The sequence below is a fragment of the Hyaena hyaena genome, unplaced genomic scaffold (assembly GCF_003009895.1).
Source record: "Hyaena hyaena isolate Hyena2069 unplaced genomic scaffold, ASM300989v1 scaffold_275, whole genome shotgun sequence".
Lineage (NCBI taxonomy): Eukaryota > Metazoa > Chordata > Mammalia > Carnivora > Hyaenidae > Hyaena > Hyaena hyaena.
Genome location: NW_024080908.1, coordinates 898,437 through 970,525, shown reverse-complemented (window position 1 = coordinate 970,525; position 72,089 = coordinate 898,437). Strand labels below are relative to the sequence as shown.

General features: G+C 44.4%; 1 protein-coding gene across 4 annotated transcripts; it reads right to left on the bottom strand.

The window, feature by feature from the left end:
* Window positions 1–24,287: 24,287 nt before the first annotated feature.
* Window positions 24,288–65,189, bottom strand: UAP1 (UDP-N-acetylglucosamine pyrophosphorylase 1). 4 transcript variants are annotated; one of them, XM_039245977.1, is made up of 12 exons: window positions 64,975–65,189; window positions 56,445–56,781; window positions 45,835–46,039; window positions 43,401–43,576; window positions 40,999–41,171; window positions 35,864–36,057; window positions 34,792–34,932; window positions 33,772–33,960; window positions 32,658–32,708; window positions 28,587–28,653; window positions 27,077–27,192; window positions 24,288–24,784 (listed from the first exon to the last, which is right to left on the bottom strand). In XM_039245977.1, the coding sequence occupies exons 2-11, from the start codon at window positions 56,722–56,724 to the stop codon at window positions 27,100–27,102; spliced, it is 1,569 nt and encodes a 522-aa protein (XP_039101908.1). In that variant the 5' UTR covers window positions 56,725–56,781; window positions 64,975–65,189; the 3' UTR covers window positions 24,288–24,784; window positions 27,077–27,099. The 4 variants fall into 4 exon arrangements, with proteins under 4 accessions (XP_039101908.1, XP_039101907.1, XP_039101910.1 ...); XM_039245976.1 differs by lacking the exon at window positions 24,288–24,784 and having other exon boundaries at window positions 26,619–27,192; XM_039245979.1 differs by lacking the exon at window positions 24,288–24,784 and having other exon boundaries at window positions 26,619–27,192; window positions 32,658–32,705.
* Window positions 65,190–72,089: the final 6,900 nt, after the last annotated feature.

Here is a 72,089-nt window from a genome sequence, read left to right as displayed (position 1 = left end):
TGCATACCAGAAAGGAGAGCTCACAGGAGGAAAAAAAGCAGTCAACAAAAACTATCCTTGAGAAAAACCATGTGTTGAACTCTAATCAACTACTATAAATATTTTCTAATAACTAAAGGAAATTAAACCCAGAGAATTAAAAGTATGAAAACAATGTCTTGCCAAAGAGATGATATAAATAAAGGGGTAGAAGTTATAAAAAAAAAAAAAAAAAAAAAAAAAGAAAGAAAGAAAGAACTAAGGAGAAATTCTGGAGTTAAAAAGTACAATAACTGAAATCAAGAATTCACTAGAAGGGCTAAACAGAAGATTTGAGCTGACAGAAGTAAGAATCAGTGAACCTGAAAATAGATCAACTGTGATTACCCAGTTTCAGACACAGAAAGAAAAATAATAAAAAGCAACAAAGACTCAGACCTGCGGCAAGCTATTGGGTGTACTAGCATATGCATGATGGCACCCATGGAAGAAAAAGAGAAAGAAAAGAGAAAAAAGAGAATATATGAACAGGGGTGCCTATGGGGCTTAGTCGGTTGAACGTCTGACTCTTAATCTCAGCTCACGTCTTTATCTCAGGGCCATGAGCTCAATCCCACATCGGGCTCTACATTGGGCATGGAGCCTACTTTAAAAAAAAAATATATATATATATGGGGCGCCTGGGTGGCTCAGTCAGTTAAGTGTCTGACTTCGGCTCAGGTCATGATCTCACACGGTTCATGGGTCCAAGCCCCGCATCGGGTTCTGTGCTGGTAGCTCAGAGCCTGGAGCCTGTTTCATATTCTCTGTCTCCTTCTCTTCTCTGCCACTCCCCCGCTCATGCTCTGTCTCTCTCTGTCTCAAAAATAAATAAAAAACTATAAAAAAAAAAAGAATATATGAACAAATAATACCCAAGAACATGCCACTTTTTTTAAATGTTTTTTTTTTAATTTATTTTTGAGGGAGAGAGAGAGAGACAGCGTGAGCAGGGAAGGGTCAGAAGGAGAGAGGGAGACACAGAATCTGAAGCAGGCCCCAGGCCATGAGCTGTCAGCACAGAGCCCAACACAGGGCTCAAACCCACGAACCATGAGATCATGACCTGATCCAAAGTCAGACATTTAACCTATTGAGCCACTCAGGCGCCCCAAGAACATACCACTTTTGATGACAAACATTAATCTACAAAACCAAGATCAAAGAACTCCAAGGAGAACAAATGTAAAACATCTACACCTAGATACATCAGAGTCATCCTGTGGAATGCCCAAGACTTTTAAAACAGAATTTTGAAAGCATCAAGAGAATAATGACCCACCATGACAAGAGATCTAAATTAAGATTACATGCTGATTCCTCCTCGGATACCATAGATGGCAGCAGGCAGCGGGACGACATATTTAATGTGTTGAAACAGAGAGGTTGCAACCAAGAATTTTATGTCCTGCAAAACTATCTTTTAAAAAATGAAGGAATAACTAAGACATTGCCAGATTTTTTTTTAACTGAAAAAATCCATTGCTAGCAGACGTTCTCTGGAGGAAATACGAACAGATGTCTTTCACGCTCAAATGAAAGTTCTCTACACAGAAACTTGAATCCATATGAAGAAATAAAAAGCGCCTGTAAAAGTAACTACATAGTATATAGGAAAACAGTATAAATGTATTTCTGTTTTTAACTCTTTTCTCTTCCTGATTCAGACAACAACTGCATAAAGCAAGAATTGTAAAAACGTGTTGAGAGGTTCACAGTGTATTAAGATATAATCTGTGTCGATAATTTAGCAGAAAGGAGTAGGAAAGGAGATGAGAAGAAAGCTTTTATAAATTAAAAATATATTTTAGTAGGAGAACTCTATGGATGAGAAAGTTAAAGAAATTTGAACATAGAGCCAAAGTCAAAGACACAGAAAATAAGTAAATACTTAAGTCAAAGTCCCGAAGAGGAAAACATCTAACTAAAAGGTGGTCCAGGGGCACCTGGGGTGGCTCAGTCAGTTAAGATTCAGACTCTTGATTTTGGTTCAGGTCATGATCTCATGGTTCATGAGATCGAGCCCCACATGGGGCTCTGCACTGACAGCATGGAGCCTGCTTGGGATTCTCTTTCTCTTTCTTTCTGCCCCTTCCCCACCTGAGCTTTCTCTCTCTCTCAAAATAAATAAATAAACATGAAATAAATAAATAAAATAAAATAAAATAAAATAAAATAAAAAGTGGTCCAGAAAGACAGAGCAAGGAATTCAAGAGGAGGTGGATGGTAATTAAGTTCTACTTCCTGGAGGAGAAAATATTTACATATTTTACTTGAAATTCTTCTCTAAGAAAGATCGTCTCTTCTTCCCCATTTATTTAATTTCTTATTTACTTACATACTTATTTTTTTTTTAATTGAGAGAGAGAGAGAGAGAGTGGGTGAGAGGGGCAGAGGGAGAGAGAACCCCAAACAGGCTCCTCACCCAGTGTGCAGCCTGACACAGGGCTCGATCCCACAACCCTAGGATCATGACCTGAGCCGAAATCAAGAGTGGGACGCTCGATCAACTGAGCCACCCAGAAGTCCCACTTATATACTTATTTACTCATTTATTTATGTCAGTATGAACTCATGTATAGTTATTTCATACTTTAGGTTATAATCCAATACTGCATTAATTAGTTACTCAAGCTGTTTCAGCTGTGACCATGAGGAGCTCTTTCAAGGTGACCCCTGTGTTCCTTTGGCATGCCCCCTCCTTCTGGTTTGTGTACTTCCTTACTTTTTGGTGTGACAAGACTCTCCTTTTTGTGATTTCCCTACCCTAGCTGTGGCATCGGCTATTTCTCCAGGGAACCCCTGGGAATGGTATTTGGAAACCGAGATGGGTACTGGGTGTGCTTATTGCTACTGAGTCTACTGTACTTTTATAAGTTTCGTGTATCCACATCTTTGCTTTCTTTATACCTATAAAAAGACTCTAATCTTTGTCTCCATCCTGGGACTACTCAAGATCTTATAGCAGCCCCAATCTCTTTGCAGTTGCTACTGAGAAGGTATTTTTTTAGTACCTTTCCCATGAGTATAAATATTAACTTTGCTTCTCAGAGGTTATTACTAGCATGCTACTCTTTAAAATTTCTCTCTACAAAGGAATTTTGTTTGTAGTTAATTTTTTTTTCTTAGAAAGTTGGCATATGACATTGTTCATTTATAATTCATTCCTGGGGCGCCTTGGTGGCTCAGTCGGTTGAGTGTCTGACTTCGCCTCAGGTCATGATCTCACGGCCCGTGGGTCAGCTATGCTGGCAGCTCAGAGCCTGGAGCCTGCTTTGGATTCTGTGTTTCCCTCTCTCTCCCTGTCCCTCCCCTGCTCATGCTCTGTCTCTCTCTCTCCCCCCAAAAATAAACATTTTTTAAGAATTGTAATTCACTCCTAATTCCTGAGTCAAAATGCCCTCACCCATTCATCCGGTTTCTCTAAAAAAACACCCCTTTTCCTTCTACACTACTGAGAGGCAGCAAACAAAAAGGTTTTATTTGCTCTTATTTTGTTTTCAATGAAGATTTCTTTAGAAGCTCCCAACACCCAAATCTCCTTTTATTTCTGAAAATACACGATTAAGAAATTCTTTCTCTGACTTAAAGCTCTGTCTACTGCTAAGATATAAACACAATACTTCCTAACTAAATGTGGTGGGTTGACCACATGGGAAAGAAGGTATGGTGAACGGGGATTTCCACAAACTTTAGGAAGATAAGTTAGACTGGGGATTGTTAACTCACTTAGAGCAGAAGTTTATGTGCCAGCACAGGGAGAGATGGATGAGACGTGGGCCACATTGTGCCCCGAGGGCATTGAGACGCAAGGGGGCTGAGCCCTGGATGGCCAAGCAGGCAAGGATGAGACACGGGGCTCACAGGAGAGGCCAACTCTCCTCCACCACACACAGAACTTTCAGGATAAAGTCTGTCAGTACCGGGGCGCCTGGGGGGATCAGTCGGTTAAGTGTCTGACTTTGGCTCAAGTCATGATCTCATGATTCGTGGGTCCGAGCCCCGTATCGGGCACTGTGCCAATGCTCAGACCCTGGAGCCCATTTTGGATTCAGTGTCTCCCTCTCTCTGCCCCTTCCCGATTCACACTCTGTCTCGCCCTCTCAAGAATAAATAAAAAATGTTTAAAAATAAAAAAAAAAATAGTTTGTCATCATGGAAGAAAACTGAGGAGTGACACTATCCATAAGGACGGGATGTTATGTTTTAAAAAGAAGCAAACTTGGTTAAGGAAGAGCTCCTATAAATACGACAGACAAGAGAAAATTTTTCAGGAAAAGGGGGTTATAAACAAAACACAAGGAAATCCACCAGCAAGTAGAACAAAAAGAAAGTTGGAAAACATAAGAAATTAGAGAATAAATTCTGCAGTCCGAGATCCCACTGAAGTTTCAAAGAAAAAACAAAAACAAAAACAAAAGCAAGGAGAAGAGTAGAATGAAGGGGAGGAATTTATCAAATCAGTCATATAAAAGACGTCCCAGAGCTGAAAGCTATGAATGTCAAGTTTGAAAGCATCCTCCCAGAAGCCAGAAAAATTAATGAAAACTGTCTCTTGCTGAGGAATTTTATCATGAAACCAGAATGATACAGAGAAAAGATCCTCAAGGCTTATACAGAGAGAAAACAATGCACACCTTGCCTCAGATTTCTCAACACCAATACTGGAAGTCAGAAGATGATAAATCAATGCCTTCCCAATCTGCAGAAAAATCTTTTTCAACCTAGAAGATTCTGGGGCGCCTGGGTGGCTCAGTTGGTTGAGCATCCAGCTTCAGCTCAGGTCATGATCTTGTGGTTCGTGAGTTCAAACCCTGCATCGGGCTCTGTGCTGACAGCTCAGAGCCTGGAGCCTGCTTCGGACTCTGTGTCTCCCTCTCTCTCTGCCCCTATCCCACTCATGCTCTGTCTTCCTCTCAAAAATAAAGAAACATTAAAAAAATTTTTTTTAAAGAAGAAGATTGTACCCAGCAAACTATCAAGTGTGGCACTAAATTAAAATGCTTCAAAGTACGCAAGGATTCAATAAATTTATGTGTCACGCACCCTTATTTCAGAAGGTGTGGGAGTACGTGCCCCATCATCCCAAGGGGCTGAGCCGGCGATGCAGACATTCAGAGAATCCAACGTAGAAAAGGTGCCAAAGGAAAAACCTGAACGAAAGCCATGAATAAGGCTTAGAGAATACCCAGTTCGGGTGGAAAAACAGGAAAGTGGAAGGGACGTCTGATGTGTTTGAACATTTTGAAAATACAATTGCTTTGTCTTTAACAGATCTTTTGGGTAATTTGCATCAAATAGCAGTTGGTAAACAGAAAGCTAAGCAAGTAGGCAAAAGGAGGAAATTATTAACTCTTGGCTAAACAAAAGTTGTATATCAAAGAAAGCATAATCAGGGGCGCCTGGGCGGCTCAGTCGGTTAAGCGTCGGACTTCAGCCCAGGTCATGATCTCACGGTTCGTGGGTTTGAGCCCCACGTCAGGGTCTATGCTGACAGCTCAGAGCCTGGAGCCTGTTTCAGATTCTGTGTCTCCCTCTCTCTCTCTGCCCCTCCCCCACTCATGCTCTCTGTCTCAAAAATAAATAAAAACTATAAAAATTTTAAAAAAAAGAAAGCATAATCACAGTATACTATCTGAAGCAATTGTAGGGCATGTTTATATATTAGGATACTGCAAATGCTAATATTAACTTGATCAGTGAGCGTGCTATAATCATACTGAGAGGCTATTAGGATGAAGGGAGACAGTAAGTAAGAGAACCTACTAGAAAGCTAAGCCCTCATCCACCATACAGAAAGTTAGTAATATCTAAAACTGACAAAGAAATCATAGAACATATATATATGTATGAAAATATGGAAATAAATACCAGAAGAAAAAGCTACAAGAATAATATAAAGTGCAGACTTCTAGGCAACTGGATTGGGAGGAGGTTGAAGATGGGTGGGTCAGAGGATTAGTATTTTTTAAATAATCCTTTCGGTATTTCATTTTATTTTTTTAATGTTTTTTATTTATTTTTGAGAGTCAGAGAGAGACAGCGCAGGCAGGAGAGGGTCAAAGAGAGGAAGACACAGAATCTGAAGCAGCCTCCAGGCTCTGAGTTAGCTGTCAGCAGAGAGTCTGACACAGGACTCGAACCCACGAAGTGTGAGATCATGACCTGAGCCGAAGTCGGACGCTTAACCAACTGAGCCACCCAGGCTCCCCGGTATTTAATTTTCTAAACACATCAAGAGAGGTAACAATATCAAATCTGTCAAGTAACATTTTAGTATTAATGAATTTATTAGACCCTTTTTTCTTTTTTTTAAATTTTTTGACATTTATTCATTTTTCATAGATAGAGAGTACAAGTGGGGGGGTGGTGCAGAGAGAAAGGGAGACACAGAATCCAAAGCAGGCTCCAAGCTCCGAGCTGTCAGCACAGAGCCCGATGAGGGGCTCAATCTCACAAACTGACACCATGACCTTAGCCAAAACAAGTCGGAGGTTTAACCGACTGAGCCACCCAGGCGCCCTGAAAGTTTCACTAATTTCTATAATCCACCCTGTTGGAACTCGTTCTCAGACTCAGTCCCGGGCCCTGTCTTGCCGTGCCCGTCCCCGTCTCATTCCACAGTCTCTACATCCATGCCAAGGCCCTTCCTTACTCTTAGTAAACTAATGGCCCCTAAATTCTAACTCCAGCTCAGACCTACAATCTAGTGTGAACTCTGTCACTAACTAGCACCGTGACCTTGAGGCAGTCACTTCTCTTTGGCCCTCGGCTGCCTGGCCTGTAAAATGCTCAAAGTGATGTGGGGATGAGCACTGAGTGTTATGTGGAAACTAATTTGACAATAAACTATTTGTAAAAAAAAAAAAAAAAAAAAATGCTCAAAGTGATCTCGGAGGCCTCCTGTACACGGGCGTGGTGACAAGGGAGACAGGCTCGTGTGGGCCAGGCTGGGGCGGGACCCCTCCCCACATTGATCCACAGCGGAAGGTGGGCTCATGGAGCGTATGTGCTGGCATTCTGGGATAAGCACGCATATCCCAACATTCTAGAACCTCCGGTGTCCAGTTTTGTCCTAAGGCCTGAGCATTTGAAATTGCTGCCCTCTACTGCACAGACTAAGCCTACCAGGAAGGCTACAGGGGCCTCCTGCGACTACAGCCGGCCGGCCAGGCCCCCAGGGAGACGGCTGACTCACAGGACGTGCCAGAACGCACTCAGAGAAGAAGGGAGAAATCAGGCCATAAAAATCTGCTTAAGCGAATACATTCTGCTCCAGGGTTGCTGCTATGACCTCAGCGTTACCGTCAAGTGTCCCCGCCTCCAGTCCGGCTGACAGTAGGGCAGACCGAGGTGGGACACGCGGGCCAAGGGCCACTGCCACATTCCAAAGTACTGCGACAGCTTCAGAAACAAGTCCCCAGGAGGGCCGCTGTTCAGCGGCCTCCAAAATATGGGTATTTGGATAGAAGGGTGAGGCAAAAAGAGCTCTTCTGTACTACATGGCAATGAGAAAGCATGAAATCTGGCCAAGTGTAGCAACGTGGATGGACCTTGAGGGTGTTATGCTGAGCGAAACAAGTCAGGCAGAGAAGGACAAATATCATATGTTTGCACGTATAGGAGGATTAGGAGGAACTTAACGGAGGACCATGCGGGAGAAGGAAGGGGGGAAGTCCGGGGGGGGAGAGGGAGGGAGGCAAACCATGGGAGACTCTTGAATGTTGAGAACTGAGGGCTGATGGGTATGGGGGAGAGGGGAGGGGGGTGATGGGCATGGAGGAGGGCACTTGTGGGGATGAGCACCGGGTGTTATATGGAAACCAACTTGACAATAAACTACGAAAGAAAGAAAAAGAGCTCTTCCAAACAGATGCTGGTGCACTGAGTACCGCGGGCCTTTCTTTGGATTGTCATTTGGATACTCTCGTCTCTCTGAGGCAAGACCAACGCACAGCCGGGAGTCTTACCACGTTATTCTCTGCAGCCGTGGAGTTTTGAACTTCCACCTGCAACCCAAGTCACAAATGGCAGGCTGCGTCTTTTTCTTTTCAACTCCGTTGAAGCCTGTTATCAAGATTCCCGTCCCATTTCCCAACAGCTCAATAAATGGGCCTGAACAGAATTTAGTGTCCTCGGGCCCTTTGCTCTGGGACTGCCCAGGGCCAAGTACGGCCCGCCAAGTGCACTGTCCCTCAGTATGTCTTTTCTGAGCAGTGGACAGATGTGTGCGGAGAATACAATAAAGGGAGGGAGAAAAGTATGAGAAAAGCTTTTCCACTGAAACAATGATGCTTTTCTAAATATAGCTCAGATGTTGATTAGTTATTCCCAGAACTGCTCTTTGGTGTTCCCTGCAACTACACACACCCACACCCACACCCACACACACACTTTCCTATAAATAAAGAGGAACTGCAGCAAAGGCTCAGGAACAGTAACTGACTTGGGGCTGGTGTTGCATAACCCTGTCGTGATTCCCCGTACCTCACAGCAGCCTCAGCATGGCCCTGGTGACGGCCATCTGGCCCTGACCATCATCTGGTCTCCCTCTCGGGGTGCTTATGACCCTTCCTGCTTTGAGACTGCAGGCCAAACCAATACCTTACCAAGTTGCCTTTCACTTGAATTGCTGCTTATGGAGTTCCCTGGAAGCAGTTCCCATTCTCCCTTGACCTTGAGAGCAACACACAACTATTTCTTTCCCTTTCTCTTTCAAAATCTGTACTTGGTGGATCCAGCATTTTTCAGAATGATGTTGGGCTCAGGAGGAGGGGTGCCAGGAAGCAGACAACATAGTACTTAAAAGCATAGTTTTTTAGAGTCAGGTTGATCGGGGATTTCAATCCCTATTGGGCCATCTACTAAATTATGGAATTAGGGAATTGTAGGTAAATTGTTTGAACTTTCTCTTTGATCAATGGATTATTTTTAAATATATTTCAAAACTTCAAAATACACAGGAGAGTAAAGTGCCTATTTTTCTTGTGAGGTATAATTTCCAGAGTAATGGGTGCCTGAGTGGCTCAGTCAATTAAGCATCTGACTCTTGATTTCAGCTCAGGTCATGATCTTACTTACAGTTCCTGAATTCGAGCCCCACGTCGGGCTCTGCGCTGACAGTGCGGAGAACTGCTTGGATTCTCTCTCTTCTTCTCTCTTTGCCCTTTCCCCACTCACTCACTCTCTCTCAAAATAAACATGTTTTTTTATATTTTATTTATTTCTGAGAGAGAGAGAGAGAGAGAGAGCGCGAGCAGGGGAGGGTCAGAGAGAGAGAGAGAATCACAGAATCTGAAACAGGCTCCAGGCTCTGAGCTGGCAGTCAGCACAGAGCCCGATGCAGGGTTCGAACCCACGAACCGTGAGGTCATGACCTGAGCTGAAGTCGGACACTTAACTGACTGAGCCATCCAGGCACCCCTCTCAAAATAAACATTTTTTTAAAAAGTAAAATGAACAAATCTTAAGCGCTCAGCTTGAATTTTTACAAATATGTGCACATCTGTAAACACCACTCATCAAAATGGGGAGTATTGCTAGCACTCACCAAGCTAACTTAGTAGATACCCCTTCCATAGATATTAATATTTTGACCTTTTTCACCAGATTCCTGTCGCTAATGCTTGATCATCAAATATAAATGGAATAGTATAGTGTGCACTCTTTTGGGTCTGACTTCATTATTTAAAAAAATTTTTTTAATGTTTATTTCTTTTTCAGAGCAAGAGACATAGCACAAGCAGGGGAGGGGCAGAGAGAGGGGAGACACAGAATCTGAAGCAGGCTCCAGGCTCCGAGCTGTCAGCACAGAGCCTGATGCAGAGCTCAAACTCACAAACTGTGAGATCATGACCTGAGCCGAAGTCGGAGGCTTACCTGACTGAGCCACCCAGGTGTCCCATATCTGACTTCTTGCTTCCAACATTATTGCGAGGCATTTTGGTCAATTTATGTGTAACATTTTAAGAACCTGCTATTTTCCAACATGGCGGCACCATTTTATACTGGCACCAGTCAATATATAAGGGGGTTCCACATCCTTGCCAACTTTTGGTATGGTCAGTTCTTTTAATTCTATTAGATGTGTCAGAGTACCTCATCATTAGGTTTTCATTTCCATTTCCCTAATAACTAATGATACTCAGCATCTTTTGATGGGCTTGCTATCAATATACCTTCAATATATCTTCCTTTGTGAAGTATCTGTTCAAACTTCTTGTCCGTTTTTAAAAATAGGTTGTTTTCTTTTTATTGAGCTTTGCGAGTTCTCTATGTATTCTGGAAACAAGTTGTTTACCAGATATGTGATATGCAAACATCCTCTAACAATCTATGGCTTGTCTTTTCATGGTGCCCGTTGATGAACAGAAGTTCTTAGCATGAATACATTTTTGGTTTTTTCTTCTATGGATTGTGCTTTGGTGCTATAGAAGAAATTTTGGTCTAACCACAAGTCACAAGAGTTTCACCTGTTTTCTTCTAGAAGTTTTATAGTTTTAGGTGTTACATTTAGGTCTATGATCCATTTTGCGTTAATTTTTACATATAGGACAAAGAATAGACACAAGTTCACTTTTTTTTTTGGTCTACGTATAGCTAATTGTTCCAGGATCATTTGTTAAAAGGACTATTCTTTCTCCACTGAAATGCCTCAGCCTCTTGTTGAAAATCAATTGGCTGTCTATGTGAGGGTTTATTTCTAGCCTCTATTCTGTCTTATTGATGTATTTGTCTACTTGTCATTACCATACTATCTTGATTACTGTAGCTTTATAATAAGTCTTATTATCAGGCATAAGTTCTCCACCTTTGTTCTTCTTCAAAGTTGTTGAGGTTTTACATTTCCATATGCACTTTAGAATATTCTTGTTAATTTCTGCAAAAAATAAATAAATAAAAAGCTGCAGGGATGGATATTAATTGGGATTAAGTTGAACTTATAGTTCTTTTCATGTGTCTGCCAGCCGTCTGGATGTCTTCTTTGGAAAAGTGTCTATTCATGTCTTTTGCCCATTTCTTCACTGGATTATTTGGGTTTTTTTGGTGCTAAGTGTGATAAGTTATTTATCGGTTTTGGATACTAACCCTTTGTCTGATAGGCCTTTTGCAAATACCTTCTCCCGTTCTGTTGGTTGCCTTTTAGTTTTGTTGATTGTTTCCTTCTCTGTGCAGAAGCTTTTTATCATGATGAGGTCCCAGTAGTCCATTTTTGCTTTTATTTCCTTTGCCTCTGGAGACATGACAAGTAAGAAGTTGCTGCAGCTGAGGTCAAACAGTATTGCCTATTTTCTCCTCTAGCATTTTGATGGCTTCCTGTCTTACATTTAGGTCTTTCATCCATTTTGAGTTTATTTTTGTTTATGGTGTAAGAAAGTGGTCCAGTTTTCCCAGTACCATTTGCTGAAGAGACTGTCTTTTTTTCCACTGGATATTCTTTCCTGCTTTGTCAAAGATTTGTTGCCTATGTTTGTGGGTCTATTTCTGGGTTTTCTAATCTGTTCCATTGATCTATGTCTGTTTGTGCCAGTCTTGATGATTGCAGCTTTGTAATACAGCTTGAAGTCCGGAATTGTGATGCCTCCAGCTTTGGTTTTCTTTTTCAGGATTGATTTGGCTATTCAGAGTCTTTTCTGGTTCCATACAAATTTTAGAATGATTTATTCTAGCTCTGTGAAGAATGCTGGTGTTGTTATTTAAATATTTTAACAGTATTTGTTCTTCCAATTCTTGAGCATGGAACGTTTTTCCATTTCTTTGTGTCTTCTTCAACTTCTTTCATAAGTTTTCTATACCTTTCATCATACAGATCTTTTCTCTCTTTGGTGAGGTTTATTCCCAGATGGCTTATAGTTTTGGGTGCTATTGTAAATAGGATCGATTCCTTGATTTCTCTTTCTTCTGCTTTATTATTGGTGTGTGGAAATGCCACAGGTTTCTGTACACTGATTTTATATCCTAAGACTTTACAGAATTCATGTTCAGGCAGTTTTTTGGTGGAGCCTCTCAGGATTTCCACAGAGTATCATATCATCTTCTAAAGGTGAAAGTTTGACATCTTCCTTGCCAATTTGGATGCCTTTTCTTTCTTTGTGTTGATTGCTAATGCTAGGACGTCTGCTAGTATGCTGAACAGCAGTGGTGGGAGTGGACATCCCTGTCGTTTTCCTGACCTTAGGGGGAAAGCTCTCAGTTTTTCTCCATTGAGGATATTAACTGTAGGTCTTTCAATAGGGCCTTTATGATGCTGAGGCATGTTCCTTCTATCCCTACTTTCTTGAGCGTTTTTAATCAAGAATGGATGCTGTATTTTGTCAAATGGTTTTTCTGCATCTTTTGACAGGATCATATGGTTCTTAACCTTTCTTTTCTTAATGTGGTATATCACACTTGTTGATTTGCAAATATTGAAACAGTCCTGGATCCCAGGAATAAATCCCACTTGATCATGTGACTAATTCTTCTAAAGTCCTGTTGAATTTAATTTGCTAGTATCTTGTTGAGAATTTTTGCATCTAGGTTCATCAGGGATATTAGCTTGTAATTCTCCATTTTAGTGGGGTCTTTAGTTTTGGAATCAAGGTATTGTGGGCTTCATAGAATGAGTTTGGAAGTTTTCTTCCATTTCTATTTTTTGGAAGTTTGAGAAAAGGAGGTATTTAATTCTTCTTTAAATGTCTGGTAGAATTCTCCTGGGAAGCCATCTGGCCCAGGACTCTTGTTTGTTGGGATTACTGATTCAACTTCTTGGCTGGTTATGGGTATGTTCAAATTTTCTAGTTCTTCCTGTTTTAGGTTTGGTAGTGTGTGAATTTCTAGGAATGTGCTCATTTCTCCCAGATCGCTCAGTTTGTCGGCATATAATTTTTCATAGTATTCTAATTGCTTGTATTTCTGTGGTGTTGATTGTGACCTCTCCTCTTCTATTTGTGATTTTGTCTATTTGGCTCCTCTCTTCTGTTTGATAAGTCTGGGTGGGGTTTATCGATTTTGTTTATTCTTCCAAAGATCCTGCATTTAGTTTCACTGATCTGTTCTACTGGGATTTATTTTTGTTTGTTTCTATACCGTTTATTTCTGCTCTTTTATTACGTCCCTTTTATTACTTCTCTCTTCTCCCTTTGCTAGAATAGGAGCAGCAATTAAAGTTAGGTTTTGTATTTGGGACCTTCCTTGCTTCTTGAAACAGGCCTGAATTGCAGTGTACTTCTCTCTTAGGACTGCCTTTGCTGCAATCCAAAGATTTTGAACTGTCACATTTTCATGTGCTTCCATGTATTTTTTTTTTTTCATTTCTTCTTTAATTCCCTGGTTACTCCATTCATTCTTTAGTAAGATGTTATTTCACCTTCATGTATTTGACGGCTTTCCAAAAATTTTCTTATGATTGATTTCAAGTTTTATAACGTTGTGATCTGAAAATATGCATGCTATGATCTCAATTTTTTTGTACCTGCTGAGGGCTGACTTGTGACCCAGTATGTAATCTATTCTGGAGAATGTTCCATGTGCACTTGAGAAGAATGTGTATTCTGCTGCTATAGAATAAAGTTTTCTGAATATATCTGTTAAGTCCATCTAGTCCAGTGTGTCATTCAAAGCCATTGTTTCCTTGTTGATTTTCTGCTTAGATGATCTGTCCATTGCTGTAAATTGGGTATTAAAGTCTCCTATTATTATGGTATTATTACAAATGAGATTATGTTTACTATTAATTGATCTATATATTTGGGTGCTATCAAGTTGGGAGCATAAATATTTACAATTGTTAGATCTTGATGGATATATATCCCTTAATTATGATAAAATGCCCTTCTTCCTCTCTTGCTACAGTCCTTTTTTTTTTTTTTTAAGTTTATTTATTTTGAGAGAGAGTGGGGAGGAGGTTACAGAGAGAGAGGGAGAGGGAGAATCCCAAGCAGGCTCCATGCTTTCAGTGCAGAGCCCGATGCAGGGCTTGAGTTCATGAACTGTGAGATCGTAACCTAAGCAAAAATCAAGAGTTGGGCACAACTGACTGAGCCACTCAGATGCCCCAAAGTCTTTGTTTTAAAATCTAATTTGTCTGATGGGGCGCCTGGTGGCTCAGTCGGTTAAGCATCTGACTTGTCTCAGATAATGATCTCATAGCTCATGAGTGTGAGCCCCATGTGTCAGCTGTGCTGACAGCTCAGAGCCTGGAGCCTGCTTTGGATTCTGTATCTCCCTCTCTCTCTGCTCCCTCCTCTGCTCATGCTCTCTCTCTCTCTAAAAAATAAACACTGAAAAAAATAACATTTAAAATCTGGTTTGTCTAATATAAGTATAGCTACTCCAGCTTCCTTTTGACATCCATTAGTGTGATAGATAGTTCTCCATCCCCTTACTTTCAATCTACAGGTATCTTTAGGTCTAAAACAAGTCTCTTGTAGGCAGCATATAGATGAGCCTCTTTTCTTTAATCCATTCTGATACCCTCTATCTTTTGATTGGAGCATTTAGTCCATTTACATTGAGTGATTACTGAAAGATAGGAATTTAGTGCCCCTGTGTTACCTGTAGAGTTGGTGTTTCTGATGATCTTCTCTGGTCCTTTGTCATCTTTGTTGTTTTGGTCTTCTTTTTTCTTTTTCTCCACTCAGAGCCTCCCTTATAATTTCTTGCAGGGCTGGGTTAGTGGTCACAAACTCCTTTAGTTTTTGTCTAGGAAACTCTCTCTCTCTCCTTCTACAATGATTAATTTTCAAATGTTAAGCCAGCCATGCAATTCTAGGATAAACTCCACTTTGTTATAGTACATCAGCCATTTTATAGATCACTGGGTTGGATTTTCTAAAAATTTTTAAAGAATTTTATACCTATGTCTGTGGTAGCCAGCCTCTTAGATGATCAGCCCAATGACCTCTGCCTCTCTTGAGTTGACCAATACAGTATTGGAGAAGAGCTGCTATATCACTTCTGACACATTAGCTTATAAAAGACATGGTGGCTTTCATCTTGTCCTCTCTCTTGCACGCTTGGATCACTCATGCAGAGAAATTCCACCTTCCATGTCATGAGCTGTCCTATGCAGAGGCCCACATGGCGAATGGACTAATAAGGCCTTTTGCCAACAGCCAAGTGAGTGGGGTTCACATCAGATTCTCTAGCCCTAGCCAAGCCTACAGATGTTTGCCAGCTTGGCTATCTGACTGCAACCTCATGAGAACCTGAGCCAGAACCATCCAGCGAAGCCATTCCCTAGATTCCTAATCCCCAGAAACTGTAAAAAAAAATTGTGTTGTTTGCAGCAATAAAAACAATAATAATAATACAGACACCATTAAATCACACAGGGCATTTGATCCTTCTAGGCCTTGCTTTTAAGCTTTGTTATGTTGGATAGGAACCGCATTTAATCTACGTGGGCCCTTAATCCTCTGCCCAGTATCCTATGAATTACAAGGCTTTCCTCTCCAGACACTGTTCTATCTTCAAAGAGTTTTCCTTCAGCCTCAAGTGTTTTGTTTTATACCATTAAAAATTTTTTTTAATTGAAGTACAGTTGACATACAATATCCCATTTTTAGGTGCACAATATTCAGCAATTCAGACAGAAAAAGACAAACGTCACATGATTTCGCTCCTATGTGGAATCAGATAGTTTCTTTCTACACACATACGCTGATCACACTCAACGGAGTATCCACAGGGGTGCTTTTGCAGATCTCCAGCCTCTTTTTTGGTGCACCTCTCTCTTGTCTAGCAGGCTACCCTATGAACTCTGGCCACCTTGGCTTCTCCAAACTCCTACCTCCATCCTCTCAACTCAGGGAGATTGCCAGGTATTTCCAGGTTCCTCTGTGTTATGTTAAGGCCTGAAAATTCCCTCAAGGCAGCAAGCTGGGACAACCACAGGGCTTGCTTCCTTTGCGCCGTCTTCCAGGGATCACAGACCTTCACTGGCTATGTCCAAGGTCTTTAGTGACACTATTTCATTTTTTTTTTTTCTGGCTTATCAATTGTTTCAGATGGGAGCGACAAACCCAGCCTCTGTTTATTCTGTCTTCATTAGAAGTGGAAGTTGCAGTAGGCTTCCCTTAAGCTCCAGAGAAACCCAACCAACAGGATGTGAGTATGTAGACAGAAATTTATTTTAAGGGATTAGCTCATGGAATTTAAGTCCAAAATCTGTAGGGTAGGCTGGCAGGCTGGAGACCCAGGGAAGAGCCAATGTTGCAATTCAAGTTCAAAGGCCATCAGCTAACAGAAATCCTTCCTGTCCAGGAAAAGTCAGTCTTTGTTCTACTAAGGCCTTCAACTGATTTGACAAGGCCCACCTACATAGTGAAAGCCAATCTGTTTTATTCAAAGTCAAACAATTTAAATGTTAGTTACCCGAAACACCCTCAGAGAAACATCGAGAATAATATTTGACCAAATACCTGGGCGCCATGGCCTAGCCAAGTTAACACACAAAATTAACCATCACAGTAATATTTCTAAAATAAATAATTACGTCGTTAGGAACCAGGATTTTCAGCTTAAGTTTAAAAGAGACACAAACAGAAAACCAAAGAAGCTTATTTTTAAAAATTGGAGTTAACAGTATAAACTCAGTCATATTTTTCTTCTTCAAAACAAACAAAATGGGGCACCTGAGTGGCTCAGTTGTTTAAGTGTCCAACTCTTGATTTCGACTCAGGTCATGATCTCATGGTTGAGATCGAGCCACACATCAAGGCTCCATGTTAAGCACAGAGCCTGCTTAAGATTCTGTCTCTCTCTCTACCCCTCTCTCCTGCTCATGATCTCTCCCTCTTAAAAAATTTTTTCTTTAAATGTATTTTCTAGCTTGGTCCTCTAAAAAGGCCTACAACCTCTGGCAATAAATATTCTTGGTGCCCAGATTATCATATCTAAATACCATATCCTATTAAAAGGAACTGAAGCTTCTTGGAGAAATGGCTTCCTTCAGTAAGTTGGACTTTTTCCGGTGCTGGGCACCACTGAGTACCTCTCTCCTGCAAGGGCTTATAGTCTCATTCAAAGGTGACCCTTGTGAAGTGTGTAAGAATTATCCACATTTAACTTGCATGAGGTTGAATCGCAGACTCTGGGAACACAGAGAGAGGAGGGTGAGGACCGTGGTGCCTAGAAACCGGCCCCTGCTACATCCCCTGACGATAGTCATTATTTACACTCTCATCCCAGAGCAGACTGGATCATTCTAGAATGTAGTCTCAGCCCTTCAGTCCAAGAGTGTAGGCTTGGTTTCACAAGTAAATCTGGATTTACAAATCTAAATTTTCACTGCAAGATTTCCCCTAAAGTCAGAAAAGTAAAATGTGTCACAATAAATGAGCCAATAAATGTATTTTATAAAACATCTAGATTGGTATTCAAAACAAAACAAAAAACAAATACCTGCCTCGAGTAGGACTAGAAATGTTTAAGCTGATCCTGAGGCATGAAGAAGCTACAGAAGAATACTAGAATTATGTTAGAAGGACACAGAAGCCAATTCAAAAGGGCTCACTGGTCCAAACTAATAATGCCTGTAATGCATGGAAACACACTGAACATCAAAAATCACCGAGTCCATATTAATATTCAGGATGAGGGAAGGCTTCTGTGGCCACCTCTGGAGAGTGCTGGGGCCAGAGCTCGTGCCCTTGGAAACTGGTAAAGATTCAAGCATTTATCCTGTTTTTGCTGTACTAGGCAATCAAACAACTGATGGAAGTGTTTCTTTATAAAGAATTCTTGCTAATCAGTACAAACGAAGTTGACAGGAAAATCTCATTTTTCAGCCCCTAATGAAATACTGGATTTGGAAAGAAGACTCAGTAGCAGCTAAGACATTAGAAGAAAGGTTGGTGGGGCTGAGAACACCTACAGAATTAGAACAAACAATCCTTAAGAACACCAGTCAGGGGTGCCTGGGTGGCTCAGTCATTTAAGCGTCCCGACTCTACCTGGGCTCAGGTCATGATCTCACGGTGGTTTGTGGGTTCGAGCCCCACATGGAACTGTCAGCAGGGAGCCTGCTTGGGGTTCTCTCTTTCCCTCCCTCTCTGCCCCTCCCCACTCACACCTGCACTTTCTCTCTCTCTCTCAAATAAACATTTTTTTCAGTTAAGAAAATCTTCACATCACAGACACACGCCTTCTAGTGAGATTCAACAGGAAGTACACAGAACCGTCTATAAAGTGTTTTTATGGGGGAAAAAATGAACCTGAATCTGATCAAGTCTCAGACATAACAAGTTTTCAAGAAACATGGGAGAGAGAGGAAAATGTTACATGGAAATGAAATCCAAAATCTACAAAACAAGACTGGAAAAACTACCAGTTTTTTCCAAAGAAATAAACATTTTTTTTTAAAAATGGACACACACAAGTTAAACCCATTTAAGAAACATCACAAAGGCAGTAAGTGGACTTTAAACGCTGATTCAAATAAATTGATAGTAAGAAGGTATTTATGTGATACTTGGGGACATCTGAACACTCTCTGGATCTTATCTGGTGATATGTTCATCCATTTAGCCTGCTGTAACAAAAACACCACAGACTGAGGACTTCAAAACAGAACTTTATTTCACACGGTACTGGAGGCTGGGAAATCCAAGATCTCGGCACTGGCCGACCTGGTGTCTGGTCAATGTCTGCTTCTTGGTTCATTGATGGATGATGGCCATCTTGCCATATCCTCGAATGGCAGGAGTAGGAAGGGAACTCTCAGGGTCTCTTTTATAAGGACCCTGATTCTGTTTCTGAGGACCCCACCTTCATGACCTAGTCACCTCCCAAAGGCCCCACCTCCGAATATTATCACATTGTGTTAGCGTTCAACATACAAACTGGCGGGGGGGTCGAGAATCCACAAACATTCAGTGCATGGCAGATGATATAAAGAATCATTATTAATTATAAAGGTTTTTAAGTTGTGTGGACACACACACACACACACACACACACAATTCTAGCTCTTAACATGTATACTGCAGTATTACATCCAAAATGTAGAACTGATTATGAAGTCATCTCACAGAGGCACTGGAGGCGGGCATTAAATGAAAACAAGATCAGTCCATGTTAATTGTTAGAAACTACGTAACAGAGGGTTGTTATTCTGTTCTCTACTATTGTGTATACTTAAAATTTCTAAATAAAAAAATGGAAAAGAATAAGTCTCTGGATTCAGACTTTGGGTTCAATTTCCAGCTCTGCTTCTAACTAGTTTATGGACTGTACAGTAGAAGTTCAGACCTCACAGGACAGTAACAAGGACTGGGTGAGACGATGCAGATGAAGTGTTCTAAGCAATGCCTGGCACATGGTAAAGTGCCACCGTAAGATGTTAGCCACAGTTATCCTTACTTGATGCTCACTATGGTATGTTCATGAGATTTAATCTCTTTGTCACAATGCCCATCAAAATACCACCAGCATCTTTCACAGAGCGAGGAACAAACAACCTAAAATTTGGATGGAGCCACGAAAGACCCCGAATAGCCAAAGCAATCCTGAAAAAGAAAAGCAAACCTGGGGTTATCACAAGTACGGATTTCAAGCTGTATTACAAAGCTGTAATCATCAGGACAATATGATACTGGCACAAACACACACACAGATCAATGGAACAGAATAGAAAATCCAAAAATGGACCCACAACTATGTGGTCAACTAATCTTTAACAAAGCAGGAAAGAGCATCCAATGGAAAAGAGACAGTCTCTTCAAATGGTGTTGGGAAAACTGAACAGCGACATTCAGAAGAATGAACCTGGACCAATTTGTTACACCATATACACGAAAATAAATTCAAAATGGAACAAAGTCCTAAATGTGAGACAGGAAACCATCAAAATCCTAGAGGAGAACACAGGCAGTAACCTCTGTGACCTCAGCCGTAGCAACTTACTAGACACATCTCTGGAGGCAAGAAAAAACAAGCAAAAATGAACTACTGGGACTTCACCAAGATAAAAGCTTCTGCACAGTGAAGGAAACGATCAATAAAACTAAAAGGCAGCCTATGGAATGGGAGAAGATATTCGCAAGTGACATATCGAATAAAGGGCTAGCATCCAAAATCTATAAAGAATTTATCACACTCAACACCCCAAAAACAAATAATCCAGTGAAGAAATGGGCAGAAGACATGGATAGGCACTTTTCCAAAGATATCCAGATGGCTAACAGACACACAAAAAACTGCTCAACGTCACTCATCAGGGAAATACAAATCAAAACCACGATGAGCTACCTCACACCTGTCAGAATGGCTACAATTAACAACACAAGAAACAACAGGTGTTGATAACGACGCAGAGGAAGGGAAACCCTCTTGCAGGCTTGGTAGGAATGAAAACTGGTACCGTCACACTAGAAAACAATATGGAGGTCCCTCAAAGGTTTAAAAGTAGAATTACCCTACAATCTTAGCAGTTGCACTGCTAGATATTGACCCAAAGGATATAAAAATATAGATTCAAAGCGATACATGCAGCCCAATGTTTATAGCAGCATTATCAACAATAGCCAAACTATGGAGAGGGCCCAAATGTCCATCATCTGATTCATGGATAAAGATATGGTATGTACGTGTATGCACGCATGCGCGCGCTCTCGCACACGCGTGCGCACACACACACACACGGAATATTACTCAGCCATCAAAAGGAATGAAATCTTGCCATTTGCAACAATGTGGATGAAGCTAGAGTGTATTATGCTAAGGAAAATTAAGTGGAGTCAGAGAAAGACAAATACCACATGATTTCACTCATATGTGGAGTTTAACAAACAGATGAACATATGGGAAACGGAAAAAAAAAGAAGACAGAGAGAAACAAACCATAAGAGACTCTTACATACAGAGAACAAACTGAGGGATGCTCAAGGGGAGGTGGGTGGGGGATGGGCCAAATGGAGTCCTGGGTTCCATACATAAGTGATGAATCACTGAATTCCCCTCCTGAAACCAACATTTCACCTTAGGTGAACTAACTACAATTTCAGTAAAAATTTTAAAAAATGATAGCAATAATAATCTTTTTGTCCAATTTCAGACCTTTTAGAAGTATATGCATTCAGAAAAATTTTAAACTCTAAAAGGCAATTTATCAAGTCTCATTTCAATCTCATACACATCACCTATGTTAGTCTATATCTTGCTGTATAGAATACGCACGAGTTCTATGCATCATTCTGTAAAACAAAACAAAAACAAGCAAAACAAAACAAAACACTTTGCCCACTAGAAAGAAATCTGAGAAGGAACACTTCCTGAGAAGCAGAATCACTGAGGTAGAAATGAGAGAGCTGATGTGGAAACAGTGAGTCACTCAATGATAATAATAGACTTTCTGTCCTTACGTCGTCTTCTAACTTGGTTCAGAGCTTTGAAAACACTATGTCTATATAAACATATTTGGTGTCACCGCTGACTCACTGAGCTTTTGGCAAGCCTCCGAGCCCTTCGTCTTTGGGAGAGTAATCGAAAACTGCATTCATATACTCCACCAGAGGACTCCTGTTCTCGCAGAAAGGCTTTCTCTCAAAGCGCATTACCTTCAATTCATACCAACCGATTGCTTCATACGTCCCTCCAAATTAAAACATTATTATACAGCGCCAGTGAGGAAGCTCCAAGTAATGGCCGAGGTCAGAGATAACAGCATATGAAGCCACGTTGCCTGACACTCCAATGGTGCACTGTCCACATTCCATTATCTGAAGGCATGTCTATATTCCACGGACTTCACCACAGCCAATGTTACCTCCAAGTTCTCTAACAGCAGCACCTAACTGGTTAATGTGAAGACCCTTGGTTTATTTATCCTTTGAGACTTGATAAAACTTTTTATCATAAAATTGCTAAGAAAGCACCATCAAAAAATTTGTGAAATAAAGAAAAACCCAACCATAATGTCATCACCTGACCACATTATTTTACTTTATATTTCTCGTTCCAACTAAACTCCTATTTTTTATTTATTTTTATTTTAGAGAGAGTGAGTGAGCGGGGCAGAGTGGCAGAGGGAAGGGAAGAGGGAATCTCAAGCAGGTTCTAAGATCAGCGCTGAGCCCAGTGCGGGGCTCGATCCCATGACCGTGACATCATGAACTGGGCCAAAATCAAGAGCCAGACGCTCAACTGACTGAGCCACCCAGGCGCCCCTAAAACTCCTATTTTTAAACCAAATTATTGCCTAACTTTCTCTTTTCCCCTACCACCCTCACTCTAGCTTTAGGAAATGCTATGAATTGGAGAGGGATAAAATTCAGGAAGAGTCTGATGTGGGGATGGTTCTTTCTAGCAGTGTGAGGTACTTGCAAATGGAAATCATCCCCAGAATGCGTGTTCCCTGGCTCCGCCCACCTTTCCCATTTGTGCTGTGCTTCTCAAGAGATATGTTCTTCACTTGGGGCCTCCCTTGTCTGATTTCTCAAACCCAGAACACATCCAAACTCTTGTTCTCCTCAACTTCACTGCCGACGTCTGAACTAAGTCTCTACCCGCAAGTCAGTGATTCTCCCTCCTGGATGCCCTCTAGAATCATCTAGTGTTTTTTCATAAATTAGGTGCCCAGGCCTTCCACCAGACTGAGAATCACAATCTCTAGAAATGGAGTATTTTTTTTTAATCTCTCCAAGCGATCCAGAGGGTTGCACAGGGTTGAGAACCATTGTCCTAGCAATTACAAGCATCCTGGTCAGTTCTTTCCAGCTCCATCTTCTACTCTTACCACCATGGCTACTGTCTCCTCCATCTTTTAAAGAATAAAGCTCACATGAGACAGATCTAGTTGGTTTCTGGCTTCCCCTTTTCTTGCTCTACACACACTGGCCTGTTTCCCCCTAGGGTATCTTCTTTTTGGTACTGCCCCTGACTTTTCGGTTAGCCTGCTTAGAGCAGTGGTTCCCAAACTCTGGGGTGCATCAGAATCACCCCAAGGGCTCGTCAGAACAGAAGCTTCCAAGCCCCACCCACAAATGCATAACACAGTGATTCTGAGAATGTGTGTTTCTACCAAGTTTCCAGGGGAGACTGATGTACCCGGTCAGGGGACCACACTCGGAAAGTCACTGTTACACGTCTGCTCACTAACCCTACAACTTGGACATCACCTGGCAAGGTGATGTGCCTATGTAGCCCCTCCTCCCCAGTCACCAAACTCCCATTAATAATCCATATCGAATCACAACACACATTTGATTTTAAGGCAACTAAATCCAAAAGAATCAGAGTTAAATTATCTGAGAGCTTGCTATGAGCGAAACATGGTTCTGATTAATAAAAACCTCACTGGTTTTTTGTAAGACATGTTAGAATTATTAAGGTACGTTTTCTTGTTGGAACACAAACTTCGGGCCATAATTTGAGAAAGGAATAACCCTTCTCTCAAAATGACAGGGTTCGTCGTTGAGAAGTTGTGTCGTACCAAACTCCAGTTCATAATGATGACCTTTACCTTCCACAGACCTTGCTTCCTTGCATTCTAGCACTAAGTCATCTTTGCGTTAGTTAAGGGGGTTACTTTTACTCCCTGAACCAGAACGCAAGGCAGGTAAGGAGAGGGCGCTGTGCTTTTCATCCCAGGTAGGTGCTGGGCACATGACGGGCACTCAGCCCTCACTGGCTGACTTACTCCATCACTTTCCAACATGCCTTCCCCACACTGGGGCTCCCTGCGGGGCCACGAACTGCAAAAGCATCAGTCTTGGCCAGTAGAAAACCAGACTTCCAAGCCAACTGAATGACCTGTGTCTTAGTCACTCTCTTGGATTATGCATTTGTCCTGGCCTCGTTTTACCTGGATAGCGGAGATCTGACTGTCCCATGATGAATCACTAAGAGGAAACACTGCAAACAGTAAGCCAGGGTTAGCAATAAACCCACACTGTTACCAATAACAGCCCAAACTGGGGAAAAGAAGGGCTAGAATTGAAAATAAAATTCTTTTTGTTCATCTTTAGATGTTCACCCTGTAGATGTCCCTAGTAATTCCTTTTTAGATATCAAAACTGCATCAGTTTCAAAAAGCAAGAGGGAAACTGAGGAACAAAAATCAAATATTCAAATGACTCAGCCTATTAGGCTTATATGTTCATTTGTGACTATCAGTAATTTTTTTTTTACAAATAGTTTATTGTCAAGTTGGTTTCCATATAAAACCCAGGGCTCATCCCCACAAATGCCCTCCTGCATGCCCATCTCCCCCCTCGCCCCCACCCATCAGTCCTTAGTTTGTTCTCAGCATTCAAGAGTCTCTCATGGTTTGCCTCTCTCCCTCTCCCCACCATTTCCCCCCCTCTCCCCGATGGTCATCTGTTAACACATTTGCAAGGATGATTTCAACAAATCTCAAAGTGATATTAACTCACATGTAAATTCTACCACACTGTTGCCAAATGATTCTAATTTATATTTTTATAACCATTTTACCCAATTCTGTATTTTCTGAATTAGGACAATTATTTACCAAGGACTCATGAAGCTGTACAATGTGGCCACCGCGTAATGTCGCGCTCAGCAGCTCCCAGACACTGTGCCCTCACCGGACCCGGTGTCCCTCAGCCGCCACTGCTCTCCAGTAAAGCCACTACCCCCACCCTGCCCATCCCCCCCCTTCCTGGAGTTAGCCACCTGAGCCTAACAATGGGGAGAGAGGAACCGCAGGTGACAGTCCAGGAAAAAGGAAACGAAGCGTACCATTCAGGTGCTAACACTGGGCAGTTCTGGCCTCACAGTCCATTCGGAGCTCGTTCTGATGGAGAACTCAAACCTCACAAATCTGAGAAATGGAATGAATAACAAGAGCAAAGCTGGGCTGTTACTGAGAGGAAAGAGAAAATATGCGAGACACACTATCTAGACCTTAGCTCAAAAAAATACATTTGGATAAATATAAATATTACGTACTTTCTAGGGCGCCTGGGTTGGCTCAGTCAGTTAAGCGTCCAACTTCGGCTCAGGTTTGAGCCCCACACAGGGCTCTGTGCTGACAGCTTGGAACCTGGAGCCTTCTTCAGATTGTGTCTACCTCTGTCTCTGCCCCACCCCTGCTCACACTCTCTTTCTCAAAAACAAATAAACTTTTTAAAAAATGTGTATTATATACTTTCTTTTAAAAAGTGACCCTTAAAACTTCTACTTGTAGAGAAAAGACCCACCTATAACATTCCATCTTGTGACAACTTGTTAGTGAAAGATAAAACTTCCGAATTTCTTCTCGAGACATAATTTTTGGAATTTTTTCATTTATCCAGATGTTAAATTTTATGCTTCGGTCAATATTTAAAAGTTCCATAAAACGCATTTATAAAGCTCAAGATTTTCATGCAAACTCCATTTTAGACCTAGAGAATGCTTCCTTTTTTAAATTTATTTTTGAGAGAGAGAGAGAGAAAAGGAGACAGAGAGAGAAAGAGAGAGATGGTGGGGGAGGGGTAGAGAGGGAAGGAGACAGAGAACCCAAAGCAGACTCCACACTGCCCATACAGAGCCCAACATGGGACTCCAACTCAGGAACCATGAGATAATGTAACCCGAGTCAAAGTCAGACACGTAACCGACTGAGCCACCCAGGCTCCTTGAGAACCCTTCCTAATGACCAATGAGCTATGGCCCGTATCTTAAGGACCCACCTCTTTTTGCTCATCCTCTAGATGGAAAAGAAATCCTGCCGTGCTAGTGATTCGCTCACCTGGGGAAAGGCCAGAAGGCTGTTCTTCTGAATTCCCAAGTGCCACCACATATTTGGGTAAAAGAGTGTGAGCCAGTGACGTGAAGCCAGGTTTCCCCGCCTTCACTGTGCTGCCGTCGGGCCAAGCATCCTCGGCCGCAGGAGCCCCCGTGGGCTGCGTGTCTAGCAGCATCACTGGCCTCTCTAGCTCACCCCAGGCCGGCGCCACCACCCCACCCTCCCCGCGGTGACACCACCAAAGGCCCCTCGCTGGCAGCAAACGGTCTCTGGTTCAGAGCTGTTGGTATAAAGTGACAGGAGGGTAAAGTCCAAAGACAAACATTCATTTAAAAACAGACACTGTGAGGTGTCTGGGGGCTCAGTCACTTAAGTGTCGGACTCCCGATTTTCTGCTCAGGTTCACGATCTCATGGGTTCGTGAGTCTGAGCCCCGTGTCGGACTCTGGGTTGACAGCGTGGAGCCTGCTTGGGACCCTCTCTCTCCCCCTCTCTGCACCTCCCCTGCTCTCTCTCTCTCTCAAAATAAATAAACTCAAAAAAAAACCCAAAAAACTAAAAATATGGGGGCGCTTGGGTGGCTCAGTTGGTTAAGCCTCCGACTTCGGCTCAGGGCATGATCTCATGGTTCGTGGGTTCGAGCCCCACATCAGGCTCTGTGCTGACAGCTCAGAGCCTGGAGCCTGTTTCAGATTCTGTGTCTCCTCCTCTCTCTGCCCCTCCCCTGCTCACACTGTCTCTCTTCTCTCTCTCCCTCTCTCAGAAATAAATGAAACATTTAAAAAAATTTTTTTAAATAAAAATAAAAACCACGAGGCTACAATTTCCCAGAAGCGGCAGCTTGGTTTTTTGCATTATCGCAAAGTTTTCTCCCAAGTTTCATATCTTCCTAGTGGAATAACTTCCTCAAGGTACAAATGACAACTTCAGAGACAGGAAGAAAAGTTTATTTGGCTGTCCAATTATTTTCTTAAAAAAATTTAATTTTTGATAAAATAACAGACTTTGAGTACCAAAGAAACCTCTCGACACACATGAGGACACACTATTACTATGCACAACTTGGCAAACACGTGTCTCCAGCTGCACGCATGGTGGTGCTGAGCACCCCGCCTACACCCAAGCAGTAGGACGCTTCCCAGCTGACCAATGTCCTCCTTGGCTTGGAAAACAAAGTATACAATTGAAAATATAAATAAGACCTTCAATGGGCTGAGAATCATAAAAATGCTTTCTGCAGTTCAGTCATCTGCATCTTGGGGACGACGCAGGAGCTGTGAGAGCTCGACAAGTGACGTGAAACCCTGTGGATATTCACGTGTGACTTTTCCAGGAGAGGCCCTGAAGCTCACAGTCGGTCTCAAAAATAAAAGCTATTCTTACTGTGGTAGAATGTGGCTTCCAGTTCATAGGCCGTTCTTCACCAGCTCGTGGACTCCGTTCTCATCAATAATTAAAGGCGCATGGAATTCTTTATCTGCCACATAACTTTCTATTCCCTGAATGAAGGGTTGAAATGAAACATAGTTAGAAAATTGGCAGGCGCCGCTCATACGATGTAGGACACGGTGACTATACTGAAGATTTAAGGCATGAATGCCAAAAAGTTGGGTTGAGATGCAGAATTTATATTTTTCTTTACTGTTTATTTATTTTTGAGGGTGCGGGTGCAGAAAGAGAGAGGAAGACACAGAATCCAAAGCACAGAGCCTGACACGGGGCTCGAACTCCTAGACCGCAAGATCATGACCTGAGCCAAAGTCAGGCACTTAACCAACTAAGCCACCCAGGCGCCGCGAGATGCAGAATTTAAAGGTGGGTAAAAATCTATTTAGTATGCTTTTTAAACTGGGGTTAAAGAGCAATTTATAGAGGCATAAAACAAACAACAAGGAAAGGAAAATTACTCTGATTATATAATTTCTGAAGTTAATAAGACGTTAGTCATTCCTCCCACCCTCACCAGCCAACACAGCTCACTTTCTTAGCAACGTGACCATCTCGGATCTGATGCTGGAATGAAGCAAGGGCTCTCCAGAAAAAATATCTCCTATCAGACGAGCAGGAACCCCTAAATCCCCCAGTCCTAAAAGTGAGAGTACTAAGTGTACGAACAAAATAACCCTTGGAGGGAAAAAATTACACTGCATTTTAAAAAGCCAGATAGCCCATAAATACAGAAAACAATCTGACAGTGGCGGGGGGCGGGGGGGAAGGGATGGGTGAAGGGGAGCGGCAGGTGGAGGCCCCCAGCCGTGGAAAAGTCACAGGGACGAAAGCTCCAGCACAGGGGACACAGCCAATGGCCCTGCAGTGGTGCTGCAGGGTGACAGATGGCGGCTACACCTGTGAGCACAGCGGAACGCACACACTTGTGGACTCACAAGTTGTGCTCCTGAAAACAACGCGACAGCGGGTGTCAACCATATTTCAATTAAAAATAAAAAGCTAGATAACTTGTCTAAAAAACAGAGCCAACTTTTCTGAAAGATCATTGCATTTCAATGTGTAAATGAAATGAACTAAATATTAAACATTCCATCTGTGGGAACTAACCCAGTCGTGGGACAGATGCAACCTCTTTTCTTACTCCCAGGATGAGCAGGGCAGAACAGTATAAGGATCCAGGCGCCCGGGCGGCTCAGTCGGTTAAGTGTCTGACTTCAACTCAGGTCATGATCTGGCGGCTTGTGAGTTCGAGCCCCGCATCGGGCTTGCTGCTGTCAGCACAGAGCCCACTTCAGATCCTCTGTCCCCCCCTCTCTCTGCACCTCCCCTACTCGGGCAATGCTCTCGATTTCAAAAATAAATAAACATTTTTCTCATTAAAAAGATAAAAACAGTATCAGAATCCTACTTTTAAAAGAATGGGAAAAAGCAAAATCAGACTTACTTCTCCAGCATAGGAGATAAGAGGAGAGATTTCACACTGAATCGGTACATCATTGGCATCCTTCAAGCTAAGGAGAAAAAGCAGACGTATTAAAGGTTTTGCTTCTCAATGTCACTGCCAGAGCAAAGGTACACACCAGCCCTTTCCTCTGAGAAGCTTGCAGATAAGCGAACTCTCCCAGTTAAACAAACAGAACAGGCTCTATCCTGATGGCCACCAGATTCTCTGAGGATTAAGCTAACATGAACTTGTCATGGTCCCGAAGACACTATGCAGGGCGAGTGCCAGTAATTACCAGTGGGTCTTCAAAGCACTTCATCTATATTGTTACACATCTCTGCTAACATACAGCTCATGTTTTATCACTGCTAAGTTTTAATGTGATAGAAAAGGGGCTATATACGGAGTATATACTATGGTCCAGGCCAGCTGCTAAGTACTCAGAATCCTTCATATTTCACCTTAATCCTTGCCATGACCTTGAGAGTTAAGCACTAACAGGCACAAATATTCTAAAGCTGTGCTGTCCAAGTACACTGGCCACCAGCTGCGTGCAGTTACTGTTACTGAAACTTAAATTTTTTGACTTAACTGAAATTCTGAAATTCAGTTCCTTGGTCACAAAAACCACACTTCGAGTGCTCAGTAGCTGTGAGTGGCTAGTGATGCCCAGTCAGACGGCACAGGCGTAGAGCATTTCCTTCACTACAGAAAGATCTACTGGAGCAGCGCTGTTCTAAAGGTCAGTTATTTCCCCGTGTACATCTTCCGTGCAATCCAAACCTCCTAGGTGAGCTGAGCTATGATTTAGTCAACGTTTCAAAGTGCTTCTCTGCTACGCTGACCCAAGTCTCTTTTCGAAGAGCCGAGGCAGAATGCAACCCAAGCAAAGGCAAGGTCGGAGTCACCATTTGCTTCCTCTAGGTCACATTCTAACATATATAGCCACTCGATCCTGAGTTTCTAAGTTTCCGAAGTTTTTAATATGAAAGTCAGTAAGTAGCATTTTTAATATTGCTTAAAGGCAGGAGACCTCTAGGATTCTCCACCGGAAGGATAGAGTGCACACAAAAACTAGTCTTTTACAGCCTCACACCGTAGCTCTCTTTTGTTTTCCCAAATATGTATCTGAAGCTTTGGTGGGTGGAGTCAGTAAAATCACAGGACGATGCCCACGGTTCCTCTTCTACCAGAACCACGTAGGGGCGCCTGGGTGGCTCGGTCAGTTGAGCCTCCAACTTCAGCTCAGGTCATGATCTCACGGTCAGTGAGTTCAGGCCCCGCATCGGGCTCGCTGCTGACAGCCTGTCAGTGCAGAGCCCACTTAGGATCCTCTGTCTCCATTCTCTCTCTGCCCCTCCCCCCTGGCGAGCTCTCAAAAGTAAATAAATATTCAAAAGAAACAAACAGAACCATGTAGCTGGAGTTTAAGATGTTCCAGATCCTTCTCCAAATTGTCCTGCTACCTACTTTCCACTCAAACCAGTCAGCTGCACACACACGGGATTATTCCCAGTCATTCTCAACTATGGTCAAATAAAACTTCGGACTACCCAAATCATACCCATCCTCCAAGATTCGGCGCAAGCGCCAACCTTCCCTGGACCACCGTAGCCCGTAGTGATTGCTCTCATTTATGTATTTATACAAAAAAAAAATTTTTTTTGATGGGTATGTGCTAGGTCACTGCCTCCTAAATAATTATGAATTAGTACTTATGCCATACATGTACTACATCAACACACACTGCCTGACGGTGTTACCTAACTGTCACACACTGTGCCGTGCCAGCAGGCCTCCTGTGTCGGCGACTGCGGTGATGGGGGCTACAAAAGCTTGCCGGCTGAATGGATACATGAGCCATGGAGGGACATGGCTGACAGACTGATGTGGAGAAAAGACGAATTAAACTATGCGGCACCCGTCTATCCAGATCTGCATCAGATTCTATCGAAGGAGCTCAAGACCTCTGGTCCCAAGCCTCCGGGGCAGCCTGGAGTCATATTAAACTCCTGGGAAAAACAACAACCCATCCCCCGGAGAAGACACACACACCAGCCCAGTGGCAGCAGAGCCGGAGGGGGATGTGGCGTGCCGCGATCAGAAAGGGGTTTTGAACCCGACGAACACGGAGCTGACAGAAATATAACTTCACTTCTTGTACCACAAAGACACCTCAAGAAACTATTAAAACACCTTTTAAAAATGAGGGCAGTCACTTTTAAGAAAGCTGGATGCCCAGGAGGAGGAAAGACAGAAGCTCCCCATCACCAAACGCAAAACCGCAGGCGATCGGCAACTCCCACCCGTGACAGTTGTGTCCCCCGATCCTCTGGCCAAGCGTACTTTTGGGAACTGACTGCTCCATAGGCGTTAAGATGAAAAAATGAAAGTAATGTCATTTGGTCAAAACTCTGCATCCTTGTTTCCATTCTTTCAGAGTATCTCCCAGTTGTTTCCTTTTATACAAAGTACTCCCTTCTCATCTCTCGCTTTCAAGTAATCTTTTTCTACTCTCTTGAGGACATCCTTTAGAGATAAGAATTTTAGCAGGAATGATTTTATTTCTAAGTCTGCGATCTCATGTGGGGCCCAACTTTGATTTCAGTTTAATTATTCTACAAATGGCTAAAATGACATCAATGGGGAGAAAAGTACTAAATAAAAGAACTCAAACAGGAACTAATGTTTAAATCACTTTGCATCTCAACTGAGGTAGCTGATGCTGATTTCAGCTGTATCATTAAGAAAATATTTCACTTTTGAGGTTAAAAGCTGTGGCTCGGGGCACCTGGGTGGCTCAGTCAGTTCAGCCTCCGACTTCAGTGCATGTCATGGTCTGTCAGCTCATGAGTTCGAGCCCTGCGTCAGGCTCTGTGCTGAGAGCTTCAATTTCTCTGTCTCCCTCTCTCTCTCTCTGCCCTTCTCGTGTACGTTCTCTCTCTCTCTCTCTCAAAAATAAATAAACATTAAAAAAAAAAAAAAGCTGTGGCTCAGGGAGAAGGCTATTTGGGGTCAAAAATCCATTTCTTAAATTTTAAGAGCACCTTGCTTCCACGTTTTAAAAATGGTGGACAGGACAGAAAATAACAAAGCATCCGCATCCCAGTTCGCAAAGGCATGAGGGGCAGTGGTCATCTGAGGTTCCTATAAGAAACTAGCCAGACCTGTGAGTCCACTTCCTTGTCTCCGGACAAGGAGGCACCGACACCGACAGGGACTCGTCTCTGCAGGGAAAACGTGAGTGACACCGGCAGGAAAATTAAAAAAAAAAAAAAAAAAAAAAAACATTTAGAAGGATGAAAATGGCATCCCAGGGACTCTCCTTCTGAGATAACTCTCGTCTCCAGATCTTCTGCCCTGGACATGTTTCCCAAATTATCTCCAACACTTAAAACTTCAAACTAACCCTCGTCACTTTTCAAACGTAGCAAGAACATCAGGCCGTCTTTTCAGCTGCAAGGATGATAGCTTTTCCAAACTCTGTCAATACCCAGATGAGAGGATCCGTGTTACTTCTAGCGAAAAATTACCTGCCCTTCAGACAAAAAGCTTCTTTCTTTGAGCGCAGGATGAGAACGGACTAAAATTAACACACAGAAGGGAGCTGTCGGCACGAGACAACGTTAAAAGAACAGTCATCTCTGCGTTATTGGATACGTCAGAGGCGGTTAGCCTTTCCACGGAGAGCACATCTCCAGTTCAGTGAGACGCCTCCACGGAATGTTCTTTCTCTCTAGCTAAGCCCGGGGTCTCGACTTGCTCTCCCGGCCTGTCACCTGCCCGAGACCTTACCGGCCACCAGTAGCTGTGTCACTGCAGGCTCACACGTCCACAGTCGGATTCTTTAGTAGAGCATGCTCCCCATTTCCAGCATGCACGGAGACCCTGAGTTAGTGTCATCCCGACAAACACCTGCCACCAGGTAAGCACAGGACACCCCCACCACAGCCTCGACCATCCACCCACCCCGGGCGGCCACAAGGCAGAGCGCTAAGCTACGAAGGCCAGTTAGTACGGAGGGAAGCACGGCCCCGTCACCATGCGCCGCGGGCGGGCTGGGATATTTACTTGAGATTGACAGCAGCCGTGGCGGTCTCTGACTTGCCATGTGTAGCACTGCTATGTAGGAATAAATAAGCATTAATGGGAATGGAGAACAAATCACACAGTAACAATGACGTGGAAATGCAAAACACACTCACTCGACTGAAAGGCATGTATTTATGGTAACGTATAAATGTGGCAAAGGAAATCGGAAGAGGTAAAAAAAAAAATGAACTCCACGGCCAGCGATGAAGCACGAAAGACAACCTGACACACCACAGAGCAAACCTGTTGACGAGACAGAGCCTGATGGTGGCTCGGGGCTACGACACAGCTCACCCCGGCGCCTGCCCGTAAAAGCAGGCTCCCAGACCAGGCAGTTGGCGGATGTTCCAGGGGCCCCCAGAAGCGTCTAGTGCTTCTGAGGCTGCAGCCGGGGCCACTTATCCTCCAAGAACGGAAGTTACATGGCAGACTATTCTTTACGTGAGCGAGTAAATATCAAATGATTTCGGAGGCAGTAATTCTTGGCGCCAGCTTAAAAGGGCTTTCTCTTAGACTTCAATAGCTAGAAGTGCCTTCTTTTTTTTAACTTTTAAAATCCCAAAACATTTCTAAGGTCTGAGAATCAGCGAATGCCAGTGCCATTCGCTTCGCTCCCCTTCCTGGCGCCTCCCCCAGCAACTCTGAGGGAGCTGCGGTCCGAAGAGCAGCGGGCCTGCTTCTCCCAGGTCGCACGTGGGTGGCAGGTCTCTGGCGGGGAGTGGGGGGGTGGGGGTCTCACAGATGGCACTGGGAGTGAGGCCCCGGGCACATGAGCCTCTCACGCTGCGGTGCGGGGCACCCTGGCAGGCTTTGCCCATGCGGCACACTGACCGGACTCCCTCCCGACCGCCCTTCACCAAGAGTCCTACATGGACACGGTGGACGCGTGTCCAAGACGAGATTCAGAGGCGTATCCTCTTTAACGGGAAGCAAAGTGATCACTCTCTGCAGTGGGCAAAAGCGGCCCAGCTACCCACGTCAAAGCTCTGCGTTCTGAAAAAAGATCTAGGACCACAACAGAGGGAGAGAAGAGAGGCCCAAGGAGACGGAGTCCAGGGAGCATCTACGCACCAGAGATCAGACACGGACTTACCGGGGAATGGCTGGGAGGCGAGAGCCGTTTTCGTCGATGAAGTGGCCCCCGGCGTTGAGGACCCAGCAGTGATGGAGGGACAGCAGGGCGTGCCGCGCGGTGGTAGGATTGTCCTTCCCGTTCTGACTGTCCGCGTTCTTGAGGGGGGAAAACTCATCTTCACGGAGCACTTCGTACACCACAAACTTCCTGCAGTGGAGCCGTACAGGAGCCCCTTTATCACAAAGTTTAAAACTGCAAACCCAGCTCTGAGCTGTCCCTACGCGGCTAAGCCCCGGCCCTCGGCAACGGCCAATCTTCACCCGATTTCAGATGAACGCAGAAGGAAATCACACCTGTCCCCAGACTAAAGCTGGAATTCTTTTCTCCAGTGCAAAATGACGAATTATTTTCACCCCAAACTGCCAAACACTTCATCTTAAGTCAGAAAGGTCGGAAATCTTAATGCAAAACCCCATCGGTATCTGTTCTGGGGGTGGGGGGTGGGGGGGAGACAAAAGAGGAGGCTTAGAAGTGCACAGGGGAAATGAAGCTTCCACAGCTAATTCGTCTTCTGCGTTTTCACCCTGGCCAAATTCTGAGCCGCACACCTCAACCTCGAACGGGATCTTTGATGGAGACCTAGAGAATCAAAAGTCGTGTTCTCTGAAACATGTCCTCAGAGGTCAGTAGGACAGCGGCCTACACACAAACTGGGCCAATTCTCTAGCTCAACCTTTCGAGTCTCTTAGCCAAAGTAAGTGACAATTTTAACAAAATTTAACCATTTTGCAGGAGAAGCAGACGATGGACTAACCAGAGTAAAGAACACAAACTCATGGGCGACTCAGCCGATACTGTCGGGCTGGTGGTTTTACATTAGACAATGATAATGAACCCAGACAGGATGCCCACGGTCAAAACGCCACACCTCACACACACGCTCCCGAGTGTTTGCTAAAAGCAGTGCCCTGCCTGACAGACTGAAAGGCAACATTTCAAGGCCTGTAGCCACTCTTCCTGGTGCCGCTCAAAACGTACTTTGCAAACTGGAAGATGTCAAAGACGAATTTTTCCATCTTTATTCCATTTGGTTTGTCTGGCTTAATTAACTGCCCCTGGGAATCCACGTACGGAATCTTCTTCTGAGCCACATGGTGCTGCAACTGAGGTTCATAAATACTGAGTAGGAAAAAAGAAAAAGAAAAAAAAAAGAGAGATAATCACTTTCCAAAGTTAAAATGCCAGAAAATCTGATAATCACATGCAGGGCCAAATGCATCCACGACCCCTGCTTAGACTGTCAAAGTGAAATGCATGTGTGATGCTTGGATTCACAGTTAAATATTAAATGGACAGAGTCCCGTTCCCCTCGTTAATTTTAAAAGAATCTAGTAACGATCTCATCGTTAGAAAACACACACCACACAGCTCCCACCGCCTCTCCCACAACTTCGGTGTCTTCCACAAAAGGTTCTGTTCTTTCTCCCCACCTTTCACAACCGAGAGCCCCCGAAGTGTGGGACGGGAAGATGAGGGTTCACGGTTACTGTGGACGAACTACCGACACAGCGACTAACAGCGGGTGGGACGGGAGAGGCTCTGGAACTGGAGTCAACACTCTCAAGTACAGCTAAGTAACTTCTCGAAAAGCAAGCCATCGTCATGAGTGTCTAAAATCTAACAGGTGAAGAAGCAGGGGGCGAGGACGTCCTTCCCTTCACAGACCACCAGCCGATTAAAGTAGCTGTTATTTTATGCCTTTATCCCGGCATGCTCACTTCCACCCAGACCTGAGGTTTCTTCCTTTACTGGTTCGTAAATGCCCGTCTGGGAGCCAGCTAAACCCGTGTGGGCAGCCTTTCAAGACCACAGATGACCTGCATCTGGCACCAGAAACTGTGCTTCGGTGGATGCAGGGCGGCCAGGCTCCCACCAGCCTGTACCCTGTCATGTGGAAACGACAACGTGAGATAAATTTCCACTCGAGAAAGCTGATCCGTGGGGGAGATGAATCCCATAGAATACGGACTTGGGCCGCCTGGCCCCTTCTCAAGTGACTTAGTTCCTGATTAACGATAAAGACGACACTTCTAAAGCCCCCATCTCATACTTGACAACATCTCTCAGAAACGGTACAGTGAAGAAGTGGTTGGCAATGTTCCCCGCGTTGAACAGCAGTCGCCCGTCGGGGCTCCGTTTTTGAGCCGTGGCCAGAGAGATCTCGCTGTACTCCACCACCTGGTAGACTCCATCCACCCTGCAGACCACGCCCACTGGCTCCGTAGGGTTCGTTTTCTCCACCACCTGCCCAGAGAAAGACAGCAAGCGGGGGAAGGAATATAATCAAATGCTACGTTGGAGATTTGCCACTTGCAAAAGCCACATCTACGGTTTTGCTTGTATTGTCTTTAAGGCATTATGTCAGAAGGAATCTTTAACTGCAGATAGCCACCAACCACCTTTATGCTCTTTGATAGACTACTGTCGAATTGGAAATGCAGTAAATGGTCTCCTTCCTGCTTATCACCCAACTAAACCATTGAACAGAAATGCTGTCATACACACCGAGCCCAGAGGAAATCACACTTGGCTGGGAATCATTAAATGAGGAGTCTACTTCCCCCCAAGTACCTTATTTTAATTAATTTACCCTTAATGACACTCAACTGGACTTTGAGAATAAATGAAATAAAATTTCTTTAACACAAAAGTAAGGCATTTTGTCTCTCATTCTGTACCGTCAGTATTTCATTTGAAGATGGTGCTCCTTTTCTTTTCACTCATGAATGCAATGTGTTCCTCGTTTTTCCAGGACACGGCGAGGAGGGAGGGGGCGCTAGGGCAGGCAGGTGGCGGGGATCTGTTCCAACTTCAATCAGAAAAACCCACCCAATATTTATCTATTTTGCATGTCAGACTTTGTCTGAAGTTGATTCTACGCTTTAAAAAAAGTTTGATCATCTATTAAGGGCTCCAGGCTGGGGAAAGCTGACAGAAGGGTGTACACCAAAATCACAGGAAATGTAGATGATGTCATTGAAAAACAAAAAAACCCCAAAATCCTCACAGGCAATTCTGATACCCCACCACCCGAACCCAACCCACCACTGACTTAAAGTAAGTGTTCAGACGAAAACTACGAAAGAACTGCATGCGACACGCTAAATAAAATCAAGACTCAGATGAGCTGAATACCCAAGGGAAGAATCAAACAATAAAGAGCATTTAAAGACACTGCTGTCTGCCCTGTTCAACTAACCATCCAGCAGCTTCGGACTAGCTGGAAAAATCTGTCCCCAGGCTGCAAAGTCCACCCTAAGCCTACGTGACATCCTGCCAATGAAGTGAAAGCTTTTCCTCCACAATTGATTTCTTAAAATACACCCGGCCAGCGGCAGTCTCCTCCAGGCAATGAAAGCCACTCCTGAGGACTAGTTTACACAGCAATTAGAGGGATGGGCGCAGGGGTCTAGCTTGGGGAGGAAGGGCTGCAGGACGAAGTCCGCTGTGTGGTTTCACTGTCCGCCACCCTAAAGGGGCACACTGTTCAGTAAAAAGGAACTTGCTCCCAAGGAAACGGATTGAACTGGGGGGAAACACACAACAAAATAATTTCATCAATCACATGCCTATTTGCAATTCCAGTCCATCAAGCCCTCACCCCTCACCCCCTCCACAGTGGGAGGGCCTCCCTAGACACGGAATTTGGAATAGAGTCCGCGCTCTCCCATTTACACACACACGCACACGCGCGCGCGCACACACACTCACTCACACACACACTTTCCAGTCACCTCTATACGCCCCTACTCCTGACCAGCCGTGGAAAACAACCTGAGCACATTCACACTTCACAGTTCCCAAGTGTTAATCTGTCAGTGGAAGATGTACCTCTACAACTCTGACCCTCTGAATATTATAAAGGTCTTGATCACAGAAGAACGCATTTGTAAACCAGAAGTCAGTCTGCATCATACAGAAAGTTATACAGTACAAAATTAAGAAGTTTGCCTGATTTTCTCCAAGGTAAATCCGGAAAAGCTTGAGTTCAAAACATCACTTCAAGCTCAAAGTTACTATAAATGTTCTACATAGTGACCTTCAATTAACAATGGTTTCTGCCTAGGATGCCTGGGGGGCTCAGTTAGTTAAGCATATGACTTCAGCTCAGGTCAGAATCTCACTGTTCCTGAGTGAACCCCGCATCGGGCTCTGAGCTGACAGCTCAGAGCCTGGAGCCTGCTTTGGATTCTGTGTCTCCCTCTCTCCCTGCCCCTCCCCTGCTCACACTCTGACTTCTCTCAAAAATAAATAAAAACTAAAAAAAAAAAAAAAAACAATGGTTCCTGCCCTGTTAGCTCTGTACTTCTGCGAACCAGTGCTCTAAGCCTCTTCTCAAGGCTCTCACTCCATGAAAAATACTGAATTCCTTAATTTACAAAGACAGAAGCCTTTTAAAGAAGTAATGAAAAGAATTCTACTACCACACTATGAATAACTCCCTAATTCAGGTGTTCTTAAAAATATGTTTTGATATCTTGGTTTTTCAATTAAAATAAAAAGGGTGGGAGGGCAGATTACATAAACGGTTTCTACCATTTCTACAAGTTTTTAACAAACACCAGCATTGTCACAATTGGACTCCATCTGACTACATATTTGCTCACTGGGGGACTTCTGCATTATGTGCCAGATGCAGAACAGAGCAGGAAGACTTGAGAATCCTGGAGGACCCCCAGGTGGTGGTGTAGAGGGACGGGTTACACTCGTATCTCTGTGTGACCAGAACACTCACAAATGGTAGCACATCTACTTTCAAGTTTTTCCGGCTGTCAGCAAAAATGCAATCAATCTAAAGAGCCTGGTTTTACGATGTGAAAAAAATACTAAAACTAGGAGTTGAGAAACATGAATTCTAATCCTGTTCCTGTTAATGGGTTGAAGGACCTTGAGTCTGGAACTCAGGGTGCTCATTTCTGAGATCAAACGGGTTGACTAGATGATCTCTGAGGTTCTTTCCAGGTTCACCACTCGGATCATATAGAATTTAAATGGACTTGAAGCTCAGAGTAGTAAAATGAAAGTTTCTGTTTTAGAACGAAGAGTGACACCAAGCGGAGTGAAGTCAGAAATACAGTCTAGTTTGGTTTTTGTTTTTTTGTTTTTTGTTTTTTTAAGGCTCAGCTACTTAAAATGTCCTGTTTCTATTACAATTTAATAACCATTTACGATACAGTGCAGATACTCACAGAGTATTAGAACAGAGAGGGGTCTTAAATAACGAAACCAACTTTTCACTTTCAGAGTCTAGAAGAGTCCTACTGGCTCTACAGTTTAATCTCTCAAAACCTGCAGTGGAAAATCTAAAACTTCAGCTTTTATGACTTTGCATTAGATTTACAGACCAAGGTTAAGCGAAATGACATCTTTATAACAGAAAACCTCCAACCAAGGCTATGGCATGCTTTTATAGTATGCTTTTTAAATCCAAATATTTCAAATTTATATCTAGCCTAATCTGTGTCAGAAGCCTGTATTATATGGTTTTTGCTTTGGGCAGAAAGGTCTTCCCTTCGTGTCAATATTTTTTCCTTCTAACATCTTTATGGGTTTTATATATATATATATATATATATATATATATATATATATATATTTAATTACGTAATGTATTTGAAATTGATTTCAGTATGAGCTTTGAGGGAGAGATTTTACTCTATTTTCAGCCAGTTGTCTCCTCTATTTCCCCCACCGACTTGGAAATGCTACGTGTTTATACCGAGCGTTCTTTTTTTTTTTTTAAAGTATTTTATTTATTTCTGAGAGAGAGAGAGACAGCATGAGCAGAGGAGGGTCAGAGAGAGAGGGAGCTACAGAACGTGAAGCAGGCTCCAGGCTCTGAGCTAGCTGTCAGCACAGAGCCCGACACGGGGCTCGAACCCACGAACCGTGAGATCATGACCTGAGTTGGATGCTTAACCGACTGAGCCACCCAGGCGCCCCTATACAGAGCGTTCTTACACGTACATGGATTGATTTCTTACCATTCTATTCTGTTCCATCAACCCATCATTCTACTCTGGTTTCAATACTACATTCCTTACTATTTTTTATTTACAACCGATTTTAATACCTGGTAGACTATCTCCAACCCTCCTCCCTCCTTCTCACCTTTCCTCAGCACTTTGCTGGCCATCTTTACGTGTTTTTTCTAAACTTCACGATCATTTTGTTGAGTGTCCCCCAAACAGTCTCACTGGGACTCTGACCGAAACTGTGTTATTCTTTAACTTGGTGACAACTGATACTTTTACAGATTTCCAGAAAAACAGTATTTATATTAATATTTTTAGATCTTCTGAAGCGTTTTCATGTACTCTGTTTTTTCCTAGATACACTGCACGTTGTGTTCACTACCATAAAGGCAAGTCTCCTATATCATCACCTGGACAACTAAAACAACGTGGAGAAGAATATGGCAGGGTCAGTCCCATCTCCTGGCGTTACAGACCTTCCTCATTTTCCCCTCTATCTTAATACTGGTAGGTTATGTTGGTGGCTGCTAACCAGTAACAATCTCCTTCATGGCCCTATCTGCACATTTCCATTTTAGTCAGAAGGTTATCAGGAGGTACCTTGTGAAATGCCCTGCTGAAATCTACATCTGCTCTTCCCACCACACTTCCCTTACCTCCGACTCCAGCAACTTTCTCATAGGAAGAAAGCAGGTTAATCTCATCAGAACAACTTGATATTTAAAAAAAAAAATTTAATGTTAGTTTATTTTTGAGAGGGAGAGAGAGAAAGAGAGAGAAGGGGAGGGGCAGAGAGAGAGGGAGACAGAGAATCAGAAGCAGGCTCCAACCCACGGGACTCAAACACACGAATCAGGAGATCATGACCTGAGTCAAAGTCGGAGGCTTAACCAACAGAGCCACCCAGGCGCCCCAAATACAACTTGGTATTAATGAATCCACCCCAGGCCTAGCGATGATTGTTCACTTTTCTGGGTACAACAAACCTGGGTAACCATCCTCACACAAGCACAGAACATTATTTCTAGAGTCAAATGCGGCCAATGTAAGAGAAAAAGTAGGTGGGGGAATAAATTATTTAGTTACTTGTGAGAGAGAAATGGTTCTAAAATATTCCGATCACCTTAACAATTCTAGTTTGAGTCCTGGAGTACGTACTCTGACACAGAACATCCACTTAGAGCCTCGCTGTGGCTGAGAAAGGCGTTACCTTTGCACCACAGTCTGCTCCTTTCTGGATACAGAAGCCAATGAACCGGGGGTCTGCCACTTTCACTAGGATGTTGTCGACACAGTAGACGTGAATGCTCCAAATGCCCCGTCGCTCCATGTCTTCCACAATATTCTGGGCTGCGAGAGCCCGATAAAGACCACCATTCCCGTCTGGGAAATAAGACAGCCCATTATGAGCACACCAAAACCCATTAAGAAAGTAACCCGAAATTGTTCCCCGGGTTAATGCTGTCAAACTGGGGTGCTGAGCTCCAAAAAGCAGCTTTACATCACAGGGTCAAGGAGAGTATGTATCCAGAAGGAAGAATGGGGAGTGTCAAAATAGCAGACTACAGGACTCCAAAAGTAATTTAGCAGAAATATCGAAGGAATAACATTATTAATGTAGGACCAGGCAACCCAAAGACTATACTTTCCTAACTCAGCCCTTTTAAACCTACAACACGTTGTGAAATATAAAGTATTTATCAAGTGATGATTCTTTCATAACTTTTCAAGTTTTACTAATATTTGGGATTTTTTTTATTTTTTTAATGTTTTTTTTTTTAATTTTTGAGAGAGAGAGAGAGACAGACAGAGTATGAGCAGGAGAGGGGCGGAGAGAGAGGGAGAAAGAGAGACTCAGAAACCAAAGTAGGATCCAGATTCTGAGCTGTCAGCACACAGCCCAACGTGGGGCTCAAACCCACAAAGTGAGATCGTGACCTAAGCCAAAGTCGGATGCTTAACCGACTGAGCGACCCGGGCGCCCCAAGTTTTACTAATATTTGTATGTACAGGGCCACCACTAACAACTTCCCCCATATCAAAAATAAAAATACATGAGCATTTTATTTTTTATTTTTATTTTTTTTTAATTTTTAAAAATGGTTTATTTATTTCTGAGAGAGAGAGAGAGAGAGAGATAGCATGAGCAGGGGAGGGTCAGAGAGAGAGAGAGAGATAGAGAGAGAGGGAGATACAGAATCTGAAACAGGCTCCAGGCACATAAGCATTTTATACCAAATAACTTGTTAGGAGACCAGGTTAATATGAAGTTCAGATTTAAAATAAATATAGGTAAAAGCCTATTCTTTTCCCATCTATTCACAGTGCTGCTTTACGTACTTCTTCCATTGACACCCTCAGCCTCAGCTTATAAAATTGGGACAACTCTGGGGCACCTGGGTGGCTCAGTCAGTTAAGCATCCAACTTTGGCTCAGGTCACGATCTCATGGTTTGTGAGTTCGAGCCCTGCATTGGGCTCAGAGCCTGGAGCCTTCTTCAGATTCTCTCTCTCTGCCCTTCCCCCGCACTCGCTCTCTTTCTCTCTCTCTCTCAAAAATAAACATTAAAAAATTTTTAAATAAATTTTTTTTAATTGGACTTCACAAAAATAGAGTTAAAAATAAAGTCTTCTATAATGGGAAGAAGGAAAAAGAACATTAAGATGAAATAAAAGCCTGTAATGGAGACGACCACTGTTAACACTGTATTTATCTTCTTTCGGCTTTTCCTCCAAGCAAAGATTCACATACATATGAATCTGTCAACACGGTTATTTTTCTAGCTAGGCTCACAGTCAGGGTCGCTGCAGGTGTCTACACTGGCAGGGCGCTGCCGGGGTCTAGGGTCCTCCAGCACGCTGGGGTGTGCGCGCACCACCTGCACGCGTCCAGGGTGGTGGCCCCAGACATACTGAGCGTGCAGCCTCGCGCTTCCCATGGTCTCACTTAACCTCCGAATCTACCTCTCTGTGTCATTTGGGACCTCCACACAGGTGTTTTATCAGTTTGAGAATTATTACTACAGAGAAATGACGATTTAGCCTCTTACTTATTAAACAGCAAATGGCTTCCGGTCTTTCACTGAAAAGGAACAGAGCCACGAACCCCGCTGATGTAAATACCGGGCGAAGGTACCGCGTGCCCTGCAAGCTGGCAGAGTCATTCTCGCGGGCAGACAGCTGCAGTGTGAAAGCGTGTCCATGTCACCCCAGGGGTATTTTCAGTTTTCTTAAATTACCAAATTGTAACACAATTTTAAATATTAATTAAATATTAATTTTCTAACATCCAAATCACTGGGGCAACTGGGTGGCTTCGTTGGTTAAGCATCTGACTTTGGCTCAGGTCATGATCTCATGGTCCGTGGGTTCAAGCCCTGCATCAGGCTCTGTGCTGAAAGCTCGGAGCCTGGAGCCTGCTTCTGATTCTGTGTCTCCCTCTCTCTCTGTCCCTCCCCCTGCTCATGCTCTGTCTCTCTCTCCCTCTCTCTTTCTCAAAAATGAATAAACATTAAAACATAAAACTAAAAAAAAAGAGAGAGAGGAAGACCATAACACAATGATCTCTGTTAGTACCGTTTCCAGTCGCCCTCAAGTAAGCATGCTTACACACCTGGTGCCATGGAAATCTTGTTCTTGTCTTCCAAAATAATCTTCCCATCAAAACTCATGGCAGGGAGCATTCCCTGCTGAAAAAAGATGACATTCTCTTTTTTTAAACCAAAGTACTTGTGCTTTGTGAAGAATTCCTTTGTCGATTCCATTGTTCTGCCACTGGTCATTATATACCTTGTGAGAGAAAAGCAGACCTTCTGAGACCATGTGAATCAGGGCACAGTTCAATCTTGTCTGTTTTCGAAGCTAAAAGAACTCATTGAGCACACTGCTCTTTGTTCATCCACTGCCTGGATAAGGTAGCACTAGCTGCGACCCATGAGGAACTTTCAAGAACTTCATCAACCCCTACATATAAGACACATCTATGTAACAATATTAAATGTACCTCCCGCAACAGAAAGCCTGTAACTGGCTTAAACAAACATTTTAGAATTCTGTGAAAGGTGTATTCTAAACTTAAAACTCCTATTGTAAATAAATAGGGAGAAAAGGGGAAATATATTCTAATGATCTCTTATGGTTCTTTTTACTAGAGTTTTAAAATGTAATTTGGGCTCTGCTCACCCTCCATTTAAAATCATAAAAGTGTAATTATGCTCTTTCTGTTCTCACAAAAATCCAGCCCACGCTAGTACAGCAAAGGGGGAAAAGATTCTCCTCTAAAACCACAACTAGCGACTAGAGTAGCTTTTGTTTGCCCTTACTAGAATGTAAACCACACATAAGTAGGGATTTTTGTCTGTTTTGGTTGCTGATGTATCCCCAGTACCTCAAAGGAGGTACGCACTATCTGCTGAATGAATAAATAGAGAAAATGGTATAATGTCCCGCCATACCAGGTATCTGTCTAACAAATTATCCTGGGTATTTTGAACTTTGACTGCTACAAAGAGCTGGCTAAACTGCTCTGCAACAGAAAAGCACAGAGATTCTGAGTTGTGAGGAAGAGGGAAGAAAAATCCAACATGACAGTGGGAACCAGGGCCGTAAAGAAAATATTGGCTGCTCAAAACACAGACATCCCACAAAAATCCCCGAAGGAATCAGGATGGAAAGAACAGTCTGTGGCACGCCAGTGCTCATGCTGAGAAGAGCTAGCAAAGCGGGGAAATTTACAAACAGCCTATTTTTAAAGGCCTCACAGAGCTACAGAAGCACCATGGATTGGAACTAAAATTCCAGACAGTGGGCATCTTTCAGAGGGGCTAAGGATACTCGGCTGCCTTCTCCTGGGGGTAGCTGGCTGACCTGAGATACAGGCTGGTGGCAGGAATTCCAGCCTGGACCGGGCGGAAGGACAGAAAGACCAACAGAGCTTTCGTTGGGTCACATGGGGCTAAAATAACAAGATTAGGGACCTGTGGGAGCTCAAACACACAGCTGGTTTCCCCCTCAAAATACAATTTCCAAAGCTGCTCTGGGAAAGAGATTTAAGAACTGAATCAAAAACTTTTACAAAGCAGAGCAGAATTTCCCATAGTGCCTTGGTGCTCAGGGCACCGGCAATGGCCGGGGGGAGCCCGGAAAACACAGCGTGCCAGCAGACCCTGGGACCCCAGTGGAGGCCCCAGCAGGGAAGTCAGCAGGGCTCTCAGAGGGCGTGTGTGGGAAGGGCGGGCTGTGGGGAGAGCTCGATAACCTGGTACTTGAGGACAGGAGTTTCTAGACTGTGACAACTCCGTGAGCAGAGCAGTGACTAAAAACAGATTCGTATCATGTCATCGTGAAATTTCAGATGCCAAAGATAAGAAGAGACCTTAGATGCTGGTGGGGGAGGGCAGGAGAGACTGGGAAACAGAATGGCTGTCAACAATGGTGGAAACAGCAGAGCAATGCCTTCAAATTTCTGAGGGAAACTGATTTTCAATTAAATATTTATACATAGCAGGGCACCTGGGTGGCTCAGTCATTTAGGCCTCTGACTTCAGCTCAGGTCATGACCTTACAGTTTGTGGGTTCAAGCCCCGCGTTGGGCTCTGTGTTGACAGCTCAGAGCCTGGAGCCTGCTTCAGATTCTGTGTCTCCCTCTCTCTCTCTGTCCCTCCTTTGCTTGTGCTCGCTCGCTCTCTCTCAAAATAAATAAATAAACTTAAAAAAAAAAAAAACTCTTTAAAGAAACTTACACATAGTCAAACTACCAATCAGTATCACGTTTCCACACTGAGAAAACCCAATGAACCTCCAAAAGTTCTCATTGCAGGGATCTCAAGTAGGGATGTAAAAGTCGGGGGTGAATATATATTGTGCATGAAGGCTACAGTGATCACCTATCTAGTTAAAGTACAGATTCCTTTTAGATAGTAAATCACAGCTCCTGGGAAAATCATTAGTAACAGGAAACATGCCTGCTTATGAATAAAGTATACATGTGTTTTGAATATTATAGATCGATACATGGCCACACACTCTTGTAATGATGCAGAGCTTACCACGGGATGATACATTTGTTGCCATGATATTTTTCAGCTAACTGCTGAAGCTTCAGGATGCGCTCTGCTTGAATCTGAAAGAGCGTCTTATGAGAGGGCAAACCAACATCATACATTCCCTTGGGATATGCAACACCGAGTCTCGTCCCCTGCCCGCCAGCCAGAAGGAGAACTGCCACTTTGTTCTGAGAAATCTGGAAAAGTCCTAGAAAAGAAAACACTTGTATCACAAAACCTCTGTAATTCAGCATTGTACGATTACACATATAAAAAGTAGCAGCAGAGTCACCCCATTTGCCTAAGGCATAAAGAACAAGAAATGATCATCGATAACTATAAATCTCGTTAATAAAAACATTTCTACTATTTAAAAATTATATAACTTGGGGAGTGCCTGGGGGGCTCAGTTGGTTAAGCATCCAACTTCGTCTCAGGTCATGATCTCATAGTGCATGAGTTCGAGCCCCACATTGGGCTCTGTGCTGACAGCTCGGAGCCTGGAGCCTGCTAAGGATTCTGTGTGCCCCTCTCTCCCTGCCCCTCCCCAATTCACGCTCTGTCTCTCTCTCAAAAAATAAACATTAAAAAAAATTTTTTAATTATATAACTAAACCAAACACCAAATAATGAATAATATGCTTTAATGAGTTAATAACCCCTTTCCCGGTAACATCAGAAGGCAAAGCCCAACAGAAGTAAGGAACATTTTACAAGTACCTGACTACTTACTAGATGTGGCAAGTCAAGAAAAAAGTAGGATGAAAGAAGATACCTAGGCTTCAGGATAAATGATGATGGTACCAAATTAGCTCCAGCCTATAAATCGATCAGAAGTAAACAATTAACTCATCGACAACCATGTGAATTTACCAGATGCGCCACCATCCAGTAAACGTACAGAAAAGACCCGTCAGCAATGCGGTTACAGTGGTCAAGGAGCCAGGCTCTGAAGCCAGGACACCTGGGTTGGAAACCTAACTCAGCTGAGAAAGTTGAGAGGCTCTGCCCGCAGAGGGGCATCAGGAGACAATGCGGTAATGGAAATGTTCTATACCTTGACCAGGGTGAAGGTTACACGAGTGTATAAATATGGTAAAAACTCCTAAAACTAGTGCATTTCACAGAATCTAATTATTTACTAATAGAATGGATTAAGATGCCTGTGCCTTTGGGTTTTTTTAAGGGCCATCTGTACCTGCTCACGAGAATGCGAAACTCAGAGTCTTTTTGTTGATGATTTAGTTCTGTTGCCTGGAAGGCTGTCAGTCTTCAACGGCTGAACACTCAGCAATAAGTAATAAGCAAACATAATGCCTGAATGAAAACAGTGTTCTCTGCACCAAAGTAATTCAAGATGGATTTAAGATCCAAATGCAAACACACGAAACTATATATGTTATTAACAACAGACGCTCTCGGTTTGGATTTAAAACAAAAAAACAAAACACAAACTCCTACCCTGCGTGGTTTATAAGGGATCTCATCATGCGAAGCCCAGACCACGTTAGCATCCAAGGCGGAGGGGCATGTGGGGAGAGGCCACAAGGAAGCTGGGTCTCTGGGAAGCTAAAAAAGCTGGAAAATGCCAGATGAGATCAAGCAATGGTTGATGGGTTTTGTTCTTATTGTCTGAAGCTCATATATTCCTTAAAATCCTCAGACCTTCTGTGAATGAAGCTTGTCGCTGCCCAGAATCGCACATGGGCCCAGAGAGAGTGGTGGTGGCCAGTGTTTATTATTATTATCATTAGTAGTAGTAGTAGTACTATTATATCCTTAGTGATACGGGTTTGTCGAATTCACCAACTTCGTGCTTTGTATGTATTAATGAGGCTTTCCTAAAGCTAAAGGTATATGCTAGTATATATTGAGAACATAAAGAAATATTCTAACCAAATCCATTATAAAATCCAAACTTTCCCCAGTCCTAATTCTACAATCTACCTTCAGTAGGAAATACGTAAAATTCAAGGACATGACACAGCAATCATCCAGCTATCAAAAAACCTAAAAGCACCTTGGATATCCCCATAATTTCCACTTCTGATGTGAAGCTAACCTCAGCTACCCAAGACCTAATTTTCTCTCTTGCTTCTTTGCCCCAAACCAGAACTGTCTTTTTTTTTTTTTTTTTTTATGTTTATTTTTGAGACAGACAGAGACAGGGTGTGAACAGCAGAGGGGCAGAGAGAGAGGGAGACACAGAATCCGAAGAAGATCCAGGCTCTGAGTTGTCAGCACAGAGCCCGATACAGGGCTCAAACTCACGAACCTGAGCTGAAGTCAGATGCTTAACAGACTGAGCCCCCAGGTGCCCCCAGAGGTGTCTTTTTATACCCTCTATGGCATTTCATTGTATCCTATCAGAGTCTGATAATGAAGATCTGGGGTAACATGAGACCCCCTAACTAGTAACCATAATGGAAGAGATGGGTCTCATTTCCCTCACTTCAGAGATAACAGGCTCAGAGAAGTGTAAGTGGCCAGGGTCACAACCCTAGCAAAGCTGAATGAGGCTTGGAAGCTGACCCAGGCCTACTGGCCGGCACTGTGCTGACCCCCACCCCACCCCCACCCACCCCGGTGTCTCCCTTCTCACCCAAACACTGAACAGACACGTTACAGTGCCACAATTTTTAGGGCGTAAACTTCCCTTCCTGTCTCCTTCTCACCTTTTCTTCTCTTTTCCACTGAATTCATGAGAGCTTGTGCTTTTTTTTTTTTCTTCTAACCTATCTCAACCTACCACCCCACAGGGGAGAAAACACTGCTGGGGGGAGCCCACATTCTCCAAAATTTGCCAAACACTGACATCTCTAACCGCACCCCACATCTGTGTCCCCCCTTAAGCAAGCACCACAGCCCCCAACGTAACAAAGGCTGGGAGGGAGTGAAGGGAGCAGGGAACAAGATGGGCAGTTTTGAAAGCAGTTTTACATTTGCTTATTCCCTGAGCTAGCAAAGAAACGATGGTTTCGAGCGAAGAAGTTCGACTCTGCTGTCATTGACCCGAAAAGCATTATTTTAATGAAATACAAGACCATAATCCCTTATGCCTACCTCCCTGGGTCAGATTTGCTTCAGGGGCGCCGGGGCGGGGGGGGGGGGTCTCAGTTCGTCAAGCATCTGACTCCTGATTTCAGTTCAGGTCATGATCTCACATTTCGAGGGTCTGAGCCCTGCATCAGGCTCTGCACTGGCAGCACAGAGCCTGCTTGGGATTCTCTCTCTCCCTCTCTCTCTCTTAGATGCACGTATGCGTGCTCTCTCTCTCTCTCTCTCAAAAATAAACTTTATAAAAAGAAAAAAGATTTGCTTCAGAAGGCAGAACTCCTCAAAATGTAGAGAACAAAATGCAGAACACGCAAAGCACCCTATGCTGCCCCCAGCAAGTGTGAGACAGGACCCTGTCATCCCAGGAAGTGGGATAAATAAAGTTCATCAAGAGTTTCATGTCTGTTCAAGTTCGGTTTTGCTGCAAACCAGGCTTGGCACCATTTCAGAACAGCAGACAAATAACTTTGGTCTGTCTGAAGCCTCACATACCACCGAAGGGGTCAGAATCAGAAATATGCTTAACATCTTCCAAAAAAGTCCCAGATCCATACTGTGGACACAGAGGCCTTTGTTCTCTTTGTTCCATTCCGTTTCTGCACAGAGCACACGTGTCTTAAGTTGTTTCATTGTTAATGTGGCTCCAGTCCTCCTTTCTGATGCCCTTCTTTTATCTTCAGCCCCAAGGTCAGTTATCTCCCTCGCCCACCTTGGCCGTGGATGGTAAGCAGCTGCGCCCAGGGAGGGCCCCACGCCCCAGCTCGGGTGGCCTAACACCCACCCAACACCAGCCAGCACCCTCCCCAGGTTCGAACCAGTTTTCACACTATCACGGTCTACACGTTTCCCTGGACGAGTTCCCTAAACCACTGCTCAGTCCACTTCTCCGAAGTTTCCAGTTTTGCAGCTCTCACCCAGCAGCTCACAATGGCCTCATTCTTTATTCAAATAAATGCTTCCTCAGCCCCCGTCTGCCATACTTCCTTCAACGCTTTTTCCATCCGTGGACCCGATGACCCATCCAGTCACCGAGTCCGAAGAGCAACCCTGAGCTTGTGCCCGCCAGGGGCAGGGCTGCGGGGACATCTCCTCCATCTCGCCTCCGTGTGACCGCAGCTGTCACGGAGAGAGACATCACATCTACACGTGCTTGCGATGGAAAGGTTTCTGCCTTAACATCTTGCTGCTTTTGCGTCTCGCCAAAGAGCAGACAGAGAAAGACTCGAGAACAGAAAAGCCCCCAGGGCATCCAGACCAGATGCACTTCCAGAAGGAAACGTGACTACGCGGGCTGTTAACGGATTCAGACGGTGTGTTCACAGGCCGGAGCCCCCCTCACCTCAGCTGGGTCACTGCAGTAAAGTGCAATGCTTACAAAGTGTGTAACCCATAAATCAGTACCTGTCTCACAATGACAGATGAAATACCGCTTGAAATTAAGTGGGCCAGTAAAACTCAGTAAGCTGTTCAGTCACATGCCGTAACTCTTGATTTCCATCTGTTTGTGTCACAGCCTAAACTGTACGTGCAGCACTGCACCCATGGGAAGTGTTAACTGTTAACGTACGTAACCCGTGTGACAATTAGTTAATGATAAGCTTCTATCTCCAAACTTCTTCTGCAGAAATATAGGGAGGTCAGCGTTCCTTCTACTGCAGGGCATTTAATGACTTCCCCACAGAGGGGACCTATTTGGGGCCAAATCAGAGGTTTAAAAAAAGAAAATCAAGCCTGAATGAGCAGTTTCCGGGGCTGGGGGACACCTCTCTCCTGGAGAGTCAGGGATTGTAGGCCCAAAGGCCCGAGAACGTTTCCTGATAACACTGATGAGAAACAGAGTGCGCAGCAGCCTGAAACAAGTCGCACGCTTCCTGGGTAACGTCCTGCTTGGCCTGGCTCCTCTCGCGCACTCTGACGTGGGCGCGCACCCGAAACAACGACGGCGGCTCAGGTGCGTGCGAGGCATGGCACCTGCCAGAACTTTCCATCTGAGCTGTCAGCACTCCCTGGACGATGAGTCGGGTGAACAGCTATCCGACAAGGGGAGATACGGGCAGGACAGCCAAGAAAGTTACTTGAAAAGATATTTTAAGTCTTTACCTTTTTGAAACAGTGAAACTATCGCTTTAGAGATGAACGATTTCCCGAAAATGTCAAGTACAAAAAGCAGACCAATAAGGGAAATCGCTATTTGAACTAGTTTTAGGTACTGGAGGGTTATTGTGAATTTCATTAGGTACAAAATAGCACTGTGAGTAGCAGGAGAATATCCCTATTCACAGAGGTGAACACTGAACTCAATAAGGGTAAAAATAACACCATGTTTGAGAGATCTGTCTTAAAGCACGACAGCAAAGAAAAAGAAACGGAGGGCTAGATGGAGCAAGAGCAGCAAAATTTGGATATTAAACTGGGTGATACATACGTGAGAGCTCATCATATTGTTTTTGTCTCTAAATATTTGTTTCAAAATACACTTGAAATTTTTCATGACAAATTCATGAGCGAGCCACAAAATTATATACAAAGCATAATCCCAATGTGTGTGTGTATATAAGAAAATACTATAAAATATTACTAGTGAGTATTTATCTCTGAATTATGGGAGGGCAGAGATCTGTATTTTTTCCTTTATAATTTTTAGTTATATTTTTCCAATTTCTCTAAAATAAGCACGTGAAGGGGCACCTGGGTGGCTCAGTTGGTTAAGCGTCTGGCTTCGGGTCAGGTCCGGATCTCACAGTTCGTGGGTTCCAGCCCCACGTCGGGCTCTGTGCTGACAGCCCAGAGCCTGGAGCCTGCTTTGGAATCTGTGTCTCCCTCTTTCTCTGCCCCTCCCCTGCTTGTGTGCTGTCTCTCTCTCTCTCAAAAATAAGCATTATAAAAAAATTTTTTCAAATAAGCATGTGTTACTTTTAGTTTTTTAATGGTTACTTATTTATTTTGAGAGAAAGAAAGTGCAAAAGCTGGGGAGGGACAGAGAGAGCATCCCAAAGCAGGATCCACGCTGCCAGTGCAGAGACCGACGTGGGGCTCGATCTCACAAACCGTGGGATTACAACTTGAGACAAAATCAAGAGTCAGCCGCTTAACTGACTGAGCCCCCCCCCCCAGGTCCCCCAGTATGTGTTACTTTTAGAATAAAACATATCTATGAATAATATCACTGTACTAGATTCCAGAAAATGTAGGAGGTAATGTAATGAATATATTTTTCTAAACAATCCACTTACTTTTCTACCACAGTGCTATATGGTACAGAAGCAACATTCAGATTAACTTTATAAATGTCTCACAGGCAAAAGAGGCTAATACTAGATATTAATATATTATTATAAAATTGGAAGACTGTGCTCGGTATAAGCACACATTTCTTTGATAAAGATTTTTTTTAATCAAGCAAATACATTTTCCCAATGTATCTTTACTAAAATGATATGTTCTCATAGAAGTTTCTAATTACTTCTCTCTCTAGATCTCAGCTTTGTAAAACAAAATTTTCAGTTACTTCTCTACATTCCATTTTCTACAAGTGGCCAGGATACCTTAAGAATTCAATTAAAGCAGGGATGGGGGGGTGAGGGGGGTGAGGGGGGGTGGGGCACCAAATCAGTTGAGCATCTGACTTCAGCTCAGGTCATGATCTCATGGTTCGGGAGTTTGAGCCCTGCCATTGGGCTCACTACTATCAGCTCAGAGCCTGGAGCCCACTTCAAATCCTTCGTCCCTTCCTCTCTCTGCTCCTCCCCCACTCACACGCTCTCTCTCAAAAAATGAATAAACATTAAAAAAAAGAAGAAGAATTAAATGAAAGGGGTGCTGGGCTGGCTCAGTCGGTAGAGCACGCAACCCTTTTTTTTTTTTTAATGTTTGTTTATTTTTGAGAGTGAGAGAGAGAGAAAGAGAAAGAGAGAGAGAGAGAGAGAGAGAGAGAGAGCATGAGTGGGGCAGGAGCAGAGAACGAGAGAGACCCAGAATCCAAAGCAGCCTCCAGGCTCTGTGCTGTCAGCACAGAGCCCAACATGGGGCTTGAACCTACGACTTGTAAGATCATGACCCGAGCCGAACTAGGACGCCTAACTGACTGAGCCACCCAGGCGCCCCTGGAGCATATGAGTCTTGATCTCAGGATTGTAAGTTCGAACCCCACATAAGTTATCTAAGTTTAGAGATAACTTAGAAATAAAATCTTAAAAAAAAAAAAAAGAATTAAATTAGAATAAGATCTCTCTTAACAGGAAGCACAGTCATCACTTATGTATTTACCCTTCAGAAATAATTTCCCACCCTAGGTGTGAAAATGTCCATTTTAATGTCAATAGCCACCAGACATTCTGCAAATACTGTACAAGGCTTTAATTTCCCCCATCCTGAGGAGGGGGAACCAGAGGGCACGATCTCTGATACAACCACCAGGATTTTTCTCCTACTTGAAATATAATAATTAGAGTCTCCTCAAGGCAATCAATCTCTTCCTCTTGATAACTTGCAAAAACTTAACTTCGTTATGAATTTGTACACACTTGGAAGTTTCTGGCTAAGCAAATGAAGAGCGACAGAGTCTCCTTCGTCCCTACCGTTTAAACCACAAATACTGTTTCCTTCATGGTGAGCCAAAAGGAAGTTTGTTTTGTACCCTCTTGTAGTATACTTGGTTTTAAGAGTTCTAGATTTCCGAGGAAGTGAAAAGTCATACATGTAGACTAGTTCCATGGATTCCAACAAAAAGATCATAAAGAAGACTCCAATGACAAGAGGTTGTGACTGCCGTTCAGTCTCCGTTATACAAGGTCAAAGCTTTGGCTCTCCATAGAACTTACTTCCAAGACTTCATCCACACAAAACCACAAGAACTACAGGCAGCTGGGATACCCGAGGGTACAAAGAGCCCCGTGTGACTTTTGTTCCGCTGTGGGAGCCCTTCGGAAACCCTGGGGTGGAGGGGAGGATTAATGAATCAGAAGTTGGTAAGGGCCAGGGATGACTACAGCCCTCCATTCAGAAGGGTCCACCAGGCAGCCACGGTGGCAGAGCCCTACTCTAAGGAGAGAGCTTAGCCACTGCCAAGCACCTTAGATCTAAAAGGCTACTTCCTAGGGAATCACCCAATTATTTCCAATATTTTATCATCTCCAACCCCTTTTACATAAAACTTCACGTAAAGATCACATATGTACAACATGTCGAAGTAGAACTGCTCTTAGTGGGGAGATGAAGGCGTTAGAGACCCAGCTGCTGAGTATCCATCCCCCTCCCACACGACCCAGTCTCCCCAGCAGTGGAGCCCCTTCCATACACAGTTTGAAACGCAGTGACTCCGCATGCCCCGAGAAAGACATGGAGAGGTATACGGAAGGTTGATAACGGCAATCATCTTTCTTTCTTGTGGGGGCAGGGGATGCCAAAGAATGAAAGACAGAATAGGGGCGCCTGGGTGGCTCGGTCGGCTAAGCGTCCGACTTCAGCTCAGGTCATGATCTCACGGTTCGTGGGTTCGAGCCCCACATCGGGCTCTGTGCTGACAGCTCAGAGCCTGGAGCCTGCTTTGGATCTGTGTCTCCTTCTCTCTCTGCCCCTCCTCCACTCACACTCTGTGTGTGTCTCTCTCTCAAAAATAAACATTAATAAAAATAAAAAATAAAGTGCTCCTTCCTTTGGGAAATTATATGACTTCTCAAGAGCTAGGTCAAACATGGTTTTCCTTAGAAAGCCCTCTCTGATTTTTCTAGAAATCAAGTTCAGGGGCAAAGTATGAATGAAAACATATGGCAGGGACTAGGAACAGACCCTTCCCTGGCATGTTGCCCATTGAAATCCTGGTGGACATGGGCACCTGGGTGGCTCAGTCAGTTAAGTGTCTAACTTTAGCTAAGATCATGATCTCATGGTTCATGGGTTCAAACTCTACATCAGGCTCTGTGCTGACAGCCTAGAGCCTGCTTCAGATTCTGTGTCTCTCTCTGTCTCTGCCCCTCCCCTGCTCTCTCTCTCTCTCCCAAAAACAAATAAACATTTAAAAAATTTTTTTTTAAATAGCAACAGTGTGGTACAAATACAGATTACAAGACTATATCTACAATATGTTTACACATCTATAAAAGTAAATATACATATAATCAAGTACTAGGTGGCAATGTGAGCAAATAAAAATAGATTTGATAAGATTTAGGGCAGTTTCTCTGCAGTGTTTCTGTTATACTCATATTATTTTTTGTAATAAAGTAACATTTTTTTAAGCAGAAAGAAAAGTATGAGTCCCATCTGTTCATTCCAGAGTGGAGGAAATGAGGTCCGGATCTGACAAGGAGCACGTGTGAACACTCGGGGCCCAAGCCACGCCGTTTAGTCACACTTACTCACACAGAGGTAGCGGCTTACACACCCACAGCTCCTAACCCCACACAAAATGGTTTCCTTCAGCTATTCTGCCATTCCCAAAGGCATAACCAGAACTGGTTGTGGGGACAGATGTTAGAATACACTTTAGGAGAAGAACCACCGAGATGATGCAACAAACGTGTATCAACCCACGGGAAACTAACTGCTGTTCCAAACGCTCTGTGACGTGCACAGGCAAGGTCACGGGCTGCTCTTCAGGAGTCCGTTGTGCCATGATGCAGACAGACACAAACAACCCGCATTGTGAGAAAGAACAGACGCAAAGTGAAACACGGACAAGGAACTCCCACGCGGCTCACTGAAGAAAAAGGCCAGGATCCAGGAAGCTTAAAGGAGGAGGACACGCTGTCCACACGGCAGAGCCACGCACACCACACACAGCTTGGGGAGGCGGCCTTTCAAGGGGAGCTGGCGAGACGGGCACGGGGCGGGGGCGGAGGCCAGTCCAAGCTCAGGAGAAGCCTGAGCGAAGGCAGGAAAGACAGCGTTCAGGGAGAGGGAATTCTCGGGTCCAGCCAAGACGGGGGGGGGGGGGGGGGGGGGGGGGGGGGGGGGGGGGGGGGCGGGAGGAGGGGGGGAGGTACGGGGGACCGGGCTGGAGACAGAGGCTGGCGAAGGCTGTAGATTAAGCTGACCCAAACTGAAGCATTTAACTCACGCTTCAGGATGGGGAATCCAGAAGAAGTCTGGAAATGAGCATGGAAAGAGACCAGAGGCACATGAAGACCTGAATGAGAAGACCGCGGGCGGGGAATGGAAACGAGAAGGGCACATCGGGAGAGGCTGCACAAGTCTCAGCACTGTCGCCTGTCGCTTTCTGATCCCTCACCAGGTGTAAGGCAGGAGGAGGGCCCAAATCATCATCATGCCATCCGGCTACTTTAACACTGCTGGTGTAGCTCATTACAAACTTTATTTTTCTGTTCATGTTTATCTGAGAGAGGAAGAGAGCAGGGGAGGGGCAGAGAGAGAGAGAGAGAGAGAGAGAGAATCCCAAGCAGGCTCCGTGCTGCCAGCACAGAGCTCCAGGAGGGGCTCGAACTCACAAGCTGTGAGATCCTGACCGGAGCTGAAATCAAGAGTTGGACGCTTAACCGACTGAGCCCCCCAGGCGCCCCTCATGTCAAACTTTAAGAGGAACTTCCCGTGCTCAGTACCTTCACTCTCCCAGGCCTGCAGCCGATCTTGGTCCCTGGTGGCGCTGCCCAGCACCTCTCGAGGGACCGGCTCCATGCGCGCATCCATTTTCTCCTGCTGAGACGACTGGTTAAATCCTTCGATGGCCTTCTGGAAAAAGAAGTTGAGCTCCTCAAAGTTCATGGCCTGGAGCTCCGCGTAGAGTTCTCCCTGCTGGGCTTCACCCAGCTCATTCCAGAACTGGAGCAGGTGTTCCTGTCCGGCTTCGGACAGCCTGACTTTGAGCTCGCTGACATTCATAGTGCTCGGGCGGCCAAGCCTGGCGAAGACAGAGGCGTAAGCTCCGCACCCGTAAGCCTACAAGAAAAAAAGGAATCGACAGCAGGTTGAAGTCCAACCTCAAAGCCGGAGGAGCTTTTCCTGCTACAAATAAGTACATTAAAAAACACTTGACGTTACAGAAGTTAACTTCTGCCTTCCCCTCACAAGATTTGTGACAGAGCCAGCTTGTAAAGGCATAAACAAAGAAGACATCCAGATGGCCAAGGGACACATGAAAAGATGCTCAGTATCACTCGTCATCAGGGAAACACCAATCAAAATTACAGTGAGATATCACCTCACGCCAGTCAGAGTGGCTAAAACAGCAAACCCAAGAAACACAACTGTTGGCAGGGGGGAGGGGAAACCTCATGCGCTGTTGGTGGGGATGCAAACTGGTGCGGCCGCTGTGGAAACGGTCTGGTGTTTCCCCAAAAAGTTAAAATGCAACTATGGCCCAGTAATCACACTCCGGTTATTTACCCAAAAAATACAAAAGCACTAATTCAAAGGGATACGTGCACCCTTATGTCTATTGCAGCATTCTCTACAACAGCCAGATTATGGAAGCAGCCCAAGTGTACAGATGAATGGATAAAGATGTGTGGTGTGCATGCGTCTGTGTATACATAAATATATACATAAATGTTACTTAGCCATAAAAAGAATGAAATCTCACCATGTGCAACGACATGGATGGAGGTAGAGAGTATAACGCTAAGTCCAATCAGTCAGTCGGAGAAAAACAAATATCGTATGATTTCCCTCATATGTGCAATTTAGGAAACAAAACAAGCACAGGGAAAAAAGGAGAAAGACAAACCGAGAAACAGGCTCTTTCTTCACTGTAGAGAACAAACTGATGGTTATCAGAGGGGAGGGGGCGAGGGGACGGATGAAACCGGTGATGGGGAGTAAGGAGAACACTTGTTGTGGGAGCCTGGGTGGCTCAGTCCGTTAAACATGTGACTGTGGCTCAGGTCATGATCTCGTGGTTCATGAGTTCGAGTCCTGCAACGGGGTCTCTACTGTCAGTGCAGGGTCTGCCTCAGACCCTCTGTCCCTCTCTCTCTCTCTCTCTGCCCTGTTCATCTTTCTTTCTCCCTCTCTCTCTCCCTCAAAATAAAACTCTAAAAAAAAAAAGAAAAGAAAAAGAAAAAGGAGTGCACTTGTCAGGATGAGCACTGAGTACTGTACAGAACTGCTGAATCACTGTATTTACGCCTGAAACTAATATGTTAACATGCATGTTAACTATACCGGAATTAAAATGTTTTTAGTTAAAAATAAATGAAAAACTTGTAAGACAATACCAATTAGTATAATATACCAAGTACCCCACCAAGAACTTTACCTCCGTGGTCTCATTTGATTTTCGCCGGCTCTCCGACACAGGTTCTGTTATCTCGATTACTTTACCAGGGAGGAGACGGAGGCCCAGAGAGGCAACACCACAGGGCCCACAGGCGGAGCAGGGCTGTGAGCCCAGGCAGTCCAATTCCAGGGCACACACTCTGACTGTCCCACTTAGCTGCCTCTGACCATGAGCACAACTGCAAGAACTACGACTTCTTACTACGTCAACTGTTCCCCTTTTAGCGCTCACGATGGAAACGATTCTGTTGTATTCAGGATACAACAAAATTCAAGACAGGACTATCTATAATCATGAAAAATACGTTTTCTTTCAGTAGCAACTTCTAGAGAATTTCTTTGCTAAGGAACTGACCCCTCAAGGGACAAGCAATACACACATATCAACAGATAAAACCAGGTAACATATGTAGCAAAACATTAAAGTGCACAGTACTAAAAGAATACAAGGAAGACAAAATATTTAGTCCAGTTGCCTACTATAGCTAAATGCAGGAGACGGTAGGTGCTGTCTACAAAGAGGTCACAGGAAGCATGATCAGCTGTGCCTCAAGGGCTCAGCAGATGGCAGATAAGATGAGAACACAAGCGAGGCAGGCGTGTGTGACAGAGAAGTAGGAAAGCTGAAGTTTTCTCCAGAATGATGGGAAGTGAAGGAGGGCAGGGCTAAACCATGAAAGCCTTGAAACCCTAGCAAAGGGAGACCTAACAGTGACAAGATGCCAACAGCAGATTACTCAAAGGGCAGTGTCACCAAACTTTAGAGAGAGAGAGAGCAATAGCATAAAATAGATTGTAAGGAGGGACAAGTAGACGTAGGAAAACAAGTTCAAAGACAATCACGGGGATGGAAGGCCAAAGAGCTGAATCAGATGGGTTGCAAAGGAATTAATAGTAAAAGGGAAGATTTGGGGATCGCTGTAAAGGATCATCACCCCTTCAGAAGTGCTTAGAAGTGAAAGACGGCAACAATAGGTACTGAAGAAACAACCTGCGATCTTCTACCCTTGGAACAGCGGTGGGTAACACACACGGGAGTTCAGAGCAACGTTCTGGAGTTCAGCTGAGCTACTTAATGTCCGCATGCCTCACCTGGAGCATCTATCTCATCAGGACTCTTAAACATCAGACACCATTGACAAAGTCAGATAAAGACAACCTACACATAGGGTTCCCTGAGGTGGCGATAATGCCACCTACTGCTCACATACCACCTACGGATGACAGTACGATTCGAATTGCTTTACAGATGCTCGTGCAGTTAATCCTCAACACAATGCTAAGGCATTGCTACCAGGGTTACTTTACAGAGGAAGGTCCTGCACCACAGAGATAACTTGCCTGGGGTCCTGAACTAGTCTAGTGAGTGAGCTTGGATTCAAACATTGATAACCTGATTCCTAAATTCACACTCTTAACTATTACTCTGTTATGCTACACTGCCTCTCGGGAGAAAGACTGCGTGTGTGTGTGTGTGTGTGTGTGTGTGTATAAGAGGGGAGTACCGAGAGAGCACATTATTGGTACTTTACTCAGAACACAGACAAAAATGACGTTCTGATATCTGACTCACTGTGCAGAAATGAGTTCACAAGCCAACCCCAGAGCCTGGAGAAAGAAAACGCGCAGGACAAGTTGCTGAGGAACTCCACAGGATGAGTAAAGACTTCAATTTTAAAAACAGTATTACATAAAAAGTCCCTGGTATTGGTCATCAGTACTAGGCGTGTTAACCCAAATCAGAAAATCCTCAGAAGTAATTTTAACCAGTGCCCACTCAAAAATACATTCAGGAAAGGTACTATCAACCCATAGAGACAGGCACATGGCTCCAATAACTTCTTCTTTTCATAAGGTGCCCTTTCCAAGCGAACTGAAAGACTGGCTTCCTGATTCTTCTTATAAAATCAACTTCAAGTTAGATTAGCACATAAGATTGAGTGACTTACATTCCCAACTTGTATTCTGGTTTTGTTATTTAGATTTCACTTCAGGGATATAATGCTTTAAGCGTGAAATGAATGGTTCTGCTTATGAAATGTACTTTATGAGTTACCAACGATTCCTAACGAAATTAAGGCTTCCATATGAAACAAAAATGAAACCTAATTATCAGCATGGGACACAGTTCTACCTGCTGTCGCCTAAGACCCTCATCCTTCCCTCCAAGTACTTCCTTTAGACTCCCGATGTACCGAAATCCCATTCATCCTTAAAGGCCTGCCTCACATACTCTAGCTTCAAGTAAATCTTTTTTGGGTAAGGAATCAAACAGAACTGACTTTTACTCTTGGCTCTATTGCTTGGATCAAGTTATAGATACTTTCAACTCTGTTATCTTCATCTGCAAAATGGGAATAACAAAATTTTCTTCACCGGGTTCAGAGGCATAAGTGAAATTACAACCAGTGAGACAATGAGGCTCAAAGAAATAAGTAATTTGCCTAAAGCTACTTACCTTGTAGGTAGAAAATCAGGAATTTTAACCCAGATAAACCTGACTCCGATGCCTATGGTCTTTCCATCAGACAATAATAACTCTCATACACAGAGGAAATACTAAGAATTCAACCCAAGGTCCCATTTAAGAGAGGCAGGATAGCTGGTGGAAACTGGCCTCTGGAGTCAGCCTGGCTGAGCTCAGACCCCAGCGTCATGATTTCCTAATTCAGTGACCTTGAACAAGTTACTTAACCTTTCTGTGCCTCAATTTTTCTCGTCTGTAAAATGAGGATAAAAACAGTACTTACATCTAAGCTTTAGAGGATTACTGAATTCAAATGAAAAGCATTTAAAACAGCACCTGACATGTAAATAAAACCCTCCATGAATGTCATCAGCTACTATTATCAAAGTGAAATTGTGCTCCAGACCACTGGGTTACAGTCTCCAGAACATGAGTAGTCGGGCACTGCAGGATGAAGAGAAGTTTGCCAAAAGCAGAAGCAGTAAAAGAAAATCCAGTCGGTGGGGAGAGCATGAGAAACGGTTCAGGTAAATAAAAGTATTCAAGGAACAAGGCATAGCGCTGGGAAATGGGCAGATGAGGCTGAACTTGGATCAGTGCTACTTCCGTTGAGGGACAGATGGTAAGCCTACTCCCACATGAACAGCTGGCTGCTGAAAGTCTCCTTCTCACATGCAAAGATACATCAACAATTTATGAAGGAACACTGTCTCACGGTCACGGCCATTATTAACTCACCGAATAGTGAATGAGCACTTCCTGTCTGCCGGGCACTGATGCAGGTGACAGAGACACAGCAACGCCCCAGGTGACAATGCGCAGGCCACATTCCAGAACAAGGGACAGGCATAAAACATCAGGCAGAAGAAGTGGGCTACGGGGTGAAAGCCCAACAGGGTGATGGTGGGTATTTTCAATGGGGTAGTTGGGGAGGGACTGAGACATGTGACAGTCCATATGCATGAAGAGAGAGCAAGCAAGTTAGAATCCTAGAGAGGAACATTCTAGGTACAGGAAGCTGTTGTGAGGCAGGAATGTGTGAAATGTGTACACACAACAGCAAGGTCAACGCAACTGGAGCAGAGAGAGCCCGAGTGACTCTAATTACAGCGGACGGATGGACATTGAGCAGATCGAGTAAGGCCTTTCGGTCCAAGTAGGGACTGTGGGGTTGGGGAAGCCATTAGAGAACGTGGAGATAGGATGCATCTAGTTCTGACTGAGGTTTCAGAAGGATCATGCCATTCTTATGTGGGGAAAAAAGACTAATGACAGCAAAAGTGGAAGCAAGCAGACGCAAGTGGTGTCTCAACCAGCTGGGCATCCGATTTCAGCTCAGGTCATGATCTTGCGGTTTGTGAGTTCGAGCCCACGTGGGGCTCTGTGCTGACAGTTCAGAGCCTGGACTCTGCTTTGTATTCTGTGTTTCCCTCGCTCTCTGTGCCTCCCCCATCCCCCAACTCATGCTCTCTCTCTCTCTCTCTCTCAAATAAATAAATATGAAAAAAAATTTTAAAAGAAACTACCATGATAGTCTAGATGAGATGACGTTGGCTTAGAGCAGTGGTGAAATGTGGATTCTAATCTTACAGGATTAGGTAATGGATGGAATGTGGAGACCAAGAGAAAGGTAGGAATCAAGCAAAGAGGACTCCCAGGTGGTGGTGCCATTTGCTGAAGTGGGGAAACAGGAGGACAGGGCAGGTTTAGGACCAGATGCCGAGACTGGGGGAGTCAATCCTTTGTTTCGGGTTCGAGGTGCCTATTAGACATCCAAATAGAAATGCTGATAAGACGGCAGAATGCAGTCATCTAAAGTTCCAGGGGTGATAATGGAGCTAAAGATAAAATTTCCAAGGTCATCAGCACACATGATATTAAGTTATCAAACAAATGAGATCCCTGGCAAGTGTAGGTGGATTGAAAAAAGAAGAAGAAGACTGAGCCTTGGATGCGCCTTAGGATACTGAATGGCGTTTCTATTGATTTACGAAGGTTTCAAGAGATATACCATTATTTTTTCATTAAAAAAAAAAACACATCATGTAGGGGCACTGGATGGCTCAGTCAGCTGAGCGTCTGACTTAGGCTCAGGTCATCAGGAGTTCGATCTGCCCTGACAGTGCCAGAGCCTGCTTGGGATTCTCTCTCTCTGCCCATCCCTTGCTCGCTCGCTCTCTCTCTCTCTCTCTCTCAAAATAAACTTTTAAGACTTTAAAGAAATACATCACATAAGGAAAAAAAAAAGAATTGAGAGAGATAATTTTGTATCAAACTATTTTCCAAGGAATGGGGGCCTTTCCTAAGGTCGCACCTATACTACCGTATTCAAAGGAGCCCCGGATTTAAAGGAACATATGGTAATGGGAAGGTCACCAGGGAACCATTTCACCAAAGACCTGGAAGTCTTAGTTCCTGGTCCCTCCCCACCATTTGACCCTGTGCAAATCATTCCACCTCCCTGTGTACACATTTCCTCATAAAACCTGCCTTCCGCACACACCCTCAAGTGGAGACAAATAGTGAGAACTCCGCCTACCAAAGCACATCCGCAAACATGGCATCATCACACTTTTAAGATACAAATCTTTTCTAAAAAGTCGCCAGAGACCCATCCGCCTTCAGATGCCTGGGAAAAATGGATCTATGCAAATAACACAACTATAGGTTAAATTTTCCCCCCACAGGTTAAACTTTGATCCCTGGCCTTAGACCACTGGTGGTCTGCAAAGGTTGACAAGGTCACATATGCTAAGTTACATAACTGTGTAAATGTCCCTAAGAAAACAACCACACTTGGGCTCTGAGTAAAAATAATTTATCTAGGGGTTTCCTTGAGGCAAAAAACAACCACAGAAAGAGTAGCACTGCTACCAATAATTCTGGTAAAAGAGAGGTGTGGATACGTGTGTAATGGTAAGCAGTCGTAAATACAAGAGTTAGATCAGGATTTTCATCTTGACAAGCAAAGTCTCAAAAAGTTAAGAATCTGCTGTCGAAATTAGGACAGAATCTGGTATATGCCCATGGCCTAATACATTTGCATCAAAAACCATGACAAATTTGGTAAAACTCTACCATTATCAAATATAACTTTATTAGAATTTAAATGCCAGTATTAAAGATATTCCCTCCCTTTCTGGTCTCCTTCCTGCCCCTATCTCTGCTGCTATATTACGGCCCCCCAAAATTGATAAGTAAACTTCTTAGACCTTTAGAAAAACAGTCTTGCATTTGAGCCAGAACCACTGAATCCTATAAATTCTTGGCAGCACAGCCGCCGAGGTCTTTCTTTTTTTTTTTTTTTTAAATGTTTTATTTATTTATTTCGAGGAGAGAGAGAGAGAGAGAGACAGCATGAGCAGGGGAGGGTCAGAGAGAGAGGGAGTGACAGACTCTGAAACAGGCTCCAGGCTCTGAGCTGGCAGTCCGCACAGAGCCCGACGCGGGGCTCGAACCCACAAACCGCGAGATCATGACCTGAGCGAAAGTCGGACGCTTAACCGACTAAGCCACCCGGGCGCCCCCGCCGAGGTCTTTCTTAATCCCAGCTAAGTGAGCCAACTCACCAACAGCCAGGGAACAGAAACTGCCTTCAGCTTCCTGTAAACCTTGGTCCACACCTAAGATTTTCACCTTAAAAGTCCTTAAACTAAAAACACTACCTAATGGCATCATATTATCACCATCACTGCTACCTGATGTCAGATTTCACAAACCAGGCACAAACAGACATAGAAGAGCCTCAGGCCAAACTTCACACAATCCTCAGGAAGCCGTCTGCTCAGCACATGTGTGCTCTCAGCCCTCCAATCCCGGCCCCCTGCTGGGCCAAGCCCGCGGAAACCCCGCAATCTCCATCCTCTCCCACTACCAGCATTAAAACCGGCCAAACCAGAAAGGGCAAGGGGGCTCTGTCCCCCTTTCACGTCCCCTCGCAGGTGTCTCCACTCCTCCCTGTCAACGCCCTCGGAATTCTCTCCCTCCGGTTCCCAGCGGACAGTTCCAACGACCGCTTGTCCCCACCCCGCGGTCCCCGAACTCGACGAACCTGCCCGCAAGGCCCCGGCCGGAGAACCTCAAGGCCCCCGCCCCCCATCCAGGTGAGGCCCGCTCCCCGCCGCTCGACAAACCCCCGACTGCACGCACTGCCCCATCCGGGTCCCCCTAACCCCCAGAGCCCGGGGACGCCCTCCCCAGCGGGGTCTCCGAGCACGGGGAGCGCCTGCGGGGCGCGCGGGGCCGGCCCCTCCGCCAGGGCCAGGTTCGGGCGCCGAGCACCGACGTGGCCGTGGGAGCGTGCGCGTGGCGGGCCCGGGCCCCCGGCGTCCCCTCCGGACTGGCGGGTGGCGGGGGAAGGAGACCCGACTGGGCGGGGAGCCCCTCACCTCCCTCGGCGTGATCGCAGTTCCGCCCGGCTCCGGCTCCCTCCGCGCGGCCACTCCTCGGCGTCCCGCGCCCGCTCCGAATATATACCCTCATCCGGGGGGACGGGGCGGCGGGGCGGGCCGCGAGCTGGCCCGGGGAGCACGGCCCCGGCCACCCCGCCCCTCTCTCGCAGCGACGAGTGGCTGCAGGCGCCCGGAGGAGCCGCCACCGCCCGCCGGGACACGTCAGCGCCGCCAGCGCTGGCGTTGACGCCGCGCCGAGGGGGCGGGGCCGTCCGGGGGCGGGGCCTCACGCGTCACTCATTCCCCGGCCCAATGGGGACGCCGCTGGGAGTCCGGTCCTCAGGCGGCCTCGCCCCTCGGCGCGCCGCGGGCGGGGAGAGGTGTGCGCAGCGTCAGCAGGGAGGGGCGTGGCCGGAGCCGGGGAGCTGTCGCTGCGGCCCCGCCCTCAGAGTCCTGGCGTCCCCGGCTAGTGGCGCGAGTTAGCGCCGGCGGCTCCTAGTCCACTCCTGGCCCGGCGGTTCGGCCGCACGCCGTTAGCAGAAGCGTATCGCGGAGCTGGGCGGAGAGCGGTGTCATCCAGCAGGTGGTGGATTTCCGACCGCCCGCGCGGAGGGTTGGACCCTGCAGGGCGGGCCTGGGGCGCGCTCCGACCTTGGACTGGCCTTGCTTCGTCTCGGCTTGGCCGGATGCCTGAAGGGCCCCGACTGCCTTTCTGCTTCGCGGCGTTTTAGGTCCCAAGCGCGGGAAGCCAGGCCCGCTTACTTTTTTGCACAAACAGTCACGAAAAGAGAGGAAGTGCAAGCACAGGTATTAATGAGAAGCGCTCCAGGGAGAATGAGCCCAGGCGTCCCTTTTGTGTGACGGTGGACTTAACCTCCCCAGTATTCTACACCAAGCTGTTGGTTGGCCGGGATGACCTTCAGGGCCACTACACGGCCACCGTTTGTAATGGCCTGTTGCGTACAGTCACGAGCCCTGTTGCATACCTGATGTGGACGTGCACGTGCAGTTCGAAAGCTCAGCACTTGACAGTCCTAAAAGCTGCGATTACATTTTGAGCTGCGTTGCACTTTGCCTGATTTTGCAAGAAGTCCAAATGTTGAAATGAAAAAAAAAAAAAAGATTTAACATAGCACCTTACATAAAGAATATCAGGCATTTGAGCATCTTTCTTTTACTTTATCAAGTGCCAGCGCCTTTTCAGTAACTATATCGTTTGCACAATCACCCACCGCATTAAGTAACTGAAGAGAGTAATGCTGGTAGATTCGTATTTAGGAGCTAGAATATTTTCCATTTGTCATGATCCCAGAACGTCATCCATTTATTTGAAAGATGTATAGTGTCGTGGTTAAGAGCAGGGGACCTGAAGACAAGATTCCAGCTTTTTTATTGAGCGTGATCTTTGGCAAGTTCATTAACTCATGCATCAATTTACTCGCCTATAAAATATAAACAATAGAAATGCCCTTAGGGTTGTTGTAAGGATTGAACCAGTGAATACAAGCAAAGAATGTAGACAGAGTAAATGAACACTAATAAACTGCAATGATTGTTATTTGAGTGTTTCCTCTATGTCAGTTGCTAGTTCTAGGTCCTGGATACCTTTGCATACTTCTCACCATTGCATCCTGTCGTTTGGATTCCCAGTACCATAAGGAACGTTACTCTCAAACCCTTCATAACTGAGAAGAACAAATTCACTCCCATTATTAATGTGCCCAGGTTCCACTTAAAGAGACCTAGAAGCCAATGACATAACTGAATATAGATAGCATTGTGACTTTAAATGAAAGGAAGAGAATTTACACAGTTGCTTTCTAAAAATATACTAATTGTCATGCGTCTGGGTGGCTCAGTCCTTTGACCACTGGACTTCGGCTTAGGTCATGATCTCCTGGGTTGTGAGTTCAAACCCCACATCAGGCTCTGTACTGACAGCTCAAATATAAATAAACATTTAAAATCATTAAAAATAAACATTAAAAAATTAAAAATATGCTAATTGTTATGTTACTCTTCCATTGTTACTCCCTGACAAATATAGGAGAGTTTAGAAAAATGCGAACTGGGAGATACAGATTCAAAATCACAGTTCAGGGGTGCCTGGGTGGCTCAGTTGGTTAAACATCCAACTTCAACTGGAGTCATGACCTCCTGGTCGGTGGGCCCCACATCAGGCTCTGTACTGACAGATCAGAGCCCGGAGCCTGCTTCAGATTCTGTGTCTCACTCTCTCACTGCCCCTCCCCTGTTCGCACTCTGTCTCTGTCTCTCTCTCTCTCACTCTCAAAAATAAATATTTAAAATATATATATAAATAAATCACAATTCAACCTCAGAGGCTGTGTGTCAGCTTAACAACTCTTAACCTCAATTTTCTGCTTATAAAATGAGGATAATACCTACTTCACAGGGGTGTAGTGCCAATTAAATGAGAAAGAATCTAAGAGTGGCTGGAATATGACAGGCATTTGATGAATGAATGAATAGAAAGCAAAATCATTATTAAAGAGTCCTTTAAATAGAAAAGGTAGCATTGAGGCCCAGCACAAGTGTTTTCAATGAACAATTGTAAAATCAAATTTTTACTTTTACCCTTTTTGCTCAATTTTTTTCCTAGTCACCATGCATAAGAAGGGCCTTAATCTCATCTTGCCAGATAAGTATCCAAAAACTTCTTACTCTGAAGAGCTATTTCTTTCCTTTAAGGTGTTCTTTGTATACAGCTGACCCTTGAACAAAGAGGTGGTAAGGGGCACCAACATCACAGGGAGCCAAAATCCACATTTGACATTTGACTCCCCAGAAACTTAATTAATTCAAGGTTCAACTGTACATGGTCATTAAGAGACAATGGCACCTAAATTAAAATGTCCAGAAGGGCATATAATAGAAGGTCTTCTGTTTGGGTCTTTTAGGGACAATGGGATTATAGTAGTTTTAATAATCTTTTGGATCCTTTTTGTTTGTTTGTTTTAAATTTCCCCAAATTTCTAAACTTTTTCTAAGTGTTTTTTAAACTTCTAAAGTGAAAATCATTTGATAATTAGAAGCGTATACATTTCTTTTAATTTCAGAAAAGCGGGCATGCTACTTAACAACTAAAAGATCCCACTTGTTTTTTGCACACTTGTGTGGGACATGGGCCCGTCTGTCCACGCTTTCCTGTGTAGTACGACCAAGGACCAGCCACCCAGGTTTTTCAAACAGTGGACTGGTGTCAGTGGGGCGCCTCCAAAGGGGTCCTCCCTTCATCTCTCCAAATGCGAGGGGCTGAGGTAGGTCACTGAACTTCCAGAGGACCCGGATTCCTTCCCAGAAGTACATCCAATCACCAAGAGAGTCTGGCTCAAAGAAAGATTCCGTAAAGTAGGCCTGAGCATTCATGAGATCACTGTTTCCAAGAGACTGACTAGATGGGTGGTGGAGGGATTAGGGCTTTGACTTTCCTATTGACAGCTTCCTATGACATGAGTACTCGGTCCCCCAGGAAATCATCCCGACCGACTTAGCTCACCACGCCTCCCAAGCCCTAACTTTTCTGTAGCACAGGGTGTGTTTCAAAATATGGTGAAATAACAGATACATCCTATTCGATGACACTTTTTTTTTTTTTTTTTTACTGAATGTACAGCCCTTCAAAACCAACTGCAGTCGAGGAAGTACAAAATAACAGGTGGATTGAGCCCCAGGGAAAGTAAACAAGGGAGTGTTGGTGTGCCTAAGTATGGAGACACAACTTTGGGACTCCACATCGAGTAGGTGTGTATGATGTCTGAGAGCGGACTTGACATTCCATTGCCATGGAGTAGCTAGAGATTAGCCATCTGCTGGCTAGAGATTATCCGGGGCACCTCCCTTAATTCACAGATAAGGAAACCAAATCTCCCAAAAGTGAAGTTGTTTCCCTAAGGACTGAATAGAATAAATAGGGGGCGCCTGGGTGGCTCAGTTGGTTAAGCATCCGACTTCGGCTCAGGTCATGATCTTGTGGTTTGTGAGTTCGAGCACCGTATCTGGCTCTGTGCTGACAGTTCCAGATTCTTTGTCTCCCTCTCTCTCTGTCATCCCCAGCTCGCGTTCTGCCTCTGTCTCTCTCTTTCTCTCTCTGTCTCTCAAATAAATAAACATAAAAAAAAGAAGAGAATAAATAGGTAATTAAGAAGTAGAAGCAAGATTAGAAGTCAGCCATCTCTTGCTATGTAACAATATAAACACCTCACTACCATTAGAAGCCCTGGGTCAAATATTTAATGTCTACTTTGGGGAGTCCATTTGCCGGGATCTTTCTGATACACAGTTGTACTATCCCCAGGGGAAATTCCTCAGAAACCTAACCTGGAGTGGCTTCTGACCTACACTGAAACCAGAGCCATAACATATTTTGTTCCTAATCTGCCCCACACACACACACCGCCTTCACCTATGGCTTGATGACGTTTAACACCACGGTTTGTCAGATGTAAATGATTTTTCATAATGTGGCTTCTCGGCCCTACTGGTGAGTGCAGCATGTTTGGATTTACTGTGCATTTTGTCTCTCGGGCTTCTGAACTCACCATGCAGGACACACACAAGGTCCATCACAAGCTATTAGTGCTGGAGATACATCCTATCACCTATTCCTTCTTTAGGAATCTACATTGGATGAAATTTGCTTTATATTTCCCAGGTAAATAAGGAAAAGATAAAAGTGGGACGTCGCCTCCAAGAAATCTCAGGCACAGCAACAGTCTCTCCACATTTTTTTGGTCCCAGGCTCCACAACTCCATTTGGCCTGCGTGACTTTATGTTAATAGAAGACCCTACAGCTCAATGAAAGTCTCTGACAGCGCCAAATGGCTTGGCCTAGAAATGGAGTTACAAAAATATAGACTCAAAACTTACATAAGGCAGGAGGCGCCTGGGTGCCTCAGTCAGTTGAGCGTCCAACTTCGGCTCAGGTCAAGATCTCATAGTCTGTGAATTCAAGCCCCACGTCAGGCTCTGTGCTGACAGCTCAGAACATGAAACCTGCTTCAAGTTCTATCTCTCTCTCTGCCCCTCCCCCACTCGTGCTCACTCTCTCTCTCTCTCAAAAATAAATAAACATTTAAAAACAGTTTTAAAAAACTTACTTGGGTTCTCTGAGCTGCTGGGTAATTATCTCCTGTGTCATTGACTCATTGACTTTGTTTTTGACTCAACATAATAGAGAAGAGTATGGATTTGGAAGACAGAGAGCACGAGTTTGAGTCCTGGCTCTGCAGTTACTTAGCTGAAAGGCCTTAGAGCAGTTCATTGATGTTGCTGTCTGGTCTCTTCCCATCTGTATAATGGGCGTAATAGTTGGACCTACCTACTAGGGTTGCTGTGGGGATTAATATTTTTTTAGAGTGCTTAGAATAGTTTCTCAGAATAAAAACTCTTAAGTTTAAAAAAAAATACTATTTCCTGGGGTGCCTGGGTAGCTCGGTCAGTTAAGCATCTGACTCTTGATTTCATCTTGGGTCATGATCTCACAGTCATGAGATAGAGCCCCACATCAGGTTTCATGATGGGCTTGGAACCTGCTTGGTATTCTCTCTCCCTGTATCTCTCTGCCATTCTGCCCCTCCCAGCTCACACTTCTCTCAAAATAAATAAATACATAAATACTATTTCCTAAGTTTGGCTTATTGAGTATCAGGTATTGGGAATTGAATGGTGTGGCAGACAGACTCTAAGGTGACACCCATGATTCCTGCCTCCTAGATTGTACAATCCCTTCCCCTTGAGCATGGGAAGGACCTGTGACCTGCTTCTAACTAAGAAGAAGGTGATGGAGGGGCGCCTGGGTGGCTCAGTCGGTTAAGCATCCAACTTTCGCTTAGGTCATGATCTCGCGGTTCGTGAGTTTGAGCCCCGCGTCGGGCTCTGTGCTGACTGCCAGCTCAGAGCCTGGAGCCTGTTTCAGTCTGTGACTCCCTCTCTCTCTGACCCTCCCCTGCTCACGCTCTCTCTCTCTCTCTCTCTCCTAGAAATAAATAAAACATTTAAAAAAAAAAGAAATGGGTAAATAAAAAAAAAAGGAGAAGGTGATGGACATCACTCCCATGAGTACATTATGCTATATGACAAAATAATGGGTCCCATAATTGGGTTACATTAAGACTTCTTGCTAGAGGACTCACTTTCACTCTTTGGCTGGGCCTTAAAGAAACAAAATGTCAGGAAGGAAACTGCCTACAGAGAGGTCCGTGTGGCAGGGAACTTCTAGGAGCTGACAGTGGCCTTGAACCAGCAAAAATAGAAGCAACCAAACAAACCCCCTGGAGTCTGCAGTCCCACAAGGAAATAAGTTCTGCCAGCGAGCTGAGTGTTGGAAGGGAATTCCATTCCAATCCAGCCTCCAGATGAGAATGCAGCCCAAGCTGATACCTTGACTGCAGTCCTGTGAGATCTGGATGCAGAAAACCCATCTGAGCTTCAGCTGATACTTTGACTACAGCCTTTTGAGAGACCCTGAACCAGAAGCTGAATAGGCTGGAGAAAAACACACAACCTCTCTGACTGGTCTCACTTTAAATTCATAACCACTATGCCAATACTGGATACTCTCTGCCCTTGTCCACTCGTGTTGCCTTTCTTCTAGGTGACTATTTCACACACTTGTCTCTCCGAACTCTCTGAGAACCTTGTCCCCCATATTGGCTCTCAGCCGATATCCTTGCTTCTCCTTGTTGAGAAAACAGAGAACTTGAACAAGCTCCTGCAACCCCGTCCACTCATCTCCCTCCATCTATACCCATATTAGTATTTTATCTCCAAGTATTTGGAATAAATGTCTGTGGTCCTCCTACCTTCAAGCCACAGCACATCTCCCGCCAGCCCAAGGATATCACTCCAGGACACCGCTTGCTGCCAGGTATCTCAAAATTAATGTGTGTAACTGAACCCCTCATCTATTCTTATTATTCCTACACTACTCCCCTCCACCACCCTCCCCCCCAAAAAATGATTTCTTTCAATCTTCCTTACCTCTATAGTAATTCCATGGTCATGGTTGCTTAGGCCAAAACCCTGAGGCTCGTCCTTGGCGCCTTCTCTCGTCGCAGATCCAATCCACATAGATCCCAGGGGCTCTGGC

What these genes read in the sequence shown, in the direction of transcription:
- UAP1 (XM_039245977.1), bottom strand. Translation starts at nt 56,724, where the DNA reads ATGAATGTCAGCGAGCTCAAAGTCAGGCTGTCCGAAGCCGGACAGGAA. An exon ending in GAGCAGACTGTGGTGCAAAG is followed by an intron (nt 36,058 to 40,998) that starts GTAACGCCTTTC and finishes TTCTCTGGGCAG; the next exon opens with GTGGTGGAGAAAACGAACCC. An exon ending in TTATCTCCTATGCTGGAGAA is followed by an intron (nt 27,193 to 28,586) that starts GTAAGTCTGATT and finishes CCCTTCATTCAG; the next exon opens with GGAATAGAAAGTTATGTGGC.